This window comes from Pseudopodoces humilis, chromosome 2, assembly GCF_049639895.1.
Source record: "Pseudopodoces humilis isolate 2021_Gansu_Grassland_sample_001 chromosome 2, ASM4963989v1, whole genome shotgun sequence".
In the NCBI taxonomy this organism is placed as follows: Eukaryota; Metazoa; Chordata; class Aves; order Passeriformes; family Paridae; genus Pseudopodoces; species Pseudopodoces humilis.
Window position 1 is genome coordinate 102,982,536 of NC_142201.1, and position 72,089 is coordinate 103,054,624.

At 40.1% G+C, this 72,089-nt stretch overlaps 1 protein-coding gene across 2 annotated transcripts; it reads right to left on the reverse strand.

Moving 5' to 3' along the window:
- Window positions 1-217: 217 nt before the first annotated feature.
- On the reverse strand, window positions 218-33,502 carry CXADR (CXADR cell adhesion molecule). Of its 2 annotated transcripts, XM_014253616.2 has the most exons (8): window positions 33,374-33,502; window positions 16,584-16,753; window positions 15,720-15,924; window positions 15,205-15,360; window positions 14,081-14,203; window positions 13,661-13,799; window positions 13,137-13,323; window positions 218-808 (listed from the first exon to the last, which is right to left on the reverse strand). In XM_014253616.2, exons 1-8 carry the CDS (start codon window positions 33,429-33,431, stop codon window positions 767-769), a joined length of 1,080 nt encoding a protein of 359 aa, XP_014109091.1. In that variant the 5' UTR covers window positions 33,432-33,502; the 3' UTR covers window positions 218-766. The 2 variants fall into 2 exon arrangements, with proteins under 2 accessions (XP_014109091.1, XP_014109090.1); XM_014253615.2 differs by lacking the exon at window positions 218-808 and having other exon boundaries at window positions 8,920-13,323.
- Window positions 33,503-72,089: the final 38,587 nt, after the last annotated feature.

The window sequence follows — 72,089 nt, forward strand, 5'->3', positions numbered from 1 at the left end:
CATGGTTAAGTAAATTAATATTTTCATTATGAAATCAATACCCAGAGTCTCCACACTGCAGGAGACAATGGGGACCCCATAACCAGCCTGGTTTAAAGAGCACACTCTTCTTGCCTCTGGACTTCTGCGTGGTAAATTGGGGAGCAGGAGGAATAACGAAGTGCACAGACATGGATTACCACACCACCTCCATTAACAGATTATGCTGAAGCATGTGTTAACTGTAACATTCAAGTATCTTTTATTAAGTGTTATAAAATATATACAATCTCAAAACAACAGTGCATTTTGCACACAGTTTGTAAGCCCTCATGGGTATCACTACAGCATTCAATAGATGACACACTTCCTTACGAAATCAGCAGACCAGAAAGTTAGAATAACCCACATCTACTCTATTTCAGATTACAATTTCTTTAACACCCCACTGCTTAAGGCTATATTTCTGCTACCTGAGTTGATTTTGTTAACTTCACAATTTTCGCATCTCCAGGAATGGGGTGGGGGGAGCAGACAGGAGGGATGGTGCACGCTTTTCAGAACACAAAAGTAGTAAGAAAAACGTCAGGAGTGGCTTTGTAAACTTTGCATTAAAAATATGAAAAAGAAAAAAATTTGGTACTTACAAAACTGAATACAGTCTACTTAAAAATCTTGAATCTAAAGTGAGATCAAGTTAAAAAAAACCCAGCACTTCATTTCATAATGTACTTCAGTTTCACCATACTGGAAAGTCATGCAAAAACTGATGCCTGTTTCTTCATGCTTATACCACTGTTATGTCACCAATCTTGTGTGCGATGTCATACTACAAAAAGAAAGAATATCATTAATCTATATCAACAAGAGGCTAGATACTGTAACATAGAGTAATTAAATGTACTACTCAGATCATCACCAAATTTGTGGTCATTCAGATTAGGGTTTATACCACTGTCTGAGTAAAAAGATGCAGTGGTGCAGCAAATTGAAACTTCATTTAACAGGAAATTTTGAGTATCTCATGAATTTCCCAGTGCATACCTACTGCATTGCACTCTTAAAAGTACCTGTCAAAATCCACTAAATGTCTCTTTCCTAAGAGTAAGTAACTTCTAAGAGTTTCCAAGTTTCATACAGTAACTTGCATTGTTAAAGACTCACACAGTTGTTGTTTACTGCCATGAATGCTCAGTTTTCTCAAAGTGCCTCATCCCAACTGGCACACTTGCTCACTTCACCATTTCTTTAGAAATCACTTCTAGTTCTTTGACTATTATTGTTGACTTTTCTGGGGATAACATTTTGTACAAAGATAAAAAAAATAATTCTTTGTTCCAGTTACAGTTCCCTATAAGCTCTGTGTTCTTTGAGTTCATATTCTAAGACTGGTTTTCTAAGAAAAATGATAAATCAGCATTTTTTGCCACATCTCCATGCTACAAAATGCACTTTCTACATGCTGCCTTTACCCAGATGCTGCTGACAGTGATCAGTATTAATTCTGCAAACATTATAATACACCAGAAAGCAACTCTTCCTAACTAATAATCCACAAATGTATATGGATGTATTTGTTTACTGGAAACATGTCATTTTCTTACGGAATTTCAGCTTATTACAGGCCTTTGTATAATTACACACATCCTCACAAATTTTTAAGACCTGTCTCAATGCCACAGTAGTTTCTCCATAAGACCAGCAGTAAAAAAACAACTGACTCAGGCTATTTCTGCAACATCTCACTTTCTTTCTTGCACACTGTCACAATGCAATTGGAATTACACATCAAATGGAATCTTCCACGTGACAGTAAAAGGAACCGAGTGCCTTCCCAAAACTTTGCTTGGAAGAGTAACTCAAAGCAGCACCAGGTTCTGCTTGCCAGGAAATCATGACCTTTGGCTTCTTTCTATTTCAAGCTCTTACCTGGCATGAGAACCTGCTGTTCTCTGAACTTCATTCTGGCTATTGTTCACATAATTATCATTGTGGGGAATATTAAGAGGTGCATTACTTGGGACCGAACACTGAGGCCAGAAGTGCCCTTTCTGTATTCCTGTCTTTGCACCATGGATTGCACAATGCTGCTATTTCCCACCTATAGCATTTATAGTTCTCAAGTTAATAATTAGCAAACATATGCCTTCTAAATAAAGTCTAGCTGCTCCACACTTAGTTCATGCTATTCCCATTCTGCTGGAAGAGCCTGAAGAAACAGCTCTTACACTCCAAAGCCTTTATAAATCCAGCTTTCCTCAGGGATAGGGCAGGTATTCATGTGTGCAAGCAGGGGTTCATGTAATGATGTCTCTCCATCAAGCTACTCTTTGCTCCATTTCATGAATGAGTCAAGAGGCAATTAGCACACCCTGCTTATGGAGAAAATTCTGCTACATGGCACACAGGGACAAGCTGGGATGGGGGAATAGTTCTTGATACCCCAGTTGTCTGGGAAAGCAAATGTTTTTTTAAAATCTGATGTTTAAATGAGCTAGAAAAGCAAACACAATCCATTCTCCCTTGCTGCACTGCCCTGATACTTTCAGTCTTGATTTTCTTTTCCTTTCCTCCTCATCCAAGCAAATCTCTAGCAATAAAAAAAAATTATTAAAATAAAGAAAAATGCAGTCTGGCAAGTGAACCTTAACATGCAGCTAGAGGCTGTTCATGCAGCAGTGATAAAGAATAAATAAATAATAATTTAAAAAAAATTAAAACATCCACCCCCACAGTGTTGTAACTTATAAACAAGATGTGGTAAATCCTTTGGATCATGCAAGGAAAACTATCAGTTAATAAGAAACTACTGTCTGCCCAGGTACTTGCAATCATAACCCCATTAAGTTTAAGCTGGAAAACCAGAAGCCACTTTGAAATACACTGTATGAAATGGAGTTTAAAGTGCCTAATGCCTAAAGCAGAGGCAAGTAAAATTGGTTAGGAACAGAAAATATGATAGAAAGTGACTGTAAAAAGAACGACCCTCCACAAAAGCATGATCAAAAGCAACATACCACATTCAGAAAAAAAGAAAAACCTGTCCTGCTCCAGTAGTGAAATCCGTACTGCAGTCAGGAATAAAAAGACAGCATGTGATAGAAAGAGGAAGGTCAGGCACCAGTGTAAGCGGGAAGCTGTAGGTAAAGCATATAAAACAACAAACACCAGAGCCAGCGATGCCAAGGAGCTTTCCACCTCTCTGGTTGTATCTCAGCCTGTCACACACAGGGTTAGACACCTCCAGTGTCAGTAACGATGAAGGAAGATGCTCAGCACATCTGGAGTCTGTATTTACATTATCTCACTCCGAAAATACCTTCCAAGACACCTGCAGTGAGCAGCAGGGAAAAGGTGGTGAGGGAGCATCAAGTGACCCAGTAGACTGATGAGGACACCTCCCCTCACACTGGCAATGGGCTTTGGGGGATCTTTCTTTTGTCAGGACAGAATTAAAAAACAAGAAGCAGCAGGGAACAGAGACAACCACAGATGGTCTCATCAAGATAACTATCTTTAAATACACCTATTTCAAATTTAACTAAGATTATGAACAAAATGGAAGAAAGTACTAGATGGGAATCTGGTGAAGACTGAAAAGACTTGCCAAGGATAGCTTTAAAAACAAATGACAGTGCCATGGGAAACCCTAGTTCCAAAAGGTACAGAGAGTCAACAGAAAGCTCCATTCTAACAGTTATGAGAGATGATGAGCAAAGAGAAAATGTTAATGACAACAGAAAATAAAAAATTTAAAAAACCCCCACCATTCAGCTAAGTCATGACAGAGCCAGGACATCAACCCTAATTCTCCGCCTCGTTAATCGGAGTCCTCCGCCTTGGGATTTTTTTGCTATTGTTTTTATTGCTGGTGAGTGAGCTTCTGTCAGCCGTGTCAGGCATTATAAGGATATCCTCAGCCTCCTTGCACGTTCAGCAATTTTCCCTCCATGTACAAACCATAAAGCCAGCAGCAAATTAACTAGCTCATATGGTTGGCACAGACATGAGATGTTGACAGAATTAAATTCACATGTAGAACGTAACCCAATTTTTACTGTCAGTTGAAAACCCAGTTTGCTCAGGTAACACCAGGGGCAGGGAAATGATGCTAATTTCTAATAGGCAACAAAAGGGACTGTTGAGCATAAAGGCTGTAATGCTCCTTCCAGCCCTTTCATCTAGGAATAAAGGACTTTAGGTGGGTTGGTTGAGATTCCTGCCTGCCCACCCCGTTCAGATGAGCAAAGACCATACTGAGAATAATACACCTAAAATACTTCAAGTGGCAACATAACCTTGATTTTAAAAACAGAACTGCTGTCTAGAACTTTGATGCCTTTCAAGTATGCAAATCTAGCAAGATCACAACTGTAGGTTATCTGCACAAGAATCACAATTTTCATTGTCTTGCTGCTAAATCAAAACCAACAGGCACACTGATGATCGAGCTGAGGATTTTTTTCCCCTTAATGAGCTGCAAATAAAGAACCATCCATTGGTGACCTTAAAGTCAGTCAGAAAAATACTGAGATTTTAATGAGTAGCTCTAAGGTCTGCTTCATCTTAAGCAATTGGGAAATAGATACACCTATTTTTTTGGCAAATGAAAGGGATGTAGAAGTATGTACTTCAATCCTAGCAACAGTGTGTGTACAGACTACATAAATTTGTGATGTTTCTCATCACAACTGTTAAAACCTATCAAAAACTACATTTATAACTCAACTGTACATTTCTAGAGCTTTTTGTTAAAACTTATTAAAAAAAAAAAGTTTAACTGCTGCAGATTTCTCACTTCAATTATTTTCCTGAGTAAACAGTAAGAAAATAACCATTTGGTACCTTAGAAGGTTCCTCAGCTTTCTGTTGGAAAACACTCTTAGAAAGTCACTGCAGAGCACCAGTCATTCACATTTAGGCACAGAGAGATGTGTACAGAGGCTGCCAAAGCATCAGCTGTGGGGGACATTCATAATTCCCAAACACAACATTTATTACTCTTATTTAGCCTTTTTTTCCTTTTTTTTTTCAAATGGGCTGGAGACAGTAAAGGAACCCACAGCATTTTTTTGTTGTTTTTTGAAGTTCTGTGTTTTAAACACAGTGGGTTTTCCCATGTTAAGCAGGAATACAAGATCATTCAATTAAATAGGTTACCTAAAGAGGTCACCCAAACCACAACTCAAGTCCAAAGCAAAAGATATTGCAATGCCTAAGCAACTTCATTTTGAATCACAGAGCACAAGGACGAAACCAGGACAAGACCAAACAGTTCATTTCAAGCTGTGTCCTTTTAGTAAGTCTGAATTATTCTCATGTACCAACAAGAAAGAGGGAAGAATATGCGAAAATAAACTAATTGCAAGCTTTATTTTGTATTTTATAGATGAGATGAAGAGTTTCTGGTCTTGACAGTTACAGGATTGGAAGTGACATCGAAGGGCATTTTATTTATCTGGAGAAGTGCAGCGCTAGCAGCCACAACATAAGCTTTTTGACATGTTTCACAAACCACCAGCTGTGGCCCAGAATTGGCATCTTCTTTAGTAGTCAAAACTATTTAGTAGTTTTATGTATTCCCACCAGTTACCTTTATTCCCAGTCTAAGGTATCAGCTTCCCTCCCACCTGAGCTATTGTACTGGGAAACAGAAACCTTAAGTTAACTTTCTCTTGATCTCCTGCAGCTAAGTAAGGCATAACATAAGTGTTTTGATTTCAGCAAACAGTTTCTTTGAAACACCACCCACTCAGCTGCCTGAGGAGTCATCTGTGAGAGGCTGGGACTGCAGAGTCCTTAAACATCGGGAACAAATGCTCTGCTGCACACTTTAACTTCCATGAAATCTGACTAATCCCAACTGCTGTTTCACAGGTAAAATATTACCAAGTGACACAAAATATAGAGATTCAGATCCCTGGATGGCATAATAGTTTCAATTACAAATCATTGACCAGGACAAGTCACAAGTTGTAAACAGGTGTTACTTCACTTGTACAGCAGTAACTGGCCACAAGAAACAAAAGCTCAAGTTGCTTTCCTACTCACACAGAACCTGACATAATTGGAAGCTATTTACTAATGGTACTAAATTACTTCTATAGCTCTTTACCATCTGATTCAGTACTCCTTCACAGCAAATTCTAACCCAAGTGACCACCACACCCCTGGAGTTGTTTGTGCCCAGAGCACTGAAAAGCTGAGCTGTCACCATTTGCCCTGTCTGGAATGTTCAGGAGAATCTACTTTCTTCTGCTTCTTTATAAAGGACTGTTAGTAATAATATAACCAGTCATCACCTGCAGAAATTATGGTTGGTAGGCAGAGCACAAGGCTCTGTGATTTGAGCAGTGAAGCTATGCTGGCTACATAAGCAACTCAATGCAAAAATTTTTTGCAGACTCTGAAGACTCTAAGCCAGATGTTGCTACACACCAGAGTATGAAAAGGCTCCAAGAAGTTGGAAAGTTCGTGCATGGTTCCAGAATTTCCATCCCTGGTACAAAACTCCACGGAAACTGATCAGACTCACTGCTTTCCTCTCCTCATTTTACAATTAGGAAAAATTCTCTGGGAAAGGAAGTACAATACCCTTCAGATACAGCACTTGGCTTCTGCCCTGCCTGCAGCTCCCCAGAGCCACAGCTTCCAGCCCTGGAAGTGGGACAACTGTCAAGGCATCACGCAGCTCCCTGCGCTTCCTAGCGGACACACTGCCTCCAGAGGTTTTTCCCCTAAGAAAAAATTAGATTAACATCTGAAAGCACATAATTTTATCTTTGGTAATGTCTCTTCTAATATTGCCACTTTTTAAATCTGTTACATAATCAAGTTGTGTAACCAACAAGCTCAACTTCCTTACAAAGCTGGTCCTCTCTGCATCTATCAACCCTGGCATCATGCAGGGTTCCTGCATGAATTGCACTGCTTTGTTTCCCAAAAATTACAGTACAGTCCTTCATCTGTTCCTCTGGACAGCATTGACCAAAAGAAACTTTACTAAAATGAGGACCCAAATAGCAGCTGGTGTCACTAAATACTACTGACTTTGCATATCCAAAGCGACCTGACCAGTGCTTCAACAGCTGAAAGCTGAAATCTGAAAATTTACAAGGGTGACACTGACTGATTTCCAACGATACAAAAATCAAAAGATACTTAAAGGCTCCCTATTTCCAGAAACTTGACTTTGAACGGGAAGTCAGAAGCAGAGACAACACAATCCTCCAGGCCAGTTTTCTGCCAGAATGGTTATTTTATAAAATTAAAGGTTCATACTCTTCTCCTGATAGTTGTGCCTGCACCATTCTGCAAAAAAGCCTAAAGCAAATTAAGAACAGCAACAGAATCATTGTAACTCAAGTACACACATTATTTTTATATTAAGATGCAAGTCTTCATGCTTTAAGAAATCACCTACAGTCATACACAAGCTAAAACTAGTTTTAGAATAAACTGAGATTTGGAAAGGTAGGCAACATTCATAGCTTTGTTTCATTCTGTTCTTGCTTCTGCTACTTAATCAGCTATCTTCTTTACAAACTATTCCACTTTATGAATTTTACAGATAGGAAATAAGGCTAAGTTGCTGTTATCTGCTTTTGAAAAGAGTGTAGCAATTATCTATCAGTATTATCATAGATCTTTGAAAACTCAAGCTGCTCCATTATGGAAACAAATCTGAGATAGTAAGCTCAAAAGACACAGCCAAGAGGTTCAGGGAAACAAACAGCCAGACTTCTTATGACACTTTATCCAAAGCATTATCTAATACACATATAAAGGTCCACAGAGGTTCTGTAGAGCTACCAGGTGCTGAGTGCCCTCTGTTCTGTCAGGACACTCAGGAAAGTTCTAGCTGTTTTGCTGGAATTCCACAGACAAGCTGGAGGTAGTATTCAGCTTCTGGTTCACGGTCACCTACCCTCCAAATAAAAGACCTGAGGAGCAGCTGAGGCATGCAAGAGCCATCTGTGACAAAACTGCGACCCTAAGTTCAACACTTACATCCTTTCCCAAGTCTTGACATGAATGTTAAAAAGAGTGTAAGAGAGGTTTCTTAGAGCTCTATAAATAAACATGTATTTCCATTTTTATTAGGTTTCTTTTGGTATTTAAGCAAGTCTTAATTTAATTTTTTTCAAAAAAAAAACCCAAAACCCAAAACTAGAGGTTTATCCACCAGTACTTCATTTAACTTCACATGCTTCTGCATGCATGTATTGTTTTTTTTATATATACAAAGAAGTGACTGGAACATCTGGCCTGGCCCACATTAATATATGAAGATAGGCCTGCATTATAACATAGGAACATGCATGCATTATGAGCAAAGTGAGCTAATTATGCCTCCAATGATATGAACTTAATACATGCAAACAGAGCCCATGCCAGACTTTGGATCTACCCCCGAGATGACACTGGAGAAATCACATTAATCTCAGGTAAAATGACAAGGACAATAATCAGCTGGTTTGCAAGGCCAAGTGGTGCAGAGTATCCCAAGTCAGCTTTGTCAAAATTGAAAGGGATGCAAATAAACACATTAATAATAAAAACCCTGAGCATTTTATCAACATACTTTGAGTGCTGTCATCCTGCTTATTTGAACTTTAAAAGACAAAGACTAATCAGTTTCAGGAATTTTTGGTTCTACCTAAATTAAAGGGGGATGAAATCTAATCTAAAGTTTCTTTCCAGCCTTATGTTTCAGAATAGCTGTATCTATAATTAATAACCCCACCTAAAAAGTGCATATTTTAAAATATCTTAAGTTTTACTTGCCTTGGATGGGGGTTGGGGGGGGAGGAGCAATAAATAAAGTTATTCATGTCAGCATGGTATACACAGCCATATTTATTAGTTCACTTCCAATTACATAAAAAAAAAGGTGAAGCCATATACAAGTGCTGCTTTAAAATAAAGACAGACTACTGCTTTCTCCAACAGTTTTATTTCAAAAAGTACACAAGTCTGTCATGGAACTAGAGCATTTTAAAATTTTGGATTTTGTTTTTTTACAAATTCACTCACAATACCTGTATTTTAAAATACCATTTCCCCAAAAGTGTGAATATAAAAACCTCATACTGAAATTCATATCAATGTTCAAAGTCCATGCTTTGTGCATGAGAAGTGTAACACAACATTGCAATATTTTGGATCCCAGGAAGTTGTTATTGCTCTGATTTCAGCTGAGCTATGCCTCAGTGCTAGGGGACTATTCAACAAAGGGCCCCAGAAAGCACCTATCAAGTGTATAAAACAAGGTTTAAGTGACACAAGTAGCATAATATCTTTAGACTGGAACAAAGACCTAGAGCGATCCAGAATATATACACTGCTCAGAACAAAACTAAAAGCTTGTCATGGAAACCAGTAATATACAATATTCAGCATTACAGAAAATCTTGCAATTCAGAAGTCTTACTTGCACTATTAAACAGGAAGCATACATCTAATATGAATGAGACTGTCAAGATCTGAGAAAGACGTATGCATTGTACATTTCTTTCAAAAGTCATGTTTTACCCCTCCAACAAGGCATTTCTGTGCACCACACAGTTTTGGAAGAAGTATTTGTTTTTAGGGAAGGAAGTTTCACACAAGTATCTTTAAATACCTACTGCAGAAAGTTGATGAAAACTCTTGTAATGTATGGACAAGTGTTACATAACCTCTACAGTATTACAAGTCTAACACTTTATTCACACCATGCTAAAATTGAGGGGTTTCTTTTCTATATATAGTAGTCCTCAACAGGCAATTTTACAGTCATGATATTAACTAGAGGTTTCTTGAGCTCACTCAGATAGATTATATACACAATGGTACCACCCTCCCTCCCTTCCCCCCCCCCTTTTTTTTTTAACAAAATGAGACATTAAAAATGCCACCTCCTAACTGGTGTATCAGCTGCCATTACTTCCTAAAAGTGTTCTGTCAGCAGAGCTCTCTGTCACATCGGACACCTCACATGTTTAACCAGTTCATCTCCCACACAGCTAGAAATAAGTGTTAAAATATAGTAGCTGCTTTTGAGAATCATAATCCAGTGTAAGTGAACAATCTAGTGACAAAAGAAATAATTTATAGTAGCAGTATTATGTTTTCATAGTAGTGTTGCATCCACCCAAAAAGGCATGATGATAGCAACTTGAGGCAGAGTTTACCCCAAGTCAGAGGTTCTATATTTCAGATAAGGACTGTGTCAGATTCCATTTCTATCATTTTTCCATGCAATTACATAAATAGAAAGACACTGTCAAGGCTGCTAAGCCTAACAGCCAGGCTCTGAGGGCACATCCAGCTGTCCTTCTGCCCATTTATTATTTTGCACAAGCTGACAGATCATCAAGCATGTGTAAACTCTGCTCCATGTGCTTTACTGAGACAGGTTTCTGAGTTTGAGTGTCCTAGGGCTTACCTGACTGTAAGTTACAGGGTCTCAGGCCAAACCAAAACCAAACCAAACAAAAAGTTTATTTTAAAAAAAACCTCAAACCACCAAAAAACACGTAAGTCCACCAAAGGCTTAGAATCAAATTTAGTAGGTTTGCTGCCTGGTTCTTTAGTTTATAGCTCTCTCTCAGTCTGTGATTCAGTTTAGTCTTACACTCAACTTGTATTTGTAGTAACTATACCCTTTTCATTAAGAAAGGCCTTTGTTTCAAGGTAAACAATCAGTGTATGATTAACATCTTGGAAGTCTCTTCTATCACAATAATTGGATGCAAAAAGATGTCTCTTCATCTATAGTTCTTCAGAAGCTACGTTTGGCACATTTACTAAACCTATTATTTACCACATAAATAAAAGTCAATCATCCCTCTCATTGGTACAATAACTGAAGAGCTTTCAGGAACACAAACACTCAAATCATAATTAGCAATTGAAGGAGTTAAGTGACATTTTGAAATACAGAACAATACAGAGAGAGACACTGAAGTTCACATCCAAAAATAGGCATGAAGAGGTATAAATAGTACATAAGAATCAAGAAATCAGATCACAGTGTCATGTTTTAAGAACTGTACCATCATCTAAGCACCTGTTCATACAGTATGTTTAGGCACCAGAAATTTCATAAAAACTGAAGTTACAATCAGGTAAAGTTTATTGACAAGGCACACATGAAAGATAAAAAATCTGATCTCTAACAGTATCAGTTTACAATCTAAAAAAGTCCCAAGTGTGTAAAACTAACTCTATATTAATAGCCATTCAAGTTTCTAAATTCAATATGAAGGGTATGTTAAAATCATGAAATTGTTTGGGTTGTAAGGAGCTTAAAGATGACCTTGTACCAACCACTGCAATGGGCAGTGGGGAATTTCTTTACATTTAATAGTGCCAGCCAAAAATTGTGCACCTGTTTACAGATAGGACAAACATTTAGGAGTAAGCCAAAGAATTTATCACAGATCTATAGGCAGCTACAGATAAGCAGATACTAAACCTAAAAGTCTGGGGTAATGTTGTTTTCTCTCACTGTTGCTACACACAAATAATCCTAACATCTTTCAACAGGCTATTCAGATATTACCTTCATTAACATCAGTGCATGTACTATAATCATTTACACTTTTCCAAAATACCTTGCAATTCAATATCTTTAGCTAGAGTAAGCTAAAAGAACTCTCCCCCACCTGCTCCCCAGCACAAGATAAAGAAGGTAGAAAACAGGAAGGAAGAAAAAATTCACAGATTCAAACTGTACTGAGTTTTAAATGGAGCTTTTGCAGGTGTATAACAACAGTCATCAGAAGCTACCAGAAGTCCTTAAATACACATGAAAGTAAGACAAGGAATTGTTGTGTTTCTCCTGTATTGCTTTAAGTTTGCAAAATTGGGAAGAAGCGTTTTCAATCTTGAAACATGAGATTTGTATCAACAATTCTGGGTAACTATTTCCTCTCAGCTACATGAAACTCTTGCTCTCCAGTCTGAACATTGGCTCAGAATATTTAGGGCTGTTAAAGAGGCAAGAAAAAATGAGCTTTGAACTCCTTGCAAATTCATACAGCCAGACATTAGCACATTGAACAAGGACTGACTGCTGCTTAGGTGCATATGAGAAAAAGTTGTTTTCACAGTGTTTAGAGCAAGAGGACAGAGACATCAAATACCAGTTACTTAACAGGTTTCATCAAATCTCCATGGAGCTTCTAGGAAATTGCTTTGTGGAAAAAACCTAAGAGCAGTGCCTTAGTATTTAACCAGGCACTGGAAAAATGGAAGGTACAATTAACTTAAAGACCTGTATAAAAATACATTAATTCATTCTTACTGTGACAGTAACAGTTGGTCTGTAGGTTTTAGAGCTTAGATCCCTCTACCAACAACCTGACAGGACCTCTTGCATCAGATAATCTAAGTATTAAGTTATCTGACAGGACCAGAACTAGCTGTTGTAGAAAAATTTGTGTTTCAAAGAACTTGCAAGGTTTCCTGTCATACTTCCACTAACTGCTATTTTAAATTCAGAACAGATTAATTAAATTAATTGAACCAATCAAATAACTGTTTGCCCTGAAATAAGAGCTCAGGTACTCCAAACAAACATCATCAGGTTAAAGAACCACATAAATACTCAATTTGAACAGAATTCAAAGTCATCCTTGGTATTTCAGACCCCTGCAACTATACCAGACAGTGGCCAAATCAAAATATTTCTGTTATTCCACAACTGAGAATAAAGTCTCAGGAACCCTGAGAAACTTCCTGGTCTACATATGAAATGCTTTTGTTATTTCTCACCTGTGTCTCACTGTTACACATTCAGAACTGTTCAGTAGCTGACAGTGTCAGAGCCTCCTCAGCAACCTACCAGAGGTTCAAATACCTTCAGTGTCCGACATTTATTTATGAACTTCAACGCGTTTAGCAAATAGTTCAACTGTCATGTGTGAATAAGTTTACAATTAAATATGAGAACTGGTGGCTTGTCAAACTAACTTGTATATTTTCTTCAAGGTAAATTTCATGCCAGTGTTTAAATGAGGGTTGGAACACAGTAGTTTTCTCTAGTACTTACAATGAACACTTTAAGAAACAGCTTTTAAATTAATATTTTAAACTATCGACCCATCTTTGCTTTGTGCTGGAATCATCACAGGAACAGCTCCCATTCTACTTAAATTAGGTGCAGCTACCTTTGAAGGTGCAAAGGCTGGGTTTTGAGCAGGAGCACGTTCAAAGTCTTCACTTGGAACTTGACTGTATGGAGTTTTGGTATATCCTTCCATGTTGGAGGGAGACATTGAGCCCAGGGAAGAACGATTGCTGCCAATGTAGCTGCGAGCTGTAGAACTGCGACTTTTTGGAGGTGGAACATCTTCTCTGAAATGAACAAAAATCAAAAAAATCAGTTGCAGAACAAGAATTCAGTCACCATTACTTTAAAACAAATACTCGGTTTGTTTTTTTCTATTCTAATGCAGTAGTCAAAAATATCCTTATATCTTCCTTTAAAGTAACAAAACCTCTCCAAACCCTCAATATTCATTGCCTCCAAGATGTTTGCTGAAATTAGACACTAACAAGCCATTAGTGTGTTATAATAAGCTTTCCAGATTAAGACAGAAATCTCAACTGTTAAGTAACTTATTTGTAGAAATACACATTTAAAAGTTAATCTTCCAACAATACTGCTCAGAAACTAGAGGCACATTGTTACCTGATATCATGATGTACTTCTTTCTCATATTTCTTCTCTCTATGCTTCTTACAGAAACAGAAGATGACAGAACACAGTACGAAGAGACCCAGCAGAGTTCCTATAATAGCTCCAGTAATTATACCGGCTGTATTTACGGCTAGAATAGACAAATAACAATACTGTTTATTAAATGTCAAAGTTGTAAGTTCTTCTACCATTAAGCCCAGTATGTTTCACATGCAGCAGGTCAATAATACATCACTGAATCAGAGGGCGAGTGCTCAGTCACTCAGTCACATTTAAAACAGTAAGACTTGAAGAGGCACCCCCAAGTTACATAACAGCATTGGGGTTTTTAACCTTTTAGGAGTTTAGAGAAAAAGACTGTTCAGTTTTAATACAAGAACACTGTGTGACCAGTGCACAGCAAACACTTACGAGGGGTGACATTCAGCTCAACAGAACATTCATCCGTGCCAACTCTGTTTGAGGCCACACAGTTGTATATACCAGAATACTCTCGAGAGGCGTTTTTCAGAAGAAGTTCCCCTGTATTTTTATCTACAAACAACAGAAGGTAGAGGTTTACCATTTTCCTAAGTACAATTCCATATTTAACATCACAGAATTATTAAACCAGCATATGTAGGAAATCTTAACTTAAAAATGCTATACAAAAACCATCCAGATCAAAACAGTTCCATCATGCTGTAAAATGCTATTGTTTGTAAATCTTACCCCGTTAGAAATGTATTCCACAGCATTTGACATCCTCTATCTGCTGAACAAGTTAGGTAGTGTCTAGATTCTTCAGAACACAGTGTCCCCAAAACTACATTCACAAGCCCAAAACTAACATGGTTTTAGTGAGTTACAAGTCACTCTTGTGCAATTTCCCACTCATTCTTGTCCAGCACTGATATTGCCAATCGGTCTTTTTGTTACCACAAGCCAAATTTGGAACATGGAGAAAGAATAGGCATAACAACAGTAGCCTAAAGTCTTGAGTGGTACAGAGAAGGACATTAACGATCAACTGATTCACTGTCAAAACAAGAAATAAAAGACATCAAAGAGGAGACCAGGAGTCAAGTTCAAAATGAAGAACAGTATTAGGTTCTTCCTTTGCAGCTGATTTTTAGGGATCTGTGTTTTACAATACTATATTAGAGTGCAGAAGCTTACAAAAAAACTGGAGATTTTTTGCTTGTTTTAAATCAAATTGAAGCCACATCTGAATTCCCTACTGTCCACTTAAGCACAAAAGCAAAACCATCAGCAAGCAGGAGAACTCACAACATCTGGGCACAGATGAGCATGATACTGAAACCTAACAGTAAGAATCTCAATGTGAAGCTTGAAACATTTCCAAGCACGAATTAAAAACCAGAATCAACTCCAGCTTGTTTCAAAGTCAGTTTTGTTAGAGGGGAGAAGTGACATTTAATCTTGACTACTCTACAGTAATACTAACCCACAGATGCTTACAAGTCAGGATAAGCCAAAAATACTATTGTAATCTTTTTAAGTATTTCAGAGTAATAAATGAAGTTTGACAGTACTCAGCACAGAAGTGGCAGGAAGATTCTGCGTGCCAGATACTCTCCTCCAGTCATAAGACAAAAGTGGGGATCCTTCTTGTGACACACATTTCAAGGTAACGTCTTTTCCGATCTCCTGTGATCCTTGAATGGAACATTTAGTCCGTGCTGGCTTTACTAATAAACAAAACAACAATGAATTAGTAACAGTCACAATCAAAATGTTTTCTAGTTGTGTTCTAGTACATTTTGTGAAAGATAAAGTTTGTGCCACAAACCATTTCTATGCACAGAAAGATTTTTCTATGAAATATAAGTCAGGTGCAGAACTTCTAAAAATGCTTGTTATTCTAAATATCATTCCCTTCATTTCCCAGAACAGAATTATGCCCATCCCTCCCAAAGCCTCCATAATGACCACAATCACCACAGACACAGTGTAACACTGCCCAACTGAAGCTTTCACACATTGAAAACAGGGTGGAATAAGCACATAAAAAACATCGCTGAAAATTTAAGAAAAGAAATTATCTTACCAAGTACAGTCAACTGTATTTTTTTGCTTTGAACTCCAGGAGCCTTCTTCACTTTGCACTGATATGTGCCAGTGTCTGCTGCCTTTAAGTTCAGGATATCCAATGAACCATCACCAGATTTGGGATCAAGACTAGTAAACTGCATTCGCCCAGTCATATCAGCATAATAATGATCATAAGTCCTGTCTACAGTATACATTATTATCTATAGAAAAAAGAAATAGAGTTCAGAAATCCACTTAGTGTGCAAACATTTAAAATAATTTCATCTCTTTGAATTCTCAAGCTTCTTTCTATAATATTAACCCCAGAAATAAAAAGAGTCAAATATCTTCATCTTCAAAATACCACTATAGTGAGTGAATACTCCAACCAAACAACTGACCAAGTACCAATATGTCAGCATTGTCTTCTGACTGAAAGCTGTTTAGAATTGCTCCAATTTAATTCTGCAAAACCTGCCTACTAATATGAATCATCTTGCTTGTAAGGCTTTCAAAGACTGGAAAGCATTAATAACTAAAAGAGTTAATATATTTAAAATTAAATCCTCATGAATCTGTTTTCAATAAGGAAGATAATGCAGATATGAAAGCAAAGTTTGCTTTTTGGAACTGAAGTGTATTTAATTTGGGAGCTCTTCATTAGAAGGCAAGTTTATACTGAAAAATGTCTTGACATTTCGTCCTTAATCTGGTATTTCAAAACTTCCACTAGATTTCATGTGACTGGTGCTTCAAAGCCATTTAAGATCACAAGCATCCCAACCTGAAAAGGTGGAAGTTTAAATAGTCAGTAACAAAACTCATACATTGACCTACTCAAACAACTGAATTAACACTGTCCAAAAAGAAGTCTACTTACTATTTGTTCCCCCTTTTGATTATCTGCTGGTATCAATACCCACTCAATATCTAGTGGGCCTTTATCTTCTTCTGAGAGTTCAAAAGTACATGGCAACGTAACTTTCTCTCCTTGTGCTTTTTCAAAGATTGACTGGTCAGCTGAAGTTATAGTTAGGCTTCTTGTCAGACCTATAAAAACATATTTTTATGTTCTGAAAACAAGTCACACACAGTTGTTCACTGTAAGAGCTCTATGACATACTTTTCCCTTATAGAAATCATCAGTCAGACTTGTCACCACTGAAGAGAGCCTGTGCAGACCCTGTCACCCAACATGGTGCAAAGTCCTGTGCTGCTCATTTGGAATTACATCCTACAGGCAGCTACATCTTTCAAGACATACTTTTTTTTTTTTTCCCCCACAATTCACATCCCACACAAACCTAAGCTAAACATTTCCAGCAGCAGGCTTTCAAGTCACTATATAATCACCTTACCATTACACCCTCACTGTAAAATAAAGGTATGGAACAGCAAGGAAGTCTGCCAGAATAGACAGTATTCTTGAGAAGTTCTGGGTTGGAGGTAAGTTACTTTGCCTTATCTACAGGGAGACAGAGGACAAATTAATATTTTCCAAGAATCTCAATGAGTTTTTTGCATTTGTTTGTCTTTTCTGCTTGTCTTACTCCTCTAAAAAGGCTGTGCAATTCTTATCTGCATGCCTCTAGGCAAACATGCTTCCAAACAACAATTTTTCCTCAATTCAACCCTGAACAAGAGTCCGTATAGTGACACAAAAAGACAAAAGGCCAGAAGCAAGATTCTCCTTATTTTACCACAAACACAGGCTTCCCTTAGATCACAGGCTTGTACATCACAGCCAGGATGTGGGAAGCATACCCTTTGCTCATGATGGAAACAGGTTTGGCACTGTTACATCCACTGTTTTGTCCTGGAAACCAAACTCAGATTTTCAGTCATTTTATGTGTGCAGGTTGCTAGACACACAAGCAGATGTGACCACAGCCACGAGAGCTGCAAGGCCACCAGGAGAGTGGACAGTGTGAGGAAGATAGATGACTTTGGTGCCTTTTACAGATGTAAAGTAACAGCCTCAGATGAAGAAGTTTAAAATCATTTTACACAGTGCTTTTATGATCTAACTTGCACTTCTCCATATAGTAGAGGAGCTCCAGTGCAGAAGAAGACCTTCCCGCAGTAGATCATTGAATATGGTGGGTTGGAAAGGACCCAACAGATATCCTTCTTTATTAAAATTTGCTCTCTAGCAACTCTTTGCATTCTCTTCCTGATGTCAAAACAATGGGCTCTTTTACAGTTGTTTTAAGAAATCCTTTAGAAAGAGAAATCACTTGACATACAAAATTCCAGACTACAGCCTGAAAGAAAACACCTTCACAATAGTTGATTACTAACAAATTAGGTAGGATTATCATGTTTCCTACCATTCATAGTATTACTTTTCATGACATTACCTTCAGTCTGGGGGAAGGGAAAAAAAAACACAAACCACCAACCAAAAATCTCACATCAGCTTGAGGTAGAAAAGAGATTTTCATGCAATGTCTCTTAACAACAATATACATTTTTCAAAGACAACTCTAATAGGCTTGTACCACCTCTTTTTTGACTACAGTAAACAGATTGAACAATTTAGTCTCTGCAACTAGGTTGTATTAATACTGTTCCCTAAATAATAGTGATCTTCATGAATTTGTCACAATCCTATCCCTTCCTAAAGGATCTCTTCAGATTTCCAAACTAGCCAATCTAAACCTCTGAATAAGCAAGGACAACACTACTACTACCTATTATGGGTAGATTTAAAGTACATCCATGTTTCCATAACACATGGTAGCATTGGCATTATTAATGTAAATTCCTGAACTGTTGCAACTTCCATACTCTTCTGTTTCCCTTTTCCCTGTGACCTGATTTGGGAACAGTAATACAATTTTCTCAAGTTCATCTCCAAATTGCCTTTCTGAACCTTCACCATTACTATATTAAAGAAAAGGGATGTGAACTCAAGTACAGTTTAAGTGACTGATAATTAAATACATCATGATGTTACTTCCTTAAAAGCCTCAAATCTGCAGCTTGGGAAATTAGAAGCATTCATTCTGAAGTAAATCACTGAAGCAGAGCTGCTGCTCTGCGGCAGCATCTCCAGTCACAGTCACTTTGCCATCTGAAGTTTCACGACAAAGGATCACAGCACACACATTTGTTTCTCCCTCCCCACAAGAGAAGCTGCTGAGAAATTCAGAAACTAGACAATAATTCATGTAAGAGCAACACTCTGCCTTTTCACAGCAGGTAGTGGGTAATAGAATTCATACTCTGAGGATGCTAGGACATATCCCTACTACTAAAAAGTATCAACTCCTCAGGGATTTTTTGTTTGATACCTGCTGAAACACAACATGGCCAAAACAAACTGGACAGATGAATATCCATATGCTAATTTTTTTGACTACTTTTCTAAACAAATGGGACTTGTACAATCAATGTTTTATTCTCTCCCTCTTCAGCTGTTACTTGTTCATCTCTTTGACAATTTCAAACAAATATAAAAACAGAAATAACTGTACAACCAGAAGTCCCCCAAGGACTCATTTGTACACTGGCATAGCTAAGAAGCATTAGATTCTTCAACTATCTCTTTCCTCTTCACTGCCAGACAACTCATGTAAGTATAATTTCAAAGTGGACATCACACAGTCTCATGGCAGAACACTGAGAAAGTGGCAACTGGGAAGAAAAATTATGTTAAAAGCTGGAAGTACTACCTTTCAGAGACACTCCTAGGAAACTAGACTCCAGTATCCCACCTATTACTGCCTGGCAGCTTGGCCCAAGTGCTTTAAAATCCAGAAATAGCAAACATTTCAGTTTCTACTACAGCACTCATTTCTCCGATCCAAACATACAAATCAACATAGTAACCATGTGCCAAATAAAAGAAGAACCCAACAGCCTGAAAAGCCTTGCCCAAAATAGAAGACTGTCACAAAAATATTTTTTAAGTTTTGATTTTTGATACTTTTGAAGTCCAAGTAGTATTTTCATACACATTGACTGCATGCAAACATGTCAATGAAAGCTAAAGCACACAATCCTCAGGATAACACTCAACAATCAACAAGCTTCCAGCACACAGTAGCTGCTAAGAGGTACTCAAACATTAGTCTGAGCCTTCTAATTATCAGAGCTTTTCCATAAATCTCAATTCCTTTCTTACTGCACATCTCCCAACACCTCTTTTCATTATACCAATGTTCCACAGTCCTTTTCTTACAGTAAGGCTGCAAACACAAAGCTTTTTTCAGTTTTTTGTTTTTTTGTTTTTGGTTTTTTTTTTGGTTTTTTTTTTTTTGGGTCAACATCATCATGCAAAAGTAGTGAGCACCTCAATTAAGGTACATGTCAGAGCTAGCTGGGCTTGGACTGAGCATTAGCAACATAAGGGAGGGGCAGGTAGTACTAGTTGGAGATTCCCTTCTGCAGGGAAGACACACATCTGCTGCCAGATAGGCTGGAGAAGGAGGCTTGATCAGATTTGACATATCAGAGATTGTCAAAAGTCCTCCAACCCTCATTATCATCACCACTGGTGCCTTTTTATTTTCTTTTTTGTTCTATTCCCACTAAATTATTACTTGTTATTAACAGAGACCAGAGAGCAAATCAAGCATGAGTAGAAAGTTCCAGGGGCAAAGAAAGACATGGGATCCCAGGTGATGCTTACTCTCCTTGCTCTTTTCCTGAGAGAGGGAAAAGGCTTGTAGAGACACATCCTTCAAATTAAGAACTCACTACAGGATTGGCACTGCCAGGAGCACTTTAACTTTTATGGCCACAAGTAACCCTGAGAAACAAGGGCTGCCAAGTTAGAGATGGGATCAACATGAGGAAGCGGGATATGAACAACCTCATCAGAGCTGGTGATGGGCACTGTAAATGAGAGATCTACCACGGAATGGTAATTGAACTTTGCAGTCAGGGAGGGAATAGAGACTGAGCCATGGGAAATACCTGGGCCAGGTTGGTGGAAGGGAGACCCTGGTGAGGATAAAGCAAGTTAAAAGGGAAGCCACCTACAGCATCTGTACACAGAGCTGACACCAGAGTGGGGCGTGTGGGACAGCTTGCATGACTGACACTTTGTCATGGATGGCCACACGCTTTGTAACCAAGCCAGCAAGGGAAGAACAGCAGGTGACCTGCCCTCTACCTGCAGGAGCAGCTGGAACACAAAAAGCTGTTCTACAGGACAGACAACAGGCTGGCTAAGAGAGCTTGTGGGTCAGGATTAAAGGAAGGGACCGTATGGATAATATCACAGTCAAAGTTTGTTACAAATCACCTGACTGGGGTAAGAAATCTGATGAAGACTATTTCAGCAGTTTCATAAAGTTTCTAAAAATGACAGACTGGTTATTATTTCATCTCTGTGACATCTACCAGAAGGGCAACACAGTAGGGGTCAAAATCGAAGAGGTTTGTGAAAGATTTCAGGGAAAAACAGCACTAAGTGAGTGAATCCCCATTTGATACTTTCTTGAAATTGCTTTCAAGGGAAAAAAACCCAAGAAACTTGCTGGGGATGGGATCAACAGCAGTCTTGACTGCAATGACCATGAAATAATGAAGCTTAAAATCCTGAGAGGAGGAAGGCAAATCCAGCACAGACCCAGCAATTCACATGGGCAGACTGACTTAGCCAGTAGCTAGAGTTCTGTGGGATCCAGCTCTAAAAAGCAAAAGAGCTTAAGAAAGGTATTTAAGGACAACTGCTAACCACACAAGGAGTATGCCCCAAAACCCAGCAAAATAAACAGACGTGGCCTAAGGAGGAAGAAGCAAGAACAGCCTATCAAGGGAAGAATACACAAATATTGCCCAGGCATGCAGCACCCCTGCCAGGAAAGTCAAAACACAACCAAAGCTGAAAGCAGCATGGGACTTCAGTGCCACATGAAAACCTTCTACTATTACATGAGCAGTAAAGAATCAGAGAGAAAAATAGGACAGGTGATAGCTGATACAGAGAAGACCAAAGTGCTCAGTGTTGATGCTGTTTGGAGCAGAAGGTTGGACGTGACTGAGGTCATGTCCAACACAAACAGTTCTGCAACTGCATTAAAGATCTACATGAAGCCAACACACAAAGTGACAAGATGACATTTTCTCCATTTTTTCCTCAAGTTTTACCCCTTCAGTTTCCACTCAAATCAGGGAGATTCTATTTATGTGATTCCTCTAGTATGCTCCTCAAAACATAAGAGGATCTACTGTGGTATCGAACTGCTAGTACATGACAGACATTTTATCCAGTTGAAGGAAGATTTGTATTTCTTTTGGTTAGCATGGTTTTATTTGAGACCCTTTTCAGACATCTTTTCTGGTTTAGACACACGTAAGTTAATCAAGAAATCTATTCCACTTATTCAAATATGCTTAGCATTAAAATATCTAATTTCTAACTACAGCAAATAAATCACTGCAAAGTGTAGACTCAGAAGCACAGAACAGGCTCTCAAGAAAACCCCTGAACTTTGAAGCACACTTGATCCAAATGACTGTATATTGTTTTCAAAGTATTTTGCAAGGAGAACATGTGACATATTCAGCTGTGGCAAACAAAAGAATGAATATTTGTGACGTGGTGAGAAGAGACATGCATCCTTCCCATGATGTAAAATAATAAGTATTATCCATTACAAAAGTTTGTATTAGAAGAAATAAGAGGTCAATACACAAACTGGATTCTGAACATTCAGATGTAAGTTTCTTAATGTGGAATAAAATACTCATTTGTCTGGGAAACTGACCCTAAAGAGCATTGCATACTTTATCTTTATGATTGAACAGTTTTTCACATGATTTCTGAAAGAGTGCAAACCAGTAGACAATATTTAGAAAAATTCTTTCCTTCTGAATATCTGAACTTAGCTTTAAGTATCACTCAAGTAGAATACACTTTAGTGAACTACATTGTTATTATTAAGAATAATCTAGGAAAAGTTAAATATTTTATGGAATCTGATAGAAGCCGTTTTCTAATATAAAAGAATTTTCAAAATAGAAAGCAGACAAAAAAATTAAAATAGAGCAAAGCTTTCTTCATTCCAGAAATTCTTTTCAACACAGACATAAGCAGAGCTATGATATATGCTAATAAATAACAGCAAATTACTGAGGAACTACTCATGCATTTAGTATTTTCTTATTTTATTGGGACACACTGAAATTCTGCATTGCTGGCTTACACAAATATAAGTGTGCATCTAAATTTGGCCTTAAGGTTTCTGGCATCAGATAGGACTGTGCCACAGAAAGGTTATGTAACCTGGCAGACACAGTCCCTCCCTAGATGGGGAGCAGGACAGTTTCTACACAGAGTAAGAGTTGAGTTCAGAGTTGCTGCTGTACTTAGTGTGATCCACCTGCAACTGCATCTTCAGAGTACTTTACTACCAGATTTTCCAAAACCAGTCTTGTTTGCCAAGACCTGACTGCAAACAAGCAGAGGATCTAAACATATAAATGCTTTTTTCCACAGAATGTGGCCTTAAGTAGCAAGTAATGATCACAACCAGAAATACACATTAGTGCTTTGAGAGCCACAAGCTATAAAATTCACTTAAGAGACACTTCAGCTTACCTGTGATCAAGTCTCTTCACTGGGCACATTTCAGTCTCAAAAACTACCTCCCCAACATTCCCATTTTATTTCTGAATATGCCTCTTCTCTACTTTTCTCAGCTAGCTGTAATGACTTTACGGAAAAAAGTTGCCCAACTCTCCCCTTTCCCACCTTCACTTGGACAGAAGTTCTACATCTTTTTTCAAACCTGCATTTCTGAACTCAGGCCCTGTAGGAGTCAGTGAGTTATGTTTACACCCTGAGCAAGCAGGGAGTACGCAGGGAGGAAGGTACACACAGAGGAGTGCCTAGCATTTACTGGCACAATCTAACACAAACATAAACCTCCAAGGCTCAAATCTCCGCAAACAGCCACCATCCCACGATCATCTGCTTTCTCACAATACCAAACATCAGCATCCACAGCAGCCAAAGGGAATGCCTCTAAGGCAGGGTCCTGCTGATCAGGTAACTGGATTAAAAGCTGCCCTCACAAAGGAATAGATGGAAACAAATATTTCGCATTACTTGTTTTAGTGTTTTTTGCAGCACCCAGGAGTTATGTCACATCAGCACAGGTGAGATGGCCACAAAGCTGCAGTTATGCTACTTTGCCACAGTTCATCAAAAGTAAAAAACAAAGCCACATCCTAAATTTATCAGTGAGACACCTCCCCAAAAGGTTAAAAAAAAAAAGCCCAGCTTCGGATTTGTATTCTCGGTTTCTACATCTTACCAAGAGCAAAAGGACCCAGCACAGTTACAGCTTTCAGAAGCTTGGGCCCAAAACACTATGAAACTTAGCTGAATCTAACTCTTCACATGTCATAAACTCTGTAACACAAAGAACAGCCCCTAAAGAGTGTCCTTTAAGTTAATAAACATTAAAGGAACAATGTAAAAAGGAAGTTTTAATAGAAGGATAAAAAGAAAAATAGTCTTTCCTTTAGAAAGCAAATTCAATATACTTGGAGATTTTTGATGTGAGAATGAAACTCAAAAACGTTTCATGACAGATTCCAAAACACTTATTAGCTCAATACACATCCTATTAATTTAGCCAGGTACCTAGGTACCAAAGAATACTCAGGTTTCACAGTAACTTCAACGGAGGTAAAATGAGCAAGAGATGAAGGACAGGAGCAAGCAAGCAATTGGTCAGGAACTAACAAAAGCTAGGTAATAATGCAGCAGTAAATAAAACAAAAGAAGAAAAACTCACACAGCATTACTGCATCTGAATCCATGTATCTAAAGGGGGTTGGTTTTAGTACATTCTAATTTTAGAACTCCACAAAGAATTCAGTTTTTAGGATAATCCCATGCTGATAAAGGCAAATCACAAAGCTTTTCCTGACAAAGAAAGTACTGTCCTGCTGATAGCAAGTGTTAAACAGTTACTGTTTAACGTGCTCCACAGACCACATTTTTTCCATGCTTCACACCCTAAGTGTTGTTATCATACAATACAGTGATACAAATTTCAGAGATAAGCACAGTTCACTGTAGTGGTAAAAAAACCCAAAAAAACATTTCAGCAAAAAGAATAAGCCAAATTAAAACTAACATTTCCAGGGCTAGTGACATTAACGCACCAAGTATTCATCTACTTAAACCTCAAAAAGGCCCAATGCAAAAAGGTCAGAGAAAAAGATAAAAACCCTGCCTTTCTACACTAGCTTAAATCCACTAGGCAGAACACTGGTTAATCCTCAAAGACAGTAAAATTTAGACAAATAATGTTCATACCTGCATTTCAGACCTCCCAGGTTAGTGCTCTCTAAACTGGAGTAACAGATCTTAGTGGAACTCTCCTACTGTGCAGAAAAGATAGAGTTTATGGAGCCAGAGAAGGTAAAGACAACCCAGGAATAAAAGCACTCAGCTAGGAGAGACTTTGGCTCCACACAGTGCCTCCTCCTTCTTAGATCATTTAGTCCCAGACTAAATATAAAATCAGTTCAGGAAACTTAATCCACATGGCAATTTTTGTAGAAAAGAGATAGAGTTTTATACATTTAATGTTAGGAGGGGGAAGATTTTAAAATCCTCCCTTGCACATTTCATCTCAGCTATATCTCACCAATAGCTCAAAGAGGTTGAGTGACCAAACTCCTAGTTTTCAGAACACTTTTTCTACAGATGTTACAGATAAAAGACTTACATGCCTGAAGTAAGTTTTTGCCATAAGCTAAAACAAGAAGGCTGATGAAACAGCAGAGCACTTATTAAAAAAAAAAACAAAACCAAACAACAAAACAACAACACCAACAAGCAAAAACTAAAATACAACAACAAAAAACTAAATAAGAAACAAACAACAACACAAAACTAAGCACACCCCAAAAACATACCTCTACATATAAGAAAGAATAAGCCTGGGAAACTTCTACCACCTGGACAGCCAACTCTGCTGCTGGATCCCAAAACAGGCTTGCATCTCAAATTTTACTTCCTCTGAGCAGGGTGGGGAAGAAGCACCACTTTTCTGAGGCACATTTACTTGAATCCACAAATCCTGTCAAATCATGTGAGTTAAAAAACCCAAAAAACTAGACAGGAAACTGACTATACATACTTCTTCAAAGACATTAAAAAAAAAAAAAAAGAAGGCTTTCTGTCTGGATGTCTTCAGACAGCATTAAATTAATAAATAGCTCCAATTCATGTAGTGTTGCACACCCCTGCCCCAGTTTAAAAGGTATTGCACAATTAAGCTACAAGTTACAGACCCTCCCAATCTAATAAAAAAATCTTAACTTAAAGGCTCATATAAACAAAACTACCAATAACCTCAACTCTGCAAATAGACAACATGAGCTCGATTTCACTCCCCACCACAGTTCACTGAGATCAGTTGAAACAGTTATGCAACAATGAAAAATCTAAAAATCACAGGCTAAAACTTTAATGATCTTTTTTTTATTTACCCACAATTTAGTATTTTCCTGAACACACCCTTTGCCTTCAGATTCTCTTCAACATCCCTTTCCTTTTACAACTGTCCTTGTGCTCCTCACTTGTTCAGCACATTCTTGAAGCTTTTGGGTTGCTAAACCCAAAGCCACCAGCCCGTATCCTAGCAACTGCTGGCTGATGACCTTCCTGAGAGGGACATGCTTATCAAGAGGAGAGAGGGGGCATTCAGATCTCCTTACTGAAGGGAATGATAAGCTTTTGGGAGGTAACCGAAAGGGGAGGCGATAATGTAACACAAACTGGGATTAAGATTTGTTTTAAGCAGACCAATAGTGTTTAGGCCAGTATCTACAGAAGACCACAATGTGTTCCAAGTTTTCTGTGGCATCAGCTGGATGGATTTTGGCAGCAGCTGCACGAGGCTGTTCTGACACAAGGGAGGGGAGAAGGAATCCAATGCCACCGCTAGGAAGGGCAACAACCACAGCGGATGGGATGCTACACACCAGATGTAACCACATCTGGAATGAGGGCAGGTGCAATGTGACACTGTACCTTCCGACTGCACTTCAGAGCCTTTAAGGAACCACCTAGAAACAGTACTGTGAAGTGTAAAATGAAATGAAGGCCAACCATTACAAAGACTTTCTTCAATGAACACAAAAAACAAAAAGATCAGAGCTGAAATCCTGACAAGACTTACTCACACAAAATCCTGCCCCTCCTCTACCAAGTCTACGCCAACTGCACAGGTTGTTTTGCCTTTAGCTCTGCAAGTCACTTCCCTATTACAGACAGATATTGGATGCTTACACAGTCACTAAGCAATCAAACCACATGATTCGATCTTTTTCCTGACAATTTGATGGCATTTAAAAGGGAGCTGAATGAAGCAGATCACTGGCAGTGTGAATGCATTGGGCACATCTGTCAGTCAATGCATCAGGGAGTTCACTACAATCCAACACTTAACTGAGCAGCCATATTATTTTCACTTGAGTAGAGGCTTTGGCTCTTCCGAGCTACTGAACAAGCAATGCTTTTTTTCCCAGTACATGCAAGTTTTGCATTAAGATTGATAACTATTTGATTCAATAGCACAGACTCGATTTTGGGCTCTTTTCTTGTTCCTGCTTTGCTTGATTTTATTTTTTTAATATAAAGGTAAAGCATCACAATGACAGAAAAGTGTTCTGTCTGCCTGCTCTTGTTTCCCTCCCTGCCCCATTCCTACCATGTAACAGAAAGAAAGGAATAAACTCAGATAATTAGAATATCCACCCTAATTAGCCACAAAGTTAAGAAGTCATTTAAAAATGTAGGGAGACTTTAAAATATATTTACATATAAACACACATATACAAGTTATTCTAAAACAACCTTGAAACAACTGGGATTAAATATTCCTTGTAGCTTATACTGTTAATATATCTAAAACATAGAACTGAAGATGCAGGATAACTCATTACAGGAAATTTAAATTCCTAATGCAAATTAATTCTGCACAAGTTCAAACCGTTGAGAATGTATCAAATCCTCATCCTTCACACCAACAAACCAAATAGTTTTTGTTGACTAATCATTTTTTCAGTGTACTAAGCTTATAGGCTTTAGCTGTAGGGCATGAAAAACAAAACTGTTAAAAAAATGCAGCAGCAAGTGCAACTGCAAAACTTGCAACCATCAAGTACCTCAGATGCTTCTTGACAGCAGCTAAAGGACATCAGAACACGAGCAAATGGCTCCAGTGTAAAACCAATAAAGCTTCAAATCTTGCCTCTTTATCACGTTTTGAACACATGACCCAGTAAGTAGGTGAGATTTAAATAAATTAATAAATAAACAATAGCAATAATATATTCCACCCCATGTGCATTTGAAGTTCCATCTGACACCCCCTTGCTATAATTCAGATTTGATCTCATTGAGTCACATCAGGAAAAGGAACAGGCAGAAAACTGACCTCACAAAAACATACTCTTTTTATAACTTTTTTAACTTTTAAACTTTATAACTTTTAAACTCCTTGAACTAGCTCACCATGGAGCCAGATGAATGCCAGGTACAACTTCAAATGGAATGCAAAAATAATCTTTGAGGTGACATCTAGACATTAGATTGATTGCCTGATTTAGCCATTTACTCTTACTCCTCAACTAAGCTCTCTCCAGGGCAAGGTGTTATACATGTTTCACTACTTTGGGAAAATACTGGTTAAACTGAATTTGATTTTCCTCCTAATGCTCTTCTGACATCCTTCCTGTCACTCATTCCTGCCCTGTACCAGGACAAATTGGTGACAAAACACTTTCTTGTTTCAAATCATGTGATCTAACCAGTTAAAAAATTGAAGTTTTCAGCAACTGAGACCCATTTACAACTGCAGTAAAGGAAAGCACCATCTAGGATGCAGGGTCTGCTTATATTGCTGCTACAGAAACAGGTTCACACAGAACTGTGACTTCATTGCCACTTAGTCCAGTGGCAACTGGATGAAGTGACTTTTCTCTGAGTGTCTTGGGTTGCAATGCAAGATGTAACCAAAAGTCAGTATTCTATTACCATCTGATAAAACCAGGTGTGGCAGTGTTTTTTATCTCTTCTACAACCCATCCTCCCTCCAGGGGGATCTCTTCTGTTAATGGGCCATTGAGTCTCACTGCAGGACTGATAAAATTACATCATCCCACTGTGAGATGCTCCACCCAGAGGAGGAGCCAAGCATTCCTACCTGGATATAATCTGAGACTCAGAACACCACAAGCAGCCTTCCTCCACTGGATTCCCAGAGGAGAGACCAGACCCATCTACACCTCCACTGGACCTTGAGAGGAAAACTTCACCTTCCTACAGGATCACTGCTTCAACAGAACCACATCTGTCACTCCAGGAGGACTGCAGCCACCATTTAATTGGACTGCTACCAACATCCTGACCAACAGGGTGTCAGGTTGTATTCTGACTCTGTCAGTGGGTTGGTTTTTGCACTACTGCATTTTTATTTTTTTTTTTTAAATTTCCCTAGTAAAGAACTGCTATTCCTATTCCCATATCTTTGCCTGGGAGCACCTTGATCTCAAGGTTATAATAATTTGGGAGGGAGGGGATGGTTTACATTTTCTCCATTTCAAGGGAGTTTTCTTCCTTAGCAAACACCTGTCTTTTCAAACCAAGTCACTGAACCATCCCCTGAAGGGTGCAAAGGAGTAAAAGAGGAATTCCCTAAAATGGATAAAGGAAAAAAAAAGAAACAGAAAAAAAGAAAGTATAACTAAGTTGTAGTAGAGGGGGTGGGGACACATACATTCTTCCATACCAGTGAGCCACACAGTTGTTAAAATTTATCCAAATTTAGAATGTTTTACACAGGATCTAAAAGTTTCAATAAATCAACCAAAAGCTGCAACAAGACCAAAAAGGATCCTTGCCATTATAAGCTTAAGAAAGCAAATTTCAAACAACTGATTAAATGGTTGGGGAAGTATATCAAAACAATACTGGCCCCAAAAAAACAAGCTTCCTAAGTGTACAAATCTCTGCAGACACTGTGGCAAAGGAATTTTAACATGCTCCAATACTGAGGCATTTTTAAAGATATTCAAAATTACTTTCTTGAAGTGTGAATGGAATCAGTAGCAAAGCATACATGTGCTCATATAAAAATATGAGCACATGTATTTTGTGTAAAGCAGCAACAGAAGCTAAACCAGGCATTCAGGAGGGGTAGTTTCATCTATCTGTTAAGTGGGCTTGGCTGTGGAAGAAGCAAGAACTAGAAGTGAAGACAGAGAGGCAGCTGAAGCTTCATGCAACATGGTGGGAGGTGCAGTCAGAGGAGACCAAAGTGATGAGCTATAATAACCTCTGCAGCAGTATTCTGAACACATAAAATACCTTCTGGGAAACACAGATTGGCCACAGCAAATGTCATGGTTGATGTCACAGCAGCTGACTAACAGTTGATTAAGTAATTTCTGTTAAAGACTTTCGTACCCCTTAAAACTCTAAGAACCAGGAAACAAATTCCGAATTTCAGGTGACTTTTCATGCCAATGGACACTTTAGAAGAACCTGATCCTTGCATCTTATTACAATTACTGCCCAACAGATGAAGTGTACCCGGTTTAGCAATTAAAAGATTGGGATAGGAGTGATCATTAAACTCCTGTGGTAGTCTCACTTTATAATTTAAGCTTCTGCAAGATCCTATTGCATGCATAAAAACATGAACAGGCTTAAGTTCCTTATTATACATATTTGGCAAAGTATATTAACCACCAAATGCTGACTTACCATGCCTGCATTAGGGTCTACTCCTACATGCATGATATTGGAATTACGTTTTCAAGTTTAACAGCAGGGCGATAAACACAGATTTTCTTAGAGTTTACCAGAACTTTGATTTCATTTAAAAGCTTACAATTCTATTAATAAAGCATCACACACTGCAGAATTTCAACAGAGTACAAAATTACCATCTATTAATATTGCAAATAAAGAACCAAAATACATATAAAACCCACTATGAGAGCATCAAGAAAAGATACCACTACAGACTAAAGAAATTCCTGCCCAATTATTTATCTTAACACTCTACTCAAACTCATCCTTAGTTGGGGCATTTATATGCACAGCATTACTGTCTTGTAAATTCCAAAGGTTAAATGGTCACTATGCATATAGTATTTTTTTAGCAGCTATAGGTATAATCTGGTTATGTTAACATTTCAATTATTGAAAACATGTGTTCTGATGTTACACGTTTTCAGAAGTTTAAAAGCTGTAAATTATCAAATTTGCTTAATTTGGATTATAAATTCAGCACCCATAGTTTTTCTGAATCATCTAAAACTCTACACAAATTTAAATTTGCACCAAATGGAATGAGATTACTTCCCCAAGGCTGTATACCAGGGAGACAGTGCCACACCACATGATGCCATGATCACTGTGCACAGCTGGATGAAGAAGTGGGGTTGTTCAGAGTGACAGTGCTTCTCTTGCCAATTCACCCTTAGGTATGACACAGACCAGCTTTCCTGGGGATGGCTGAGCATCTCCCTGCACATGGGAAGTGGTGAATGAATTCCTTCTTTTGCTTTGCTTGCATGCAGGGATTCTGCTTTCCCCATTAAACTGTCTTCATCTCCACCCACAAGTTTTCTCACTTTTAACCCTTCCAATTCTCTCCCTCATCTCAACACAAGGGGAATAAGTGACCATGTAGGTGGTCCTTAGCTTCTTACTAGGGTTAAACCACAAATTCAAATAACTTCAGCAGCTAGGCAACACTTCACTGACAACAGCTTTCACTCAACTGCACAAAAAATAGCTTCCTCTAAGTTTGGTCCATATGGAGTAGAGCAATTTAGACATCTGTTCCTTCACTGAAGGTAGTAATGTCTATCTGCAGCACAGACCCAGAAACAGTAACACAGTCTGAGAGGAAAAAACACAAGCTAGCTCAGAGGACATATCCACTCCTATGATACACAGATTATTCAATCATTTCCTTCAGAGGGCTGTGAAATGTATGTGTTTTAGAGTACAGTCACTCAAATAACTATGAAAGAGGCACATGGTTTTTTTATTAGGAATATTTCTTTATTTACAAAGTCATTCAATTTCACACTGAGGTCTGAAGACACCTGTATCCTTCAGCAGATCTAAAGTGTAAAATTCTGTTCTGGATTGACATTTCCTCCCATACTAATTATTCCTAATTTTTTATAATCATAGCCTTTGATAACCTAGCAGTGCAAATGGAGTACATATAATTCTACTCAGAGTAAGTTATTTTCAGTTTTCGTTGCATGAAGCATTTCAATATAAATCTTGATGACTTAACCTTGTTAACTAAATACTAGTAACACACAGTTCTTACACAGCATCTGCCTTGTTTCTAACTCTGCTTCAGGAAACACATTTAATGCAGAACTACCTATTCCCTTACATTCAGGAGATCAAAGTTCACCATTCCATTACAGACACAGAATTTTGATCCCATGAGTAATTTCCCAAAACAGCAGTGACATCAACAAAGGCATTAACATTTCAATAGGAAATAAAACCTGACCTCCTGACACAACTGATACACATTTTACTGTGAACCTGAACCTCCATAGGTGTTTTGTCACCTTTTATAGTTTCATGTAAGTTTGGGTCAGCTTTAGTGAAAACTTACTTTTATTTTAGAGATATGTTTAGGAAACACTGATATGGCAGCCAAGTTCATTACAGAAACGTAGTAAAATCTAGTATTTGAGATTAAAAACATCTGCCTACATTTTAGCAGCTCAGGCACGTTTGACTTGGTATGTGTGGGCTCTGGGTATGGTTGATTGGGTTTTTTTGTTTGAGAATATCTACTCCTTTGTTTTCTTTCATCACGAAAAACAAATACTTTTAGGTCCATCCAATTCAGCTTTCCTCCCACCCTCAAATCCTCTCACGTTTCCTCCGCAGGGCTCAATCGTGGCCATCGGCCAACCGGGTTCCGAGGGTTCTTCGGGAGCCACCCGGCCCCTTCCACCCCCTCAAAAGCAGAGCCAGCCTACTGGATGCTGGAGGTGCTACACATGCAGAGCTGGAGTTCGATTTTTTTTTTTTTTTTTTTTTATTTTTTTTTTCCTTTTGCTCTTTTCCACGTCGGTTTTCCCCGACTCCGCCGCCCGCCCGCCGCGGGAGCCTCTCCGGCCGGGAGCCACCGGGCGGACACCGAGGCACAGCGGACCCGGCCGCGCCGGGGGCTGCCCGGGAGGGCGGCGGGGGAAGGGGAGGGGGAGGCGACAGATAAAGCTCGGCAGCCGCGCTGAGGGCGAACAAAGCCCGCGTCGGCTCCGCGGCGCGGCCCCACCGCCAGCGCCCGCCCGGGCACCGCGCTCCGGGCTGAGGGCGGCCAGGGCAGAGGGGCTGGCGGGGAAGGGGAAATACACGGCCGCCAGAGATCCGCACACGGCCGGGACGCGCACACACACTCTCTCTCACACACACACAGGGCGGAGACCCCCCCACGCCCACACACATGGCGGGGACCCCACACACGCACGGGCGGAGGCCACCCCAGCCCCCCGGAGCAGACACCGGGCGGGCAACAGCCCCGCACCCCCCCCGCGCTTCCTCCCAGCCCCACAGAGCCGCCACCTCCCGCCCTCCCTTCTCTTCCCCCCTTCCCTTTCCCTCCCGTCGGTCCCGTCCCTTCCACCTGCGCCCACCTGCGGAGCAGAGCAGCACGAGCGACACCCCGAGCGGCAGCGGCGGTGGCGGCTCCATGGCGAGGCGGGCACCCAGCAGCGGCGGCGGCTCCGTGCCCGGGCTGCGCCCCGCGCACCGCCCAGCAGGTGAATCAGCCCGGCCCGGCCCCGTCACTTCCGGCCGCTCCCCGCCCCGCCGCGCCCCCGGCCGCGGCTCCGCAGCTCCCGCCCCGCCCGCGGCACCCGCGCCCGCCGCCACCGGCCTGGGGCCGCCCGCCACGCGTGCCCGCTGCGCCGCCGGGCCGGCCGGGGCTCCCCGCGCACCGCCTGCCGCTGCCCCGACTGCCCGGCCGGCCGGCAGCGTGGACGGGGCGGCGCCGGGGCTGCAGTGCCCGAAACACGGCGTAGGAGCGGCGGGAGGCTGGCCGCGGTAGCCGGAGGGATGCCCGGGGTGCGGCGGGCAGCGCTCCGCTCCCGTCGGGAGCGCTTGTCCCTTGCGATTACTGCGAGCGCCGAGCAGACGTGTCTGGGTCCCCATAGCAACGCGGCTGTAGTGCCTTGTGCGCTCCCTGTGCAGCGCACACGTCCTGCCAGTGAAAGATCTGGAACTGCGGAAAACCGGCTCAGGAGACAAAAGGGAGATGAGAGCGTGTGCGAAAGGGCGCAGATTTTGGTTCTGTAGCATGGTGTCCAAAATAACAGCCCTCGCCGGTCCCAGAAAAACCCGGTTCGTGCTTCACGTACAGCAAAACCATCAGATAATGTTTATCCGAAGACAAAATGCACTTGATGAGGCTTATTTCCCATTAATTTATTGCCATGCGTGTGTTACAACATGCTGCAATAGCAAAGCTGTTTGACATAAGTGTGCTTCTGACACCTGTAAAGGGTTAAGTAGTGTTGGTTCCATGTCTTTTGTTATGTCCACAGCTCTGTCTCTATTGGGAAAATGCCCCCATAAACCAAATATTGACATAAAAGCTGTGCAATCCAGATTTGCATTCCAAACAAATTTTGAAAGTGTTACCATTCGTTATTTTTCTGTGATGACCATAATAAAGTTCAAATACATTTTTATATGATTATGTTCTTTATGTATGAGGTGAGAGTTTAAAAACCAAATTTTTCTGCCCTTGTCAAAAGCATTGGATTAAGTGGGTATCATATAGGGTTCATTTCAGATGCACTTAGCTAAATAGGAGGTGCTACATTCAATAATTTCATTCAGTAAAGGGTCCCTAGTGCTGAAATCGGCAGCATCTCCATTTCTGCTGGAATTATATGTGAACATGCACTGATGTCTTTCAAAATGGTTGGTTACTCTGAGTAAAGCAGCAGCTTTTACCTGCCAGCTCAGAATTAGTTTTTTGATAAGTAGGGCAAATGCATTATCATTTTTCATGAAGGTTCAGATAAGTAATACTTACATCTTGTAAGGATGTGACAACTCACAGTGTTTGTTAGATCTCCTTTTAAAAACAAATCTACCCAATAAGTTGCTGGATACTATCCGTAAAGCATAGAATTTCAATTTTGTAGGTCTCAAGCATTTTATTTAATGACAGAACAGAACTGCCTTTTCTTTCTATGAGGAAAATATTCATGTAATCTAAAGCTAAAGGAACCAGAACCTCAAAGTAGGGGTATTAAGATTTTGCACTCTTCTGGCTTTTTATATGTGCAGAGTTTAAAGGGTAATCTGAGTCTAGTATCCCAGGCTGACTGGATGAGTGAGTTTTTTTTGCTGTACATCCACTTGTGTCAACACAGAAATTATATACCATGGAAAGTATAATGAGGCAATCACAGTCATTACAGAAAGAGAAAATGATTCGTCATTAGAATGGAGATGCTCACCCTCCTGTGAAATAAATCCTAGCTAGTAATTAAAATTAATACTGTACTGCATCTAGAAAGCATGAGCTCCACATTTTGACTAGCCTAGGCAGACCTATTCCTGATCTTGTTTCAAGAGCAACACTGTTGTTTCAAGAGCAACACTGATGCACTCAAGGTCACACTCCTGAAAATTGTCCACGCTCCAGCAAATAAATAGTACAGGGTTTAATAATAATTTAAAAAAATTAAATAAATTAAAAAAAAAATAAAAAATCTCTGCTTCCCCACTGCAAACACTCGTCCAGCTGAAAAGACATAAAACTAGCAGGTTTATTAGAGGATGTGACATTCTGTAGATTTTTAGTGACCTATACTTCCTGGAACACTGAACACAATGGGAGAAAGAGAGGACTGTGAAAATGACCACTCACAAAATAAAAGGTCAGTTTTGAAACTTTTTGAACAGATTTCTACTAGTGCCAGTATTTTGGATCAAGCCCAAAAAAAGCTTTAGGATGAAGGCAGAATCTAGTCAAAAAGGAAACTGTATCTGCCAGAGCAGAGGTCTGCAGTCCAGACCCACATACAATTTGGCAATGGAAAAGTCTCATCTCTCTTATGGAGAACGTTGTCCCATGCTCAAGAATCTTATGTTTTATGTTAAATATAAAAAATCTATCTCATGTGTTTAATATTAAAACAAAATCTTCTATACTACCCCTATATCAGTCTCAACCTGAACTTATAGATAACTTGAAATAAAATGTAAAATCAATATCATCTTCTCTTAATTGTATATAATTCCTTATCTGCCTGACCTTCCATGAAGTGAAATTACTATGGGTTTAGTTTCTTGAGGGGATGGGTGAAAGAGCACCAAATGAAGTTGCTCACAGTCTTGGCACACAGAAGCGGTGAAATGGAAATCATCCATGCTTGTGTTACACAGCTAACATGGACATGCCCATGCCATTCAAGGAAAACAGGCTTGTTTTCTGTTTCTGTCCTGTACAGGAAGAGCTGCTGTCATCAGCTATTGCAATACCTGAGACAAAATTCCCCAAAGGACCATCTCTCAAGAAGGGTGAGAGGAAAAAAAATAGGGAAGATAAATAAAAAGAAGGAGAAAACATTACCCTTGGGACTTTGGGGTCTGGATTTCTAATTATAGGAGGAAGTAATTTAATTTATTTCTGGGATGCATATTCTTCTGCAAAAGGGATGGATCAGCAAACTCCATTGCTTTACTCTGTAATCCAGGCCAGAGTCAGCATGAGGGAATGTTTGGCCAGGATTGGGGAATTGAGGTAGGAGGACAGGACCATTTCTGTTGCAGGCTGTTGGTGTTCAGTGACCACCTGGAGACCGGTCATTTAAATTGGAGGTGCCACAGTCCTGCTCTCCCCCAAGCCCCAAATTCCCATGTGTGCACTTGTGCTGCCACTGGAGCTCAGGACACCAGTGGATGAGACAGTTTGAGAAGACAGGCTGCCCAAAAATGAAGACCTTTTGTTTTCAACCAGCTGAGCTCCCTGAAGTGTTTTCCTGGTTATTTGCCTGCATGCCAGCTATCATAAAAGAAAGGGAGTGGCTGGGTGGCAGGCAGGGAAAGGAAAGGACTGAGAGTCAGCTGGGATCACTTTAAGCTGGCACCATATCTAGAGCTGTGTGAACGGCAAGGTTGAACTTGTGCAGACATTTTGTCCAAAATAAATTTTGTTATTGCTTATACTGGCATCTGTGCCCTATTCGAGGAATGAGGGGAATGGGCACTTGTCCTACTAAGCTTTTTGGCACTAACTGTCCTTATCAGCATTAGTTAAACCAGCCTGGGGCAAGTCAGGCTGATATGCTGAAAATAGCAGCGACAGTCAAGAGATAGTCTACATTAAGTTCTCATCAACTCGGGCTAGTTACAGCAAAGGATTTGGGAAGGCAAAGTTACAAAGCACTGGGTATTTCATCATAGAGCTTAGAGTGCAGCTTTCATGTTCTGTGCCAGCCAGCAGAGCCTGGATCAGTGTCCTGAGAGAGCTTTCCAAGCTCCCCTCTGGCACAGGTCCAGAGAGGGATCACCACCCGCATCCTCACCTCAGCTTCCCCAGGGAGGGCACCCCCTGACCAGGGTTTGCTTTTTCTTTAACAACCTTGGGCTGTTTCCAGCTAAACTTTCATGCACTTAGGGCCTTTTTATAATGATAATCAAGCACAATCCATTACTGGGGAAAATAAGGAGTAAAGGAAAAATTATCCAACCATAGCTGAGGTTTAATTGTCTTTAATTCGAGGTAATGTTTTTGAGAGTCAGTCTCGTTTCTAATTAAAATAACAGCTTTCCCATTTAACACCTCAGTCAAGTGACAGTTGGACTCAGGGTAAAATTCACACCTTGCTGTGCTCCTCTTTTTGGAGAGACAATTTTTAGCAAAGACGTTTTAAGAGGGCAGCAATTTACATCTTTGTCTCTCTGTCTTATTAAAGCTTAGAAAAATAATTTGCCTCGAATAATTTTCTCTCAGCAGTTACTTGGATGTTTGCATCACTTTGAAATTGAGAAAGGAGAAAGAAGGAAGAGCAGTCTCCTACCAATGGTGGTTTGAGTTAACCCAGGCTTAAAGCTTTATATTTTTACTGTGAGAAGGAAACAAAATCCATGTAATATAAAATAGATTTGCTTTGTTTGAAGTCCATAAGAGGAGTGCATTATGTGATTCATCTTTATAGAAATATGAGTGCTGTCTTTTCTTAGTTATATATTGGAGATTTATTTGTATTCAAATTTTCATTGTCCGTGAAGATGGCAGTAAAAGTGCAATGTCTGTAGGCTGGAACATTAATACAATAGACAATACAGACCTATACTCTTGCAAACTATTTTGTGGGTTTATATTCACCACAGTGATGCTTGAAGAACCCTTCACTTAAAAGGAAAAAAGATGTGATTTGTAGAAGTGATAAGGAAATGCATCATTAGCAGCTGAGCTGAAGATTCTCAGCTTGAACCCACTACACTTTGTCTTATCATTATATTTTCCGTGAAAAGTCCCTCTCCATCTTCCTTGTAGGCCCCTTCAGATACTGGAAGGAACTCTTTGGAGAGTACAATTGAACAGGAGGTTAATCACAAGTATGCCAGAGGCAATGGCCTTAATCCTACTCAGGACAATTTTAATAGTGCAGAACTAGTAGTTGATGGTGGCTTGGACTGCATTATGAACTTCCAGGTTATTCTATTTGTGCAAGGCATTTATAAATGGTCCTTTAGCACTCACCAGTCTCTTTGGTGTCTGTGTCCTACCACTTAAGACTCCCATGACATTTCCTGAACAGCTACTCAGCTGCCACTGTCCTGATAAGCAGCAAAGTTTCTCCTGGTTGGCACTGCTGACACTGCCTAGTCACTAGCAAGCTACTCAAAGCCCTTTACTGGGGTGAAGTTCCAGAACCCCTGAGGCAAGATTCTCTGTAATCTGTGGAAACTACCCTTTCTTACAAAACCTGATGCAAGCTTGTGAAGAGAGCTCAAGAACAGGCAGGAAGGTGCCATTTCAGGTCTGTCAGATCTTCTATGGAGTCAGTAGCTGAGATGCCTTCACCCCTTGTCTCACACTTCACCTAGCACTCTTGACCAGTGTGAGACACTCTGTGCTCAGCTGGAAGCTTTCTGACATGTTTCTTGCATAGGTGTCTAGCACTCCCCTTTCCTGGGAAAGCCTAGATGGATAGCTCAGGGCTGTAAAATCTGCTTATCACAGGAGCTTAGGTGTTTTAGGGTAACTGCAACAGTTCTTAAAGCCAAGCTCCTTAAAGGTATCTCAGAGTTAACTAATGTTGTTTCCAACAAGATAGTTAAATAACACTAAGAATCTGTGTGTTGGGGCCATAGTTACATAGATTCTGACAGTACTTCCACTGAATACCTGTTGTCACTATGTATGGGGTTGCAGAATGATAATTTTTTCCAATTTGATTGAAGCTTTGTGCTGCTCAGTCTTCTGAAGTATCAGCTTCGCCTGTCATGAAAATCAGATCTTTTCTTAAAAATGAAAAAAAATCAGAACCTGTTTGCAGCTGATAGACTGGGAAGAAGACCTGTAGAAATCACAAAAATGACCCAAATAAAAATACTCTTAATTTCTTTCAAGAAGATTTTTTTTTGTTTGTTTTAATTCAGCCTAAATATTTGGGGGTATATGGAGAAGGATTTTACTCATAAGTTTTTGGTTGGCTATACTGCATAATTTTCCTAGCCCATTCTGAGGTGAGTGCTACTTCTTCCTCCATATCCTGTTCCCTGGGTACTGGTCATGTACCCTCAGAGCAGGTCCCCTTTACTGCTGCACTGACAAATGTGACAGAAACCACCCTTTGCCCTTCATTGCTTTCCTCATTGCAGCCACACCCTGCTGGCTGCTGCAGACACAGGGAACCCACACGGGTTCTGTTCAGGGTAATGTTTCTGGTTGTCCGAGTTGGATGCTCTGAAGGAGCCTTCCCCCAAGGAGGTAAAAGTGGAACAACTTTCAGTGTAGAACTTCACTAGTTTCTGGAGGGAGTGTGTGATGTGGCTGCTTGAGACAGTAGTGGGTGTTGCTCACTGACTCAAAGAGAAGCCCTTCCCTCTCATACATGCAGGTGTCCTCTGTGGAGATTTACTTTCCCTGTCCAGTGCATTTAAACAGTGTCCTGTTGTAAGGGTGAGTTCTAGTTTGTTTCAGGTTGACTTGGATGCATTTTTAGTTGCTGGATCTTTTAGCTTCACATCATTGTGAAAATCTCACTTGGTTTTGGGGTTTTTTTTTTTTTGATTGGCTGGTTGGTTTTTGTGGTTTGTTTCAGGTTTTTAGGTAGGCTTATGTAATTTCCCCTCCTACTGTATAAACAGGTTGGGTTGGTTTCAATAGTGCTTTGTAATTACATTAGCCCAGGAAAAAAATGCTGACAGTGTACAGAATACATACTTTTATGGCTAACAACCTTTGTGAAGTCTTGCGTAACTGTTTACAATGAAACCTGTTTAGAATGGCTCTCCAGAGAGCCTGTGGAAAGTGTTTGCCCAGGGGAAGTAGCACCTAGCTGGAAGTCTAGCACTGTTAACCTAATGGCAAACTAGAACAATGTCACTGCTTACTGTGTGTGGCACTTATTTCAGAATTCTGGTGTATCTGGGGACATTCTGTGATTAGTCTTCAAACAAAAAATAAAACTGCTTTTCAAATTGTGTACTTCAGATTTTTTTCTGAAAGCATTTTCCCCTTTTTTCCCATGCTTTCAGCTTATTGCCTCTTGTTAAGTCAGAATTCAGTGATGAATGTCATCCTGAATTATATTTTAATGTTTCATCAATTAGTGAAATGCTCCAGAAGGATGAGCAAAATGTATTCGGAGTTCAAAGCTCAATGGGCTGACATGGAGAGGAGAATGGAGAGGCAGAACAGCCAGAGTCTTAGTTTTGCTGTTTGTTGAAATCTCTGGACAATTTGCTTCTTCTGAATAACTGTATGATTAAATATATGCTTGTCTGAAAGGGACAGTGAAAAACTAAAATCAATAGCTTATAGTTGCCAAAACACTTTGTTTTACCCCCATCATACAGGAAGCACTGAAATGCAAAAAAAAGTTATAGGAGCTTGTAAGGTCCATTTTGTAGGACAATTTAATGCACTTTATGACCTCTCCCTTGAAGTTCAGATATCTGTTTACAGTACAGGGTAGCAAAGGCTGATGCTGTGTCTGCAGGGCCAGGAAAAACAGCAGTCTTGGTCCTTCCCTTCCCTTGAGCTCTCACTACTCCCTGCTACTCCTCTGTTCTTGGCAGCGTTCTGTGCCTTGCAGCCACTGGGGAGATGGGATTGGGCAAATCCCACAGTTCAGCAAGAGAAAAAGAATCATCAAGATCGATGAGGGTTGAGACCTTCCCCTCTTAGGCAGGTGAGAAAACATTTATATCATCAGTTTCAACGATAGCTGTTGATATTCCACCTAAGCAATAGTTCACCTAAGCACAGGCTGCAGGAGAAATCCTGGCACCTCTGGAATGAAGGGCCGAGCTCCCACAGGCTTCAGATAGGTCAGAGGGTCCCCTTGCAAGGTTTGGCTTCCTGCCATCCCCCAGGCAGCAGCTTGTGGTGGCTCAGGAAGCTGTGACACAGCCCCAAAGAAAGGTCAGGCAGGCAGTGTGGTTGTGATTATTGTATTAGGTGAAGTGAACATCATCATTCCCCTGTGCTGGGCACTGGTGAGGTCACACCTCAATCCTGTGCTCACTTTTGGGCCTCTCACTGCAAGAAGGACATTGAGGGGCTGGAGCATGTCCTGAGAAGGGAACAGAGCTGGGGAAGGGTCTGGAGCACAAGTCTGATGAGGAGCAGCTGAGGGAGCTGGGGGGGCTCAGCCTGGGGAAAAGGAGGCCCAGGGGAGGCCCTATCACTCTACAACTCTCTTACAGGAGGTGCACCAGGTGTGGATCAGCCTCTTCTCCCAGGTAAAACAAGAGACAGAACAAGAGGAACTGGCCTCAAGTTGTACCAGGGGAGGTTTAGATTGAGCATTAGGAGAAATTTCTTCACAAAGCACTGGAACAAGCTACCCAGGGAAGTGGTGGAGTCACCACCCCTGAAAGTATCAAAAAACGTGGTTATGACCCTTGAGCATACTTGATGGTTTAGTGGTGGTGGTACTAGGTTAGGAGCTGCACTTTGATCTTAGAGGTCTTTTCCAACCTTAAAAATTCTATTATTTTAGCTAAACCTGTTATTGAAAGGCTGTCAAAATTATGAATACTAATATGTGCTTGAAGTCTAAAAGGTTACAGTTATGAATCACGGCTCTGTTTCATCCAGTACATATGCATAACAAAATATTGATCTATGTCTTAAGTAACATCTACTCTGTTCTCCAAAACAAGTATTTCCTTTTAGCACTTCCAAAGGCGTGCAGTTAATCTGCCATCATGAACCCAACTAAGATAAAAGTAAACTATTCAAGATAAATTGTCTTGGTGGAGATACAGCATTTTCATTTTACCACAAAGTAACATTACTCCAATGATAATTGACCTGGCATTGCAACCTCATAGCAGGTCAAACAAAATTAATTTTAAGTGTGACTTTATTTCATGATGGACCCTTCTTAAGGGTGTAACCTCCTAGTATGTTTATTGTCTGTCATTTAAGATGGTACTGTTCTGAATGCCTTACTTGTGTCTCTTTTGGAGGTTACTACTCCAATAGCAGAAAAAGCAGAAGAGGAAGCATAGCCACAGCTCAGCTTCACTAGTTTACACCTTGAAATCTGCAATATCAAAGTGCTCTCATCTTACCATCTTCAGGGTGAACAGAAATGACCAAAAAAGGGAAGAAGAACAGCCCTTCTTTTTATTCCTACTTTTTCGGTGTGTTGTAACTTTGGGTGGCTGAAGACTGAGGCAGGGGTATCTTAGTGGGGTGAGCAGGGTGCTATAAACGATCCCCTTTTTTTGTAAGCAAATGTTTATAATTTGCTTTTGCTGGCCTGAAGCTCAGTATTTTATTTATATTATCCTTTAGCAGCACAGACAAATCAAAACTAAACCAAAGCATTTATAAGTCTTGACCAGAAGTATAGATACCCTGCTTTTCCCTGCAAATGGAGAATACCATTTTTAGGGAAAAAAGACCCAACTGAAACAACCAAAGGTATGGCACAGATTTGTCATTTAGACAATGCATGCAATGAATTAAACAGGGTCCAGTAAGGGAAAATACTAAGTGCCTCTAAGGCAGGTATGAAGCAGATGGAAGGAGATGATTATGATAAGAGTAATAACACATAACTGCCTATTTACTAGCAAAATGACATGTTTCCTGGAAGACACAGCCTTTAAGCAAGGATGTAGAATAAATTAACTTAGTGGTCTTACCTTTTTTGGGGAGGAGTACTGGTAGGTATCCTTTGACGATGCTTTGATAACCAAATAATGTCCTTTGATAATCAAAGGAGCATAAAAGGTGTTATGTGCAATGAAAGATGATGCCATCTGAAAAGGCAGAAACAAAGAAGGTGAACAAATTGAAAGGATGTAAGAAAATACAGATAAAGTCTTGTCCAATGCAGAAGCAAAGCAAGAAGTATTTATGACATGCTGGGAAAAGGAAGTAATGGAAAGACACAAGAGGAAATGTGTTGTGATCAAATTGATGAAGCTGGAAGTAAGATGTGTTAATTCATTGATTTAGAGAGTAAAATTGTATCTGCTGAACTGGGGAAAAAATTATGCCAGCAGCTTATCAACAAGCTTTTCCTGTAACATAAGAAGCAAACACTTCACAATTTAAAACCTTACCATGAAGGTCCACAACAATTCTTAAAAATAAAATAAATAAATATAATAAAATTAATAAAACCAATTGCCTTTCTCTGTAGGTGTAAGTCTCTCAGAGCAGTTTAGAAATGGCTAGTGTCTCTTCAGGTGATCAAAACAACCCTGGTGCTTTGATGGACTTACGTTTTGCATCATGGATTTAAAGAGAAGACCACAAAATCTTCCCCTCACCAATTCAAATTCAGGTATCTCTGCCCCTGTCATGGTCTGCTGTATTTTTGCTCACATACAGATTGGAACTGGGTGGCTTAATTTGACTAATACAGTATTTATGTACATCCCAAGCACAGCAGTTCCTCTCACAAACCTTCAATTCTTCCTCTGACACCAGGAGCTCTCTGTTGCTGCCACAGGGAGTGTTGTTACTTTTATGAAAAAGAAAGACTTTTTTTTCTTAGAATCTAGTTCAAGACTTATTCCAGAACTACTTCAAACCTGCCTGCACTGGCACAAATATAACCCTCTTTTTTTCTATTTCTTTTTCTCCCAATTTTTTCTTCAAGATCACAGGTGAGATACACATATACTAAAAAAATAAATCAAAGATAAACTCTCACATGCTATTCTTTCTTACCAGAGAGGGGAAAAGGTTGAGCCAGATGCTGACTCTTGTTTCCACTGCTTGTCTCTTTTATTTGTAAATGGTTATAAAACTAGCAAATAATTAATGCTCAGTAGAACACAGCACAAAACTATCAAACTTTAATGCTGAGCAGAACACAGTTCATAAACATCAAAGGCTGGTCAGGCTGGAAACACAGACTAGGAGATTATGACACTTGCTGTACGTGCTTTAGAAATGCACTACGACCCTGTGAAACTTCCTGGATGGAGAAAGCTGCCGGTGTGGCTGCTGTGTCACCAGCTGAGAAAAGCTCTGAGAGAGGGCAGGCTGGAGAACCAGAGCAAACTCTGTCCTGAGATTTCCAACATCCCCAGTGGTGGTTTTCCCACCCATTCTCCCTCTCTGGCCAGTGTAACTGCAGGTGTAGAATTCAGGAAGATACTTTAGAAGAGGAGGACTTTGCTGTCTGGAGGTCGTTCTCTTTGCGTGTGACAAGGGAAGGTGCAGTTCAGCGATGCTGGACAAACACCTCGGTCCCCCTGGTCTTACTCTATACCACATCTCCCTCTTCTTTAGCTCAGGTCTTCTCAGGGAATTCTGTTCCCATACAAACCTGCTGGCACCACCATGGGGACAGTGGTGGACATTTGGAGTAGCAATCAGCCAGAGGGAAGGGGGCAGATGGAACGAGGAGGTTCTTCAGGCTCGGCTGGTGAATGTCTCGTGTTCTCCTGCTGCACTGGGGAGGAATACACTTGATTGGGCATGGGAGAACTAGGGAGAGCACGGGAGGAAACACAACCTGGGAGATGGGTTTATCTCTCTTGAACAGTGTCAGTTACATATTTTAGTAGATGTGGAGGTCAGGTACCCAGTTAGAATCTCTTGTACTTGGAAATGCTGACCGCAGGCAGTACAAATGAAGAGTATATTAATAGGAGCAAATAAAGCCAGACAAATAATGTTTGACACTTCCTCACATCCTCTGCTCAGCTCACTCTGTGCATTTCCTCATACAGAGTGCTTATTGTTAGGGATACACGGGGAACAATCACAGCACCAAATGCTCCAGGTAAAATATAGTGATAAAGGCAAACTGTTAGATAATCTGAGTGCATTTTAAGCACTAATAAATTCATAAGCATTGGTGAAGACATAATCTTTTAACCAAGTGAGGCAAATAAACAAATACAAGAGCTAGATTTGTAGTTACCCTCTGGGAAGAAATAAGAAACAACCAAATTAATAAAATAACCAAATAATCCTTTGAGCTAAAGAGCCTGCAGGGACCATTTAAATTCAAGCCAACACAGATGCCAGCTTCAGTTTTGAAAGACACTAGGAGGGATGCTTAGAAATGCAAACTTTTTGGTTTTTTTAAATATACATTATAATATTCAGAATAATTCATTTAAAAAGCTAATTTTATGAAAGTCTTCAGGTTCTTAATTGTGTCTCTAAAGAAAGTGAGGCTGTTTAAGTGAAAATTAAAAAGCAAAAAGAGAGAAAAAGAAGATAATGAAAATGCAGACTTAAAAAATGTAAAAGAAGCCCATCCTTCCAAGAAAACAAAACAAAACAACAAATAGCTAACACAGATGTTAGCATGTAGAACAAAGAGATTCTCTGATATATGAATCAAAATGTGGTTCTGTTTATTTTAGAAATGTAACTTTCAAAACAGAAGCATGGTCTAATGGTTTGGGGTTTTTTGTTGTTTTTATCACTCCTGACATGGGCAAAGGGGTTTTTTTTAATTAAAAATGTCTCTGGTTTTTTCACGTTAAGAATTGACTGTCTACAAAAAAAAGACTCCTTCAGATTTTCAAACGTATGCCAGGAGTTCACAGCAAATACTGTTTTAAAGTCCTTTTCCTTCTAAGAATTAGTCAACGTTTTTGTCACTTTATAGTGACACCTTAATTATACTATCTTGTGCCAGTGTAACTGCATTCAGACAGAAAGCTACAGTGATGCAAATGGTCTTCCACCCCCTCGAGTGCCTTCAAAAAAGACAATTATAGACAAGATTAAAGGCAGGGAAAAAGCAGCATTTAGAAGAAAATATATGTATAAAAATGCAGGCTTTAGCTATATGCTATGAAAGAGACATAAATAAATACATATAAAAATCCAGAATGCTTTTATGATTCTCAAATGATTCAAGCAGCATTTCCAGCATGAGCTACTTCTGTCATAAACTAAAGGTGAAAGTTACAGCTGTCTTCCAGAGTATATATCTTTTATATATACCAAAAAAAAAAAAAAAGGTTTTGTGATTTTTCAGAGACGTAGAGAAGGCCTTTTTTTAGCTAAAGCCAGAAGTCAGAAAGTAGTATCAAACATGAAGTAAATCAAAAGTTAAAAAAAAAAAAGTGCAAGGCAGAAACAGTAAAAGAAAAATAATATAATGGATGGAAAGGTGGAATAAAGCATGCAAAAAACAAAAGAAAAAGCTGAAATTTCTACTTCATATTTTTCCTTTTTTTTTCTCTCTTTTGTTTCTCTTCTTTTCTGAACGGGATTATTCTTTTTGAGTATTCAATTTATTTTACTAGGCAAAATCAAACACAAAGAGAGCTCAGGGCACTCAGGAATGTAACACTTTCACACTTAAATCTGATACCACCAAGCTGGGTGAAGCCTCCGTAAGGCACTTTGGTCAAAGGAGGACTGATTAGCAAAATGAACTCTGAATCACATTTCATTGTGCAGGGTTCAGGGGAAAAAAAAAAAAGAAAAAAAAAAAAAAAAGAGAGAGGGAGAAAGAAGGAAAACCCACCACAAAGGCTGGTAACTAACAGCTTTGTGGAGAAGAACAGAATGAAGATAAAATAGCCACGTTTAATTAAGCAAGCATCCACATTTTTCCACGATGTTTTGTTTGTTTGTTTTTTTCCAAATACACAAAACCTGCTCGTTGAGAGCTCAGTGTGCAGTGGCTACACGGGGCTCAACATACAGAGAGAGCTGGCCAGACAAAAAACTTCACCAGCCTGCCAAAGCACTCTCATCCTCTAGGAAAACAAGTGGAACAGCCTGAAACCAAAGGACTTGAGGCAAATCCTTTCCCCCCACCCCCTTCCTGCCCCTGCACACCCAGACACAGCCTCGGGCTAGCAATTCAACCACTGAAAAGGTGCAATCCATGGAATAACAATGCCGCTATCTGCCTCTGCTGCTGATAATGAGATGTGAGCCTTTCTGGGAACTCTGATGTCCGATCGGGGTAAACAATGATATTTCCACCTCGGCGATTCATTAACAAGCTGGCCGATCTCAAAGAAAATGACCGTCTCTGCTGCGATTTTATAAATCTACATGGGCTAAAAATAATCTGCTAAAAACCGGATTCCCCCAGCACATGTCTCAGCAAAGCGGAGCAGAATAAGGAGAAACATGAGAGGTAACCCAGCACCTCATTAGCATCCCTCAGCTCACTGTCCCTCCTCCGGACCCCGAGCAAAAGGAGGTCAGCGGCGTGGCTGCAGGGTTAAGGATACAGCCTTGGCCAAGGAAACACGCGAGTACCTGCTGTGCATTGTTTTCCATGTATTTCCATGTATTAACGGGGATCACCGAGCTTTCAGACTCAAGGTTTGTCTCTAGGAGCAGCTACATTGGCTCTCCCACTCAGGTACCCGTTCCCGATCCAGCTAAAATAAGCATCACCAGAAGAGCGGCTGCTCCTATCAGACTCTTCCACGCAGCTGAGCCGCTCGCAATAACAGGAACTCCAGGCATTTGCTCTTTACAGCATCATTTACACCCGATAACAGGAACAGAGCCAGGGCTAGGTTGTTTTCCTGTCTTTTCCCGCCTCTCCCTTTTTTTTTCTTTTTCTTTTCTTTTTTTTTTTTTTTTTTTCTTTTCCCGTTCTTTCTGGCGGTACTGCCCAGAATATCTGGAGCAAGAATCAAAATGTGAAAAAGAGAGGTCGGCGATCAAAAAATATAGGAAGAAAACACAAGAAGAAAGAGACAGAGGACGAGGTGCCATAAAGAACTAAATGATAAAAATTTTGCGCTTCATTCCTACTGGGTGGAGTGTTTCTCTAGAAAGGTTTAGCATATTGCCGACATTCTGTAGATATTTCACCCCTGTCTCCCATTGGATAACTGCTGCACTGAAATATAATCCTCTCTCAAAAAAATAATTGTGAAATAGTCTTTGAGGAATGATGGATTTGTCTTTACAAACAAGCTGTGCGTCTGCTGGTAAATAAAACTAGCAATGAGAGATAAAAGAAACAATGGGAAGGATTCCACTGATTGACGAATGGAAAAAAAAAAGTTATTTGCCTTTATAAACAAACTGTAGGTTTGCTGATAAGTGAAATTGGACATTGAAAGATGAAAGAAACAATGGGGAAAACCCATAAATTCCATAATAATTAAAAATTAAGAGGGATGGTTTTACATTAGAGGGGAATCTTAGGTATCAGGTGTTCTGGGAAGTCTGTACCTCTCAAGTACCTCAGCCAATGGGGAAAGAGAGAGGGACATGCGACCGGGAAACTAGGATAAAAAGGATAAAAGGATAAAAATTTGCATCCTCCAAAAATTTGAGAGACCCCAGGGGAATGCCCCATGGCCTCTCCTTTTATTCCAATAAAATAAAGCGACTCCTCTGTCTCTTTTTGGACACAAACCTCTGGTGTTTTTGGATTAGTTTTCCTTACACTCTTGTTGGTTAGATTCATATTTCACAGTGCTATAAACCGAATTAATCCATTTAGGTTATGTATGATAATATAAATGCTGAAAGCAACCCAGGCTGGGTGTGTATGCCTTGATTTCATTTGCCTGCTTCATCATAGGTTGCTGCTTATTCGCTGTCTTGGTCTGGGCGGAGTCCTGTGAGAGCTGGTTCTTTCACAAACTTCAGTTTTGCTGCTTGTGAAATGTATGTAACTCATCATCATACATACACATTTACTTTCTAAATATACCTCTGTGCCCTGTGTTATTCACCCTAACCCGGGAAGAACTTCCTTGGTTTGTCAGACTGGTAATGTGATCCTTCTGTCTAATGGCTATTTCTCATCTTTACAAACTTTCCCAGACAACCTTTATGAGTCAGAACCAGGTATGAAACAAAGCTAAATGCAGTTCTGCTGAGCTACTGGTGCTAGCCCTGCCAGCCAAAGGTTCTGACTGGGACAACAAAAACACCAAGCAGATCAAGAGGAATGTGGACCTCTCTTGGGTAGTGGGGTTATCTATTAAGAGAGTGCTCCAACAGTTTTGCATAAATACTTCTTATTAAGTGCAGAATCTTACAGGCTTCTTTGCTTCATATGAAAGAGTCTTTTAATGTTGGGAAAAAATGCTGGAGGAGAGATGGCTGCTGGTGGTGTTTCACAGCTCCTTGTTTGTTGTGGTTTACTGGGTCACTAGATCAACAAGGAGCCTTTCTCTCTATTATCAAAGTAACTTCAGTTAGAAAGGACTTGCTGTGAGGTAATGAGCACTAATGTTTGGGCAGAGATTGCTGAAACGACCAATTAAACTCATCTTTGCTCAAAACCACTTGTTTTTCATGAGTTCCAGGGCCTGGCTAATTCCCAATCAGCAGAAGAATAAGAATTCCGTTTATACTAGGAAAATGTACAAACTTACTGACTGACATTTAGACCTACCCAGTGTAGCTTCTTTATGGTGTCAGAAAAGTGAGAATAAGGTACAACTGAACTTCAGGTGCAAAGGAAGGGAATTTGTCTTACTGGGTTGATAGTACAACTTGTTTTGTTTATTCAATCTATTCATCAGTGGGTAGTAAAGGGATTGAGCACCTCTCCTGTGGGGAAAGGCTGACAGAATTGGGATTGTTCAGCCTGGAAAAGAGAAGGCTTCAGAGTGACTTGATTGTGGCCTCCCAGTATCTGGGGGGATCCCACAAGAAAGATGGAGAGACTATTTACAAGGGCTTGGAGTGACAGGGCAAGGGGCAGTGGCTTCAAACTGATAGAAAGGAGGTTTAGATTAGAGAGTAGGAAGTAATTCTTTACTGTGAGGGTGTTGAGGGTCCGAATAGAAAACCTCTTATGTTGCCGTTGGAGATGAATAGATCACAGGGACACACGTCGAGGTGTGGTGAAAAGAAGAGAGAGTTTATTTTTCCTCCCAGGATTTATAGGCCTCTGACCACAGCCAGGGATTGGATGGTCAGGATAACACTTTCTCACTGCACTGGCCACGAGAGATGCCCATCACAAGACGTGTAACAGAAAGAATGTACACATATCTATGTTTACAGTTACTGTCCTGGGAAAGTCCTTAGAAAACCATGTCAGCAAGCTCAGAAGCTGAGTTTTCAGGGCGACACTCTTACTTGGATGTGGGAATGGAAAAATGGAAAATTCCACAGATGTTGAAGGGTTCAATCTGCAGCCTTAGAAAGAGCTTGGGTTAATGCAGTGATGAAAGTACACAGACATTGGGTAGAGAAATTATAAACTTATATAAGTAAGAATATGTTTTGAGTAAGTAAGAAATTATATTAAGTAAAATAGTTTGGAGTTTGAACTGTAATGAAATGACTTACAGAGTAGGCTAAGGATCTAGAAGCTATGATAGAGGTGTGTGTATGAGTAGATGATCTATCAGTTTATTGGCTAAGGGACAGACACAGTGTGGCAAAATTAGGCAAAGGTGATAGGTTAATAAGTGAAAACAAGTTTTGTGTCAACTGTCTATTGGACCAAAACGTTATACATTGCTGTGTGAAGAAGAAACCTGTGACTACCTTGAGCTATGGCTGACTTGTTGCTTCTCTCCAAATCTTATGCCTTGAGACTGATATCTCATCTGGCAACTTGAGCAATAAATCATCTCAAAGCAAGGTGGTCCCATGCCTCGTTTTTCATCTCAACACTTGGAAAAACTACTCCATGAAACTTAACTACTTTGATAACTTCAGTTAAATGCTTTTATCATTCATCTATTGAAACATAGTTTTACTTCATTCATCAAAACATCTGAGTAATTAATGATTATATTTTCATTGTTTCAGACTTGTTTTTGAATTTGAGCAGTCTGATATTATTTTGTCATTAATTTGCTCATTATTCTAACTAGGATTTCTTGGTTACCTGTGATCACCCGTACTTCCTCCTCTCATTGTGTACTGAAGTAATATTCCAGTATATGGGCCCACACTCATGCTTTTGACTTGTTTAATTTCTTGCATCAGCTCCATAATGCCTTTCCAGCAGAGTTCAGCTGTAGACCATAATTTGTTATACTACTACTACTTTCAGGGTCAGAAATTTAGATGAGAGTGGAGTACAAGACTCAATGTTTTGAGTGCAAACCTAGGGGAGGAGACCTGTGATGGATCTGAAACCTGACATATTGTGAAAGAGCAGGAGTGCAAATGAACCTTTTCTTTCAGCAGAGAACATTCATTCTTGGATGTAGGTATAGGTCCTGGATGTAGGTCTGGTGTGGACCAGAAGTTCTGATGTTAATATCTTCTGGTTTGAATAGTCTCTTTTGTTCTCCATCTATTAGAAGGGCTGTTTTGGCAAGGCAGTTCCTCACAACAGCTATGTCTCTGTTTAGAGCAGTAAATATTGGTGTGGGCAGTTCATGAGAGGGAACAGGTTAAGTTAATCACGCAGCAAAATGTATAACAGTGCAGCAGTCAATGGAGGCACTTTGCATGTTCAGCTGTGCTGCTGAGAGTGCATCTCTCACCATTATTTATAGATGATGTGGAAGATTCCCCTCCAGCAGCTTATTGATTTAACAGCCTATAAACACACACAATATAAGGCATTCTGTTGTTCTCAGCTCACCATCAGAGCAAGTTCAAGGACACAAATCCTAGGTATGACCACTTAGGCTATCCCAATGAATTTATACTATAGCCACTAGTAAACTTTGTTCTACTCAACTTTGTGTAAGACCAAAGAGTCACTTGGAGAAGTCCAGGGCAGAGTCAAATAGAAAGTGCCATGGCAGAGCAATGGCCCAGATACCTGACCACTGCCCATAGCCACCAAACAACAGATAAACAAAATAAGACCAGTCTTTAACCCTGCTTGATAGGCATTGGTTTCTAGGCAGTGTACTGGGACCAGAAAGGGCACCATGTACACCTACAGGCCACTCAAAGAGCACCAGAACAAGGGCAACTTGTATTCCTGAATACTTGTCGTTTGCATGACAAATGTGTGTGCTTTTCCTGTGGCTGGAGAGTCCTGCCCTTTGTCCCTCTTCTTTCCCAGGTAAACCCAAGCGTATTGTAAGGTCTGAGCTCACAGAGAAGTCTCAGAAGTTAATTATTAGAGTCTCTGTATGTTGTAATGACACTTAAACAACATGTGTTGTCTTGGAGACCTCTACACGTATCTGTGCAATTAAACTGGCTGGCATGTCCTGAGCTACTGAAGAACAGGGAGGACTCACAGGTAGATATATAGGGAAATTTAAAGTATAGTAATAAAAGCCCTGTTTCTGTTTAAAAAAAGCAAAAAATGGGCAGGTTAGGTCAGTAAATCCTTGAAATCAAGTCTCTTTTTGTGGTAAATTGATGCCAAGATCACCAAGCTGTCACAATGTACATATTGGTGAGGTCAAGTGGAGAGAAGGATGTTTCTGGCAATCTGAGAATTTCCCATGACATTGATGCAACGCCAAACAAAATTTCATTCTGAAATTACACTAGAATAACGTGGATAAAAACAGACACATGAATTTGAAAAAATCCAAATACATGTGAAATAATTTAACTTTACGTTTTATGCAGATGGATGTATTACTAGGAGATTCATTCTCTTGTGATTAGTTTGGAGGAGTTAATGTATCTTTGTTTACAGATGGGATTGAGATTATCAAGTTAAAAGCAAGGGAAATACAAAATATTTTTGTATAATTCAGTTTATCAAATAGATTTACAAAATATTTCACTTCAAAAGCATTCTTATAGATGACTATCTCTTGATTGTTGTCTTGTCTCATTTTTCAGTTTTGTTATACAATAATATAATTTTAAAGGGTAAGGATGGTGTTCAGCTGTTAATATTAACATTTTAGAGTCTGTACTTCTAAACATGAGGGTTTTAATGGAAGTCAGAAATAGGAATTAACAAACTTGAACTATTAATAGGTAGGTCTGAATTTGAGACTCTAGTTGATAAGCTCTTGGAGTAGTCATGGTAGTAAATGAGATGGCAAAAGCAGTCCCAATCCAAAATTCTTGAAAAAATTCCCAGAAATGGCCTTTGATTGTTCATCAGCAGTTGTTTGCTGCTGACAGGTCATGGTCTGTTCTGCAAACAACTTCTCCCCTGCCTTATACCAACCCCCATTGAAGAGAGGGAGGAAAAGCAGGAATGAGGGATATCCAGTTGTCTTGCTTTGAAAAGACAGGTGTTTGCTAAGGAAGGCAGAAACCTCCCTTGATATAAATAAAAATGTAAACAACCCTCCTCTCCAAAATATTATAATCTTAAAATCAAGGCAAAGATATGGGAATAGGAATAACAGATCTTTAGTATGGAAATAAAAAAAAATAATAAATTAAAAATGCAGTGATACAAAAAACAACCCACTGAGAGAGTCAGAATACAACCTGACACCCTGTTGGTCAGGATGTTGGTAGCAGTCCAATTAAATGGTGGCTGCAGTCCTCCTGGAGTGACAGATGTGGTTCTGTTGAAGCAGTGATCCTGTAGAAAGGTGAAGTTTTCCTCTGAAAGTCCAGTGGAGGTGTAGATGGGTCTGGTCTCTCTTCTGGGAATCCAGTGGAGGAAGGCTGCCTGTGGTGTTCTGAGTCTCAGATTATATCCAGGTAGGAATGCTTGGCTCCTCCCCTGGGTGGAGCATCTCACAGTGGGATGATGTAATTTTATCAGTCCTGCAGTGAGACTCAATGGCCCATTTACAGAAGAGATACCCCTGGAGGGAGGATGGGTTGTGGAAGAGATAAAGAACACTGCCACACCTGGTTTTAACAGCTGGCCCATTGACAGAAGATATCCTCTCAAAGTTATGAGGGATGGGTCATGGAGGAGATAAAGAACACTGCCCTACCTGGTTTTAATACATGGTAATAGAATACTGACTTTTGGTTATATCTTGCATTGCAACCCAATACACAAGTGATCCTAGAAAGTCAGTGTCCCAAACCAGCTGAAGCAGTATCAATGCTTTATTTATTTTGTTATATCACAGATCTCACAAGCTCTCACAAAATTACTCAGAACTGATTGTTTCCATAAATAAATCAAACTTTGCCAGTTGCAGCACAGAGGCAGAAAGGCCTGAGATTTGAGAAGGCAAATTTCATTTACACAAGTTAAAAAAAAAAAAAAAAGCCACAATGTGGGTATAAAGCAAAACTGCAGATGGCCATTGGGGAAGCACGTGGTGATACTTCTGGATTCTAAAACCAGATGAGGCTTTGTAGTAGGTTTGACATCAGGCTAAATTGTATCTTTTTTGAAGAATGAGGTGCTGTGGTTGCACAGAAATGGCATTTTGGTTCTTGAGTATTCTCACCTCACCCAGGGTGGCGACTAATAGCTGAAGAAAATTACTGAATAGAAGTTTTAGTCCTCAGGTTTCAGGTTTAGATGCCTGATGATGATGCCTGAGAGCGTTTGTCACATATGTCTTTCCTCAGCTCTGTTTTAGTGGTTAGTATTTATGCACAGATACATTTTTTTAAAATACAAAAATTTCAGGGTATACACATGAATGGTTGCCAAAATGAACTCAGCACAATTCTGCTGCTGTCAATTGCATTATCTGGATCTTTTCTCTTAGCCTGTACCCTTTGGCACACTCTGCACAGGCTTCCAACAGAAGACTATTAAATGTAATTAATAAGAGCCTGCTAGCAAACCTATTCAGCTGTAAAATACTGGGAAACAATTCAGTTCACTTACAAAAGGGTGTGATTATAAATTGAGAATTTGGAGTCAAATTCTCATCTGGGAATTTAAAAGCATATACTCCATTTATTTTTTTCACTACTCCTATTTTTTGTTGTCCACAGTAAGAACTGGTCCATTGCTAAAGGCAGAGAGCAGATGGTAAACCTCCTCTGCCATATGACTCTGCTATTATTCCATTCCTCTGCATACCTAATCTAATAAATTGAGTGTAATTGACTGTAAGTGTTCACCCTACATGTGAACACATCCCAGTATGTTACAGCTTTAACAGGAATACTGAGCAGTCTCCTGGAGCTGATGCTTCTCTTCCCATGTTTATTTATTTACACATCTAGAGTAGCCAGGATAGTTTACATGTGAAATGGGGAAAGTAAGCTTCTCAGAGCACTGGCAAGACCCCACTTTCATCAGCTCTTCCAGTCCCAAATTAAACAATTTATCAGATGTACCCAGTTCTTGGGTTAAAAGCATGACAAGCAGTAAACAAACTGTATCATCAAAAATTACCTTGGGATTAATTAATACAACTCATATAATTTCATTGGGATGCAGCAAATCTCTGATACCACTTTGCTGACTCTGAAAGAAGGGTAAGGTCTGGTCTCAGAGTGCAGGAGCCAAAGAGCTCATGGAGCTGAGATCCACTATCCAGCCTTTAATGCTGCTCTGCACAGAAAGCGGTGCTAGGCCATAGATCCTAAAGCTAGCATCCCTTTTTGGAGAGCTTGTAGCTGCACAATAAGTTGTTCATTACCCAACTTCCAATTATATAACCAATGTATTTCTGCATGTGCTCTGATTAGTGACTAGTCCATCATACAAAAGCAGTCTGACATCACATGGTCCCCTCCCAGGGGTGTGATTTTTGCCATGCTAATCAAAGTATTAGGTTACTTTCGGGCAATGCTACTCCTTACTTCCCCACCTCCTGGTCCAGAGGTGATTCATCTTTGTTGGCATTAGCGAGTTTCTGTCATTCCTGTGTTATCTCACTGTGATTCTCCACTTTGAGGTCCACGATTTTCAAATTGAAACATAATGACCCAAATACTTCCTTGGTTTTGAGGTTTTAATTTTATTTCCTTCTTCAGCACTGCCTTGCTGTCTTTCAAAAGAGGTTAACTTGCATGGTTTGCAGCCTTAAATCAATGTCCCCCATGCAGGAAAACATGTTGGTCTATGTTTAGTTTTACCTCAAACTTGAATCCTAGTGGTTTTAGTGAAATTCAAGTACATGCTGAAGTGCATTTCTGAATGAAGGCACTTTCCTCAACCAAATTTCATCTTTCTCAGGGTTAAAGAGGAACATTCATGTGAGCACTAAGGAAGAGTGCTGTGTTCCAGGCTGATCATCAGCTGTGTCCTAACCAGCACTGATTCTCTTTGCAGTTCTCATTTATCTGAACAGTATTTAGAACTCACTGTTTAATTCTCTTGCAGGCCTAGTTTAGATGATGATGCTATTTTGTTAGGGTTTGTGTTACTGCAAAACCTATCCTGTATTCTCACAGCTGCAGCACCATTATTAGAGCACTCTGAAACATTTACCTTCAAGCTCAAATTCATAACTGAATCATCATGGCTTAGCAAGTTACTATGGACCAAGTGAGCTGTGAAAACAGCCCACATGAATGCTTTTAGTCTGTGATAAAGCTGAAGTGATATGATTTGGTGTAGCTTTAAACACAAAACAGTACCTTACATTTGCTGCAATCAGACAAGTCACTTATCTGACAGTGGAATGTGTGTATGGTCCTCCATTTGGGCTAGAAAAATGCAAATATCAATATCATTAAAAGAGTGATATTGTTCCAGTTACGGTATATTGATTACAATATATATTTAGCACATTTAATTATAGCATAATTATACCAGCACATATTTCTAATCTGAATTCACAAGTAGTATAAAACATGTTTATACCAGAATAGCTATTTTCAGAGCAAAGATTAAATATGATCTCATTGTACTTTCACTTGAAAGTGCAGTCAGTCTAAAAGCTTTTCCTTGGTAATTATTCCAGTGTTTAAAATTTGTAAATGAAAACCAGTTCACTACAAAATTAGCAGAGAAGAATGCTGCTATAGACAAAAGCAGTCATGGTTATGTTTAGCTAAGGTTATTCACAATTACCGCCTGATTATTGTTTTTCCTAACTTTATCAAATATAAGTTATCAAAGATCTGATTTTACCATTCCTAATTTTTCCATGTTGGATGTGTACTTCAAGTTGAATTATAAGCAAACTAATAAAAACAAATTGATAAATAATTGACAAATATATTGACAAATATAGCTGTCCTGAGAACAATATTGGAAGAAAATAAACTTTATTTTATGTATGTAAGAACATAACAGAGTTATTGAAAATTCCTGGATTTTTCTTTGCCCAAAAAACTGACTACTCTTCCTCTCTCCCACCTCTCAACCCACAGCTCTGCAGTGGGACCTGTGGGCCTGGGATTTTATTTAAAGGATTTTGCTTTTGCACCGCTTTTCTCCTCCAGCAGTTTGCAGACATTTCTATTGTAGATTTGGCTGTCCCTGCTCTGGAGGTGGCACAAGCCCAACCTTGGAATATTCTGTATTTGCTTATAATTTGGGAGCCTGCCAGTGTGTTTCTCAGCCATGCAAGCTGCACAAGCAAAACCAGAATGCAGCTTTATGAAATCGAGTTAATTAAATAATATGCATTTCATCCAAGTTTATGGATCAAGTGAGGGGACACTTTTCTAGCCCATGGGCTTTCTCTTTGCTGAATTGCAAAGAGCTGTTGTAACAATGGCAATAGAACTTTGTGGAATGTTTTTACACTCTTTTGAATTCAGAGTGTTTTATACCAGCACACTCTTGGTATAGGAAACAGGAGTCACCAACAGCCACCGGTGTCATGTTGAATACGCTGACTTTTTTTGGTAGGTAATCACAAACAGATAAAGTATACCTTCTTCTCCTCTTCTCAGCAGTTCATTTTACAGAGGTATATTAGGAAAGGTGGGCCCTGAGGAATGATCTAATGGCCATAAGAATTCATTCAGGAAGGATTTTCTCTATGTATGAGCAGTCTTTGCTGAGTTAGTTTATGGAATTGGTGAGGGCAGCCACCCAAAAGCACTACAGGAATTACCATGTCAGTACTTGCTGAGATTTCTGGGGATATATCCCATGGCTATTTCACTCCATTAAGGTGGATTACACTGGGATCCCAATGAACTGTAGGAAGAGGCTTCCTTCTGAGCAGCTCTAGAAGACTGTCTGCACTGAAGTTGTTTTGTGCTCTTCCAAATCCCAAAGGGGCACCTTGTTCTGCTGATTGGGGTATTTTTTGCCTAGGCCTTGGGGCAGGTTAGTGAGCTGTGTCTGAGAGCAGCATCATTCAGGTGATGGAATACTGCCTGGGAAAAGTGCTTAGGGAAAACACCTGAGAAAGTCTCACGTTATTTCAGCGTAATTCATCCAAGTAATTCATGCATTAGTACTTCTATGGGGACATGTCCTAGTAGGCCTTTTCACTGAGGAATGAACAGGAATTAACATCCCCAAAAGGAGCACGGAGGCTGTGGGCCATGGGATGGGAGGGAAGGGAGGGAGGCAGGGAAGAAGGACAAAAGGAGGGAAATACAGCTATTGAAACAAAATGCATGCCAATATTGCGCAGGATAACAGCTGGCAAACCAAATCACACTCAGTAAAGTGTGTTTGGGTTAACCTCTCCCTGAAAATCAAGGAATCACTGCCTCATCTGCACCACTGCATGCCTTTGATGTCAGAAGAATGTATACATAAGCCCAGTTTTGACCTGAGTGTTAACAGACACTGCATTCCAAGGAGGAATGCAGGGCTAAGATCAGGCCTAGTGTTGCTTATTAACCTCTAATCAAGAGCCCAGACACAAATCAGAAGCCCTTCTACTTGTTTGTCTTTTTCCTTACATGATACTAAGTGAACAGACATTGTTTTGTAATAAAGTGTAGCTATTCTTCATATTTTTTTATCTAGGATTTTGCAGTAATGGCACTCACAGAACTTTGCAAGGAGGCCAGAACAATTAATCCAATTCATTAAAAATTTACTTATTATACATTCCTTGATCAGAGAGAGAGGGATGAAGGAATTCTCTTATCACCAGTTTCAAAAGAGTCAAAGACAACTCTGGCTTTTACCCACAAGGGAAGTGATTCTGCCTCTCATTCCCATCTAGGGTTCTCCTAATCTGTTTCCCATACCTGTGCATGGCAGTTTACTATATCTGTGCTGGGATGACTGTCAGCTGGTCTGGTAGATTTCAACTAAACACCCAGTCTCACTGGTTTTTTTTCCAAAATTAATGTGGTTTCTTTTTCCATTTAAGGGTTCTGACTTGTCTGCAAAGAGGATATGAAGAACACTTTATGAATCTTGTGGTAGTGTGAATTTCTAGAGTAGTAAAATATGTGTAAGAATTTTGTAATGGAAAATTGCAAAATTATATCTTGATCACCTAGAGGAAGATGCCTTGTTTCTGATCTGCTGGTAAGTGCAGGAATAGAGAGAAGAGTGTCTCTTTTCATTACAGCAGTGCCAAAATCTTGTGTCTGTGACAGACAAAATTTTGAAGCACACAGATAAGGATTATTCTACCTAATCCCTGCATAACCAACCTTAGGAACAGAACAGGAAAAGAAAAATTGTGAAAAGATGAGCAACTGTGACCCCAAACCTCACATGTTGCAGCTGTGCTGGATTTCAACTCAATTGCATGCGATAGGTCTGTGCTCTACAGCTTTCCCATCATCCAACCCTGTTCAAGAGGTAGCCAAGGAAAATAATTTACAGTAGTGGACATCCCTTATAGAAACAAAAAAGGAATGACACAGGCTTTATTTCATAATATTATGTCCCAATCTCTTTGTCTTAGGAATATATGTGTGTGTGAGTTGTGGGGACAGAAAGGAAGATTTTGGGTTTATTCTTACTTTTCAGACAATCTTCCAAAATAAATGTGTAAACACACATATCAGATGCACATAATGAGGAATTCCAAATAACACCCAGATGGATGAAGAATTCCACTAACTTGCCTAGGAGATAAATTGCCTGAATACTTAATAAGGTTTAAACCTTAGAAGACACCCCATCTAAGTAAGAAAGAAAACAAAATGAAATATAAAGCTTCATTGATTTAAACTATTTTTGGTGTCAGTAGATCCTGAGGTATGAAACTGAGGATTTTTGTCTTATTAATGGATGATAAAAATGGCCAGGAAGGATTTTGAGAGGGTTGCCCTCTTGCTGGCCAAAGCAGGATCAACTATGCCACAACCATTTGTCTAACCTGTTTTTTCCAAGTTGAGCACTGGATTTTTTTGTAGCCCTTCAGTACATTGCAACATATCTCCTTGCTTTCCGTGGAAAACTTTTTCTAGTTCTTAATTTTTACATGCAGTTCAAGCCTGTGACCGAGTCCATGCAGAAGAAAAGACTCATTTCCTCCTCTGCAGCAGTGTTTCTCCTCACGTGTCTCCTCTCTGGGCTAAACAGCCTGGATCTTCCAGCCTTTCTCTTCTTGGCCACATTTCATCCAGCTGCTGTCTTCCATTTCCTTCTCCTCTGGGCTCTCCATGTGCTTGTGAGAGTTTGTGTGTCTCCAACACAGCTGTCCCCAGCCAGGCAGCCAGACTCTGCTGCCAATTGCCTTTACATATTTTAGTAACCTGCTGTGTGCCTTTCAAGGGACAGTTTGCACTCCTAGTGTGTACAAAAGCAGGGAACTTTTCTCCCTTTCACTCAAAGTCCACGTGAAACTGAAAGTCCAGATCTCCTGGCACTTCTGATACTGCAGGCACAAGCACATGCAAATACTGACAGGCATTTAGCAAACTGGATAAAACAACAGTTAGGTTTTAACCACATGATTTCCCCTCCTATTTAAAGATACAGGTTTCTGGCTCGGTTCCAGTGCTACAACATGGCACTGCTTATGTCCTTTGTAAAATTGGTCTGGCTTTTGGTGGGATCTTAAAACAGACAGTCTTTGCCTAAAGAATACCATGCAAAGAGGCTGATCTTCATTGCATTCACAGGGTGAGAGATGAGAGGCACATAGTTATCCTAAAACAGCCACATGCATGCGCTGCCTGACTCCAGAGGCATCTGAAACCTGCATTCCATCCCACAGATCCTGGAAGCTGTAGTTCCTGCTCAGATCCAGCAGCACTTCTGATGTGACAAGGCTGAGTATGAAGGCCGAACAGCTCATGCTCACATCCCTGTTAGGATGGAGAGAAACGAGAAAAAGTTAAGCGGGGGTTAGAACCAGGCAGGTCTCCAAGCGGAGCAGGGAAGGGCAGCAATGGGCACTCTGTGCTGCGGGTGACCTCCACCGGTGCCTTTCCCAATTACAACCTACATTGCCACACTCCTGCCTAGAGTTGCATCAACCATTTCATCAGGCCTGGGATTCCTAATTCTCTCCCGAAGTGATTGACGTATCCTTAGACAGTCACTTGCCACAGGGCCTTTGGCTTGTTTTCACCAAAGCAGCCTTGGGAAAAATGTCCTAATCATAAACTATTACAAGCCCTAACCCCAAAACACATTTGCCTTTAATTAACAGCTCCTTTGCCTTTAATAGTTACATTAATAGTAAAAAAAGCTCCATTATGTTAATAGTAAAAAAAAAAAAATAATGGCCACATCAAACAAGTGTTTGGACAATGCTCTCACATGTGTGACGTGATTCTTTGGGCTGTCCTGTGCAGGGCGACGAGCTGGACTGATGATCCTTGTGGGCTCCTTCCAGCTCAACCTATTCTGTAATTATATGATCTTATGCCTTACTCATTAGGCAGAAAGCATATTTGTATTTCATAAGAAATTTGTATTTCTTAATAGTTACACATAAGAAATACGTCTTTCTGCACTAAGGGGATTCAGGTTGAGGGGTGCGGTGCTTTATCCCTGAGGATCTCAGAGCACTGTATGAACATATAAAACTGTTATTCAAAGCCCTCTTCTACCTTCCCCACAACCTTGCTCAGGTGAGCCCCTTTATCAGCACTCGTGTTCAAGATGGACAAAAAAGGTGCTTGTGCTTTCACTGCTACCACTTACCCAGGAGAAGCCACAGGCTGCCAAGGCTGTGATCAGCATGAAATGGGAAACCCTCAGGTACCAGCTTGCCCTATTACCCTTACATGAACTCCTGAACTATGTGGGATTTACTGGTTTATCACCAACAGAACAAGCCAAGCGATACTGCTTCTCCTCTTGTGCTCCCCTTTGCCAGCATTTGGTGGTCAGAGAAAAGGGGAACTGAGCCATCTGATGGTATGGAAGCCAAAAAAGGGTTCCTACCAGAAGGCTTCTGTGGGATACTGGAATCATTGTACTCTGTCCTTGCATTCTCATGGTCCTCAAGAAGAACAGCATTTCTTTCTGCAGTGACTGTCACAGTAAAGCTGGAAATGTGAGCAAAAAAGGAAAAGGAAGTATTTCACCTGCATAAAATCCATGGCAACCAAACATCTATTAAGACTTCATTTACACAAGTGAGCATTGTCGATTCCTATCATCTTGTCATCCATGTACACTCCCATTCTCCTGAGATGTACTCAATTGCTTTTCTTTACAGGAGTTAACTGCCTCTTTGGTGCTTGATCAGGTATTCCCACATTTTTTGTAAGTGCCCCACTGATCCTCTGAAATGGGGATTCTGCACAAGATAGTTCTGCGAGTAGCAAGACATAGAAAGCCTCCCCTCTTCCATTTCTCCCCCTCCATGTTTTATGGATCTTCTGTATTTTCTGTATTGTTTTCCTCTTATCCCATAAAGGCAATGCTGCAGTGTTCTAAGGTTCCCTTTTGTTCCTCCTGCTAACAATCTCTATACTCCATTTTTCCTATGCTCTTTTAACCATGTCTATACTCCATTTTTCCTGTGCTCTTCTAAGTCAACTAAAACATGTAGCTCCCTCCTGTGTTGCCTGAGGCCTCCTGCTACACTCATCTCAGCTTTCCTACCTTCTGTATTTCTCTTGTAGTATTCCTATTCTGAGTGTTTTACATGAAAGCTGGGCAAGATACCTTATACACTGTGTCTGATCCAAAGTCTAGGCATGCTTCTCACTCAGCAGCCTGGCATGTCTACCAGAAAGAGGAACAGCTTTGCGTCGCTGAGCAATAAAGCAGTATCTGCTCACCAGTTTCCAGGAAACCTGTGGGACACAAGATTTTTAAGATGTAACTCTTGTCTTTGACATTTCTCTGTTAGGGCTTAAAAGGTTTGAAAGAGTGGTGATGACAGCGAGGCTGCACAAGCCTTGTCTCTATGTGGAATTTGACTGTAAACCAAAGGCTGTTCTGCAGCAGCAGACAGCAATGATAACGAGTGCATCAAATCACAGCTGGGGTAAGGCAGGCTCTGTAGCTGTCACTGCTGCTGGCAGCTGCTGCTCCCTAGCTGTGGGTATTCTACTGCAGCAAAACCTGAAATTAGGAGGCTACTGGGAAGTTCTACTTTGCAAACCCTGCTAATAACAGAGTGGGAATCTTAATCAAAAAATGTTGCTAGGAATTAGTCCACAGTGCCCAAAGGGCCTCAGGAAACTTGGTGTGCTCCTTCCCAGCGTGGATAACCCACACATGACAGATCATCCCCCAACCTGGAGAAAGGGATTTTCCTTCTGCCCTGCAGCAGGGTAGAGCTGATTCCTTTCTCTTGAGAGTCCACATGATATGAGATCCTGAATTCTCAAAGGATAAGCATTGCTGACATACACTTAACCATGGGCTCAGAAAGACCAAGGTTGTGTTTAGAAAAGAAATTCCAGTTAATTTAAGAATTCTTGAGAAAGTTATCTTCATGCCTAGCTCCGTCTTACCTAAATGCAGCTAATCTTGAAAAACAATTTGGATGTGTTGAGAGCTTCTATTTTTTTCTCCTGTATTTTAATATATTCTTTACAACCAATATTATTTAATAGTAAATTATTTAATCATTAATATCTTTAATCTTACATGTTTTAATCTTACATGTTATGTCTTAATTTTCTAAATCTTCCAAATTGTTATCACTTAGGACGCAAGAAGAAAGGTTGCTGCAGCTGTACATAATGCCTCCACATAGAAATGTATAATCAGAGTTAATCTAGCAGTTAATCTGTCCTTTACAGCCACAGAGAGAACTAAGCATTTTTACCATAGGACTCATCTCAGTGAGGGACTTTTTCAATGACCGGTTCTCTGAGCTCTACCATTTTTCCAAGCTCAGACATAGCAGCCTTTGAAAAGTGGCAGGATATGATATATTTTTCTCTTGCTATTTCCTGCTGTGTTTCTGAGCTAACCTCTCCCCTGCCTTGCTGAATTCAGGTTGTGTCTGGAGTCAGATACCACCTCCTGATCTGCAGGTAACCAGAAGAGTCATGGCTCTCTTGCTTCTGATATGTTTATTCCCTCAACTATTTGAGTTCTGTGTTCTCAGAACTAAGCTCTCTCATAGAGATGTAGGAAAAATAACCATATAATAATGATGAGAGCAGCAGGACCAATGCAGCTTGGTTTTCTATGGATTAACTTTGCAAGGTGTGGGTTCTCTGCTATGTAATAAGACAGGGATGCCAGCTGCAAGCATTTCCTGAGCTGTACACTAGTGCAGCCTCTTTCTATGTTAGACTATCTATCTCTGCAAAACATGCCTAAAGTGATTAACTTTGACATCTCTGACCAATTACCTGAATTGGTCAGAATTGGACAGAGGGTGGAAGAGACAGACAGGTGTTTATATATATATGTATATACACACACACATAAGCACACAGCCCTATCACTTAATCCTAATTTGCTTAGACAATCAACCCAAAAGCTGCAAGGGCTGAATTACACCAAAGGCACAAAACATTTGGCTGTGATTATCTAAGTCAGTTGCATACACATAATTTTTTGTGATCTTGCCTAGGTGAGGAGTTTGTACTTGCCTGGCTCAACGATCTAGTTCGAATGCTGCAGATCCCAAGCTGAAATTATCCACTGAAGACAGAGTCGCTTTTAATTTGAGCCAGCTTTATGAAATATGAACTCTGAGACACTGCCCAAGGATGCAACGGCTGCTGTTTTTACAAGGTGGGCAGGCAGTCTGCTCTCTCTTGAAGGCAGGGTGGCTGCAATCTCATCACCGGTATCTGTCCTTACAGTACGTGCTCTTTACCCCAGGAACCAGCTGGGCTAAAGTCTGTCTCTGGGAAAATCGGAAGCAAGCCTGTAGGCAGAGGTGTGATTAGAGCACTTAGTGGCCTCAAGAAAAGCCAAAACAAATGCCTTTCCAGCTTTGAACCAAAAGCGCCAAAGCCTCAGAGCTAAATTCAAGTTAGATCGAGCGCAATTAGAGCGCATTGGTGCAGCCAGCAGGGAGGGCAGTACCCGCGGAACGTGTGCGATCGTGTCGGAGCAGCCTGTGACAGCAGCAGAGCCGTTCTGCCCTCAGCAGCGGCAGCAGCGGCAGCAGCGGCAGCAGCGGCGGCAGCGGCGGCAGCGGCGGCAGCGGCGGCAGCGGCAGCAGCGGCAGCAGCGGCAGCAGCGGCAGCAGTGGCAGCGGCAGCAGCGGCAGCAGCAGCGGCAGCAGCGGCAGCAGCAGCGGCAGCAGCGGCGGCAGCAGCGGCAGCAGCGGCAGCAGGGGGTAGGGGGAGCAGCGGAGCCCCGGGCGCCGCCGCCCGGCGCTCCCGGCGCCCCCCGGGCGAGCCCGCAGCGCTCCCCGGCGGCCGAGGGACGCAATGGGAGTCTCCGTGCGGGGCAGCGAGCGGGGGATGGCCGGGATGGGGATGGGGTAACGGGGAATGGCGTGGGGGGGATGGAGTCCCAGGGGATGGAGCGCCGGGATGGTGTGTGCCGGATGCCGGGAGCCGGGGGGCGACCCGCAGGGAACAAGCGGAGGAGCGGCCGCGGGGTGCCAGGGTTGATCTGCAGTGCTGGAGGGCTCTGTGAGCTGTTCAGCGCTGCTTGCAGGGCCTAAGAACCACCCGGGAATGCGGCGGGGCCGGGGCGACAGAGGCGGCGCTGCCAGCGCCTCACCTCCGTGTGATCACTGGCCACTTATCCCTTGGGGAGCATCACAGCGACATCGCACTCCTCGGCATCCTTAAAGGGCATTTCACTGAATCATTTAGGTTGGAAAAGACCTCCGGGATCCCCGAATTCAACCTTTGACCGACTACCCCGTGTCAAACAGACCACGGCACCGAGTGCCAGGCCCAGACATTTCTTGAACACCTCCAGGGATGGGGACTCCACCATCTCCCTGGGCAGTCTGCTCTAACAACTTTATGTGAAGAAATTCCTCATGATATCCAACTTCAACCTTCCCTGGTGCATTCTGAGACCATGGCCTCTGGTTCTTGCCTGAGAGCTTGGGCTGAATCCCACCTGGCTACAAACAAAAAGGAAGATGAGGAATTACTGACTGGCATATAGACAACTCTTGGTTGCTGCCGCCAGTTCACACATTGCCCTCACCAATGCTCGACATTTTTATCAGTTTCTAAGGGAGAAAATTGTAATCCAGCACACTTAAGGAACACAAAATATTGCCCCCAAATTTATCTATATTCCTGCATAATTTCTGTGCCCAAAGAGCCTCAATTACAGAGAACATACAAAAAGGAAGGAATTAATAGGGCTGAGGAAAGATCATTAAAATAAAACAGAAGCATACAAGGACAGAAAAAACACAAGATTTATTAAACATCATAGCCTTACATGTGAAGCTTATAAAACATAGTCAATATTTTAAAAAACCTCAGTTTTTTATATAGGCAGAAAAACAACCATTTCTGAAAAATGTCATTTACATAAAAACCAATGGAATAATTTGATAAACAAAAATGTTTAATTTCCCTCTTCTTACACTAGATTATTTTAATTGGTACCTTAAAATATTTAAATTAATTTGATTTCATTCAGATAGAACCATCTCCCCCAATAATAGCTGAACTGAAGCTATTTTTGTTCCTGAGGTGACATATTTGAGGTTCTACCAGTCATACAAATCTCTGCAGTGGCACATTCACTGTTATACCACTGGGCTTCAACTTGAAAAAAGATGTTCCATGTGATGTAAAGGCAATAAGATCAATGGCAGGAAAGCCCAAACTAAGACACAGTACAGATTAGATTGATGAAATCAAAATCCAACTCGACCCCATCGGTATTGGACAGAACACAGATGGAAGACAGGCAGGATGCTGCTCCAGAGGCAATCTATACAGCTTGCTACATAACTTAATTATGCAAGAGCTTTTCATCAAAATCTAGTGGCATTTCCTCATAGATTTGTCCTGTAGTATATTTTGGTTTAACATTTTACAATCCACTAGTCCATTATCTGTTGCTGTCTTTGGTTCAGTCACTGTAAATCTCTGGACCAAAGCAGCCCATCACACCTTGGCTCTGCTGTCTCTACTTTGTTGACTTTTGGTGCCAGGCTTTCCTTTACTTCAGCTATTACTCTTACTCCTGAATTAGATTAAAAGCCCCTGGGGACATTCTTCAATGTTCATATTGATGTTCTCTGCAGCTTTTCATGGTCCTAATCTATCATCAACTAATTACTAGAATTAACCTTTTGTATTCAGTACCTTCCACCTAGCAAAATCTGCAAACAGTGCAGCAACATCCCCTGACTGCAGAAACCTGTCATGAATGCTGATATTAATTAATGTCTGTTATGGCAAGGACAGGGAGCTCTGTATTATTCAAGTCGTCCAGCATGTCCTGTTATATGAGTTTGCACCCAGGAACTTGTGTGGAAAGGTTTTCATTTGGGGAAGTTCATAGTGAGAGTGGAAAATTATTTTAAACAAGAAATCTATTTTTTGACTAGTACTTTCAGTTTTTCACACTAGTGTTTTTCTGTTTCTTCTCTGACATCTTGAAATCTAACCTGCAGAAACAAAGAGCACATAGGAGTAAAATGAAGTTGGTGAAAGCTGAACTTTAAGTATAATGCTAACAATAAGTCTAGGTATAATGTTTAACGTAATGTTAAATACTCCACAAAATAAAGCCTTATGGGCATAAAAAATGGGTGGAAACTTTCAACTCTCAGTGACTTAGCTGACCATCTGTAAAGTGGACATAAGCCCCCTCTGTCTGTCAGCTCAGACAGGTCTTGTAAAAACAGAATTAAAATTTTTGTGAACGCAGATGGAAGAGCTGGTGCACCGAAACAAGATCCTAGATTAATTAATAAATTAATTAAATTAAAAAAAATGAATATTGTTTTGTGGAGAGGGTTTGAAAAGAGTGTGTAATGAAGATCTCATCTTGTAAACCTAGTAAGAAAACACAAAACCTCAAAGAGTATTGAATTTGGCCCGTTCTGGGTAGCCTGTGACCTGAACAAGGCAGGCCAAGTACTAAAACAAACAAACAAATCCCCAGTGACTGCACAAATGGACATCACACAGCTTTTCTGGTATCAAAATCTTGTAGATAATTTTTCAAATGAAGTCTCCCATGTCCACATTTTGTGTATGCAATGTTTTGGTATGTTTTTCCTTCACACACACAGAAGTTACCACTCTTCTTTTCTTACTCTCTTACACCTATAGACATAAACATCTAGTGTTGGTAGTCCTCAATCACATTATATTTAACATCATTTCAGTATTTTTTCTCCACACCTTTGTTTTAAAGAGCTTTGCACCAAAGTGCTGACTAAATTGCAGGTAAATGATCAACTACAAACACATTACTAATTACATTTAATGTCATAATTACAAAAAAAGTTCCAACTCACATCTAAAATCAGTTGTGTAGAAGTTAATAGAAGGAAAATAAGAGATCAATAAAGGTGATTTCCAGTGTTATTAAATTGAAACCTTTGTGCAACAGAATAAAAACAAACTAAATTTTTATTTAACTTGTAATTTTGGTTTAGAAGCAAATTTGCCTTTTCCAAAAACTTTTGAAATCCTGAGATTTGACCCTTTTTAGAACCCAACTGTCTAGCCATACTATAAGACCTTGTGATGAATTTTATCTGCAGTGTTAATAACCTTCCAGGGTCCTGCTAAACTCTGGATTTTTTAACATAGTTTAATGCAAAAGCCTGAATGTAGACATAGAAATTATACTGTTAATATGCACTAATTGAAGGACTTTTGTATTTTCCCTATGTTGTATTGGAATTAACTCATATGTATAAAATCTAGTGATTAAAAATAATGACAAATCATAATTGTACAGTCAAAAGATGATATTTTATAGATATTCTCAGTGTTTCTGCTATCCTGTATCCATCAATCATTCTACAGTCTTTCCTCTGAATGAATTAATTAATATTTTGTGGATCTTCGTTTGCTTATGTCATTTTACTTTTATTTATTTTTTTTTACTACACATCAGAGTGGAATTCTTTCTCTTCTGTGCTTTGTAATTTATTTGCTCAGTTCATGTTACCAAAATCCTTTGGTTACACTTGTGAAAACTCTGTAAAAACAAGTGGCAACATTTCCTACATCTGCCTGCCAAAGAAACAATCAGTCCCATAGGGAACTTTTGATTCTTCTTTCAAAAATTTAGTCTCATTCTTCAGTTTAAGAAGAAATGGAGAGACAGATTCAAATTTGCCTCCAGAAATTATTTTGCAATGGCATCTCTTCTGTGCACAGCCTTGGGACATTATTTAAAGTAACTTTCAATGCATGGGTACTGAGCAGTGGTACTGGCAGCAGCTTGGAAGAATTTATCTGAGCTGGCAGAAATACAGTGAAGTTGGTAAAATCTGGAGAGTTTATTTTTTTACTCTCAGTGTCAGGATTTTTTTAAGAGTTCTGAATCCAAGAATTTATTCCTCAGGTCAGAAAGTAGCTCAAGAAACACACAGCAGTAATCACAGTCAAGAAGAAGATTCAGAACTAGCTCATTCTTATCAGCCTCTAACACAAGCTTTTGGGTTTTAGGCTCTCTCATTATTGAGATGATATCCATATTTTCCATTCAGTCCATGGTCAGTACTGCTGGAAAAGTTCTGCATTCTTGACATTTGGGCTGGTTTCACAGTGTTTCCAAGCAAGGCAGATTTCAGGGCAGTAGAGGTTAGGATGCCTCGTGTAGCACCTCTGGGAGGCTGTTCACCATCTCACCTTGGCTTCCTTTTTCTACTTTCTGCAGGACAGAATTGAGTTCATGTCCTCCTCCTCTTCCTCAATCTCCTGTGAAACAGCCTTGTGCTCTTATGTGACCCCTCTGCTCCTGTCCTGTCTTTTCCTCGAGCTGCACTTTGTGTCAAGTGGATCTCCTGCTGCACTCTGCTCCCTCAAAGCATGGGGACAGTTATCAGACACAGGGAAAAATCTCACACCAAAAGGGGCAGAAAGGACTGGGCTGTTCTGCTCCAGAAAGGTAAAAAAGAGAATGAGTGAGAGAAATGAACACAAAGCAATGCTTGGAGTAGAAAGGGTGAGAGAGAGTCCATCTGTTTTAATGATGCAGTGAGACACTGACTAACTATCAGTTAATGAAAACAGGAGGCACAAATGTGAAATTAAGAAAGACTGTAGTTTTTCCAGTATTGTTTGGTTGTTAAACATACCAACAATGGAAGCCAGTTTTGGAAGCCATTTAGAAGGATGTGAAAAGACTGACTGTTTTCAACAACAATAAAGATATCCAGAGTTATTTAATGCAGACAAATTATTTTAAAGGTTTAAAAATCCTTTTACTATGTCCTGACTATTAGGGAAGGCATGAAATGACCTCTGTCAACCGTGTGGTTTTTGCACCTTCTTCTGACATGTCTGGTACTATTTGCTATTGTAGACAGACTACCAGACCAGATGGATCACAAATATGATCCAATATGGTAACTCCTTATGTTCTTAAGTGAAAATTTTACCAAAAGCATATTGGGAAAGCTTTTGGAAAATCTCAGAAAACTGACACCAAAAATATCTAAGAAATTGCCACCTTCTGTCTGCTAAAAAAAATGTCAAAGAGTAATCATTTTATTGCTGTCTAATCCAGCATGCTCTCTGCTTTTCAGGGCAAATATAGTCTTCAAATGGAACACTTTCTGAACTCTTGGGTTTTTTTAGGATTTACTTCCATCTGTCTTTGAATAAACTAGCTCTGCTCTGTGTTCTGCACGTTAGGTTTTATCTCCAAATGATTTCCCTGTTCGCATTTTGAAGCCTGGACAAAGTGTTTTCAAGGTAGCTATAATTCAATGCTTAAACAATGTATAAAATTTTCGACCCTTCAGTATCACTGGTGATAGATTAATATTAAAAAAAAAATTTAAAAATATTAAATATTAAATATTTAATAAAAATATTTAAAAATATAAATATTAAATATTAAAAAACCCCACAAAAGCAAACAAAAAGAAAATTTCAGAAACCCAGAACAAGAAATGCTTATTTGAGATAGGAGGAAAGCAGGTGTGTTTTCCAAGATGTATTTCCATTTTCCTTATTACATCTCTCCTTTCAAGATGGTAGCATTGATGAAATAACATTTCTCCAGGTAAAACTGATAACAGTTTCCCTGCAACCTCCAGCTGCTCTGGGTCCTGTAACATCCTCATCTAAGGTATTTTCCTTCATTCTGTTTCAATGTAATTGCTATCATGTGGACAAGACCTGGCTTATGCATTTCACATGGCTGCAGTTAGGTTCTGTGGCCATAACTTTACCACTATACCTTAAGAATTGTGGTGTGTCCTGTCTGTGATTTAATGTAGGGGCTGCAGCCCCATTCTAACATCTGATAAAGGGACTGTACCCTGAATTGCTTTCTCCTGGTTCTATATCACACTCCTATCCTTTGTTAAGGTCTTGCAGTTTTGCTTCCTTAGGTACAGAGGTATTAAGCATCTCAAATGCCCTTTGTGAAAGAAAGAACGTAATGTAGAATAATTGCTAAGAGGGAAAGCTCTTGGATAATGATAATACTCTTGTCATGTAAGCACAAATCCTAAATGGAAAGCATGTCTTGTTTTTCTGTTTGATCTTTCCATGGCCCTCTGTTAAAAAAAAAATAAATCAATATATTGATTGAGAAAAATATAATAAACCAGTATACCAGAGCT

Bases quoted from the DNA above. Each gene is read 5' to 3' on its own strand.
- CXADR (XM_014253615.2), bottom strand. From the start codon at position 33,431: ATGGAGCCGCCACCGCCGCTGCCGCTCGGGGTGTCGCTCGTGCTGCTC. The intron at 15,925-16,583 runs GTAAGTAGACTT...TTTTTTCTATAG, and splicing joins ATCAAAAGGGGGAACAAATA to ATAATAATGTATACTGTAGA. The intron at 14,204-15,204 runs GTACTGTCAAAC...TGTTGTTTGTAG, and splicing joins TCCTGCCACTTCTGTGCTGA to ATAAAAATACAGGGGAACTT.